Source organism: Ixodes scapularis, unplaced genomic scaffold, assembly GCF_016920785.2.
Source record: "Ixodes scapularis isolate PalLabHiFi unplaced genomic scaffold, ASM1692078v2 PGA_scaffold12__126_contigs__length_90152505, whole genome shotgun sequence".
Taxonomy (NCBI): Eukaryota; Metazoa; Arthropoda; class Arachnida; order Ixodida; family Ixodidae; genus Ixodes; species Ixodes scapularis.
This window is the reverse complement of record NW_024609838.1, coordinates 35,377,090-35,448,704: the sequence shown is the minus strand read 5'-3', so window position 1 is coordinate 35,448,704 and position 71,615 is coordinate 35,377,090. Positions and strand designations below refer to the sequence as shown.

The 71,615-nt window shown below is 46.0% G+C and overlaps 2 protein-coding genes and 1 non-coding gene across 3 annotated transcripts; 1 reads left to right on the top strand and 2 right to left on the bottom strand.

The window, feature by feature from the left end:
• Nucleotides 1–25,791: 25,791 nt before the first annotated feature.
• Nucleotides 25,792–46,124, bottom strand: LOC8050588 (mitochondrial potassium channel ATP-binding subunit). Its single transcript, XM_029971374.4, has 18 exons — nucleotides 45,765–46,124; nucleotides 40,602–40,905; nucleotides 40,068–40,238; nucleotides 38,959–39,104; nucleotides 37,417–37,492; nucleotides 35,840–35,980; nucleotides 35,423–35,508; nucleotides 34,890–34,987; nucleotides 34,625–34,730; nucleotides 33,427–33,499; nucleotides 33,241–33,360; nucleotides 33,085–33,157; nucleotides 31,735–31,868; nucleotides 31,166–31,237; nucleotides 28,314–28,492; nucleotides 26,813–26,871; nucleotides 26,664–26,752; nucleotides 25,792–25,980 (listed from the first exon to the last, which is right to left on the bottom strand). Exons 1-18 carry the CDS (start codon nucleotides 45,842–45,844, stop codon nucleotides 25,888–25,890), a joined length of 2,100 nt encoding a protein of 699 aa, XP_029827234.2. The 5' UTR covers nucleotides 45,845–46,124; the 3' UTR covers nucleotides 25,792–25,887.
• A 171-nt stretch (nucleotides 46,125–46,295) lies between these two features.
• LOC8050590 (protein FAM32A) lies at nucleotides 46,296–52,443 on the top strand. The gene is made up of 4 exons (XM_002435549.5): nucleotides 46,296–46,486; nucleotides 49,618–49,771; nucleotides 51,275–51,328; nucleotides 52,088–52,443. The coding sequence occupies exons 1-4, from the start codon at nucleotides 46,419–46,421 to the stop codon at nucleotides 52,154–52,156; spliced, it is 345 nt and encodes a 114-aa protein (XP_002435594.1). The 5' UTR covers nucleotides 46,296–46,418; the 3' UTR covers nucleotides 52,157–52,443.
• A 1,547-nt stretch (nucleotides 52,444–53,990) lies between these two features.
• Trnav-aac lies at nucleotides 53,991–54,063 on the bottom strand. The gene has a single exon. It is a non-coding gene; the product is annotated as a tRNA-Val (tRNA).
• Between the last annotated feature and the right edge of the window lie 17,552 nt (nucleotides 54,064–71,615).

Genomic DNA, 71,615 nt, shown 5'->3' with positions numbered 1-71,615 from the left:
AAATACCTCCGACTTGCGTAACAATATCAACATTTACCAGACGTTTCGTCTCCTATACGGGAGACATCATCAGTGCGGCCTGGGAACACCCGACTAGCTACCAGAAATCCAACGCTTCTTCTTCCTTCTCTTCATCCGTGGCGCTGGTTCTGCCGACTTCTTCGTCCATGGCATAAGGGAGACATTATCATTGTCTGCCCTCGCTTCAACTTCTTTTTACGTCCGTCCTGGATGGTAAGTTAAATGACAAGTTATTTCAGGATGTCGGTGTATACGTCGGGGAGGGGGCCGCGGTTAGAATTGCAGGCAGATGGGTCACTCCGAATACACCATGATTCCAGAAATCTTCTGGGGCCCCACCGTTGTTCGCGTGCCAGGGTCACAGCATTCGCCAGGTCGAAAGTGTGACCAGTCGTCCAACAATGGTCCACCAGTTCTGTTTTTGATCTTGTGGCATGTGTTGCCTTCTCCACGTCTCTTTTGTGTTCTTTGAGGCGGGTACTCCGTTTGCGGCCAGTTTCTCCGATGTAACACTTGTCACAGTCCTGACAGTTCACTTTGTATACAACACCACTTTGAGATTCAGGAGGGGTTGGATCTTTTGGCTTCGAAATGAGGTCACGTAATTTTATATGGGGTTTGAAAGTTGTTCGTATACCTAGTGGCAGGAGGGACCGGCGAATAGATTCCGAGACGCCTTTTACATAAGGGATAGTCACCACGCCTGCTTTGTAATTATTAGTCGCTTTTGTTCTTCCCTGCTGCATCTGTTTACGTGTGTTTTCAATAAAACCTTGTGAATACCCGCGCCTCAAAAGGGATCCGATAACAGTCTGAACTTCCGATGCTCGTAAATTTGAATTTGAAGGCAAATGTTCTGATCGGCTAATTAAGGTTTTTACAACGGCTCGCTTATGTTCTGCAGGGTGGTGAGAATTGAAACTCAAAAAATTACCGGTATCACAAGGTTTACGATACACGGTGGTTTCAATCTGACCGGTGTCACTTCGGCAAACAGTTACGTCCAAAAAAGGTAACGTGCTATTTTGTTCAACTTCTCGCGTGAACTGTATGGAAGGTTCAATGCTGTTTAGGGTTGCATGGAAGTCATCGACGTGATCCTCATTTAAAATAACGAAAGTGTCATCTACGTAACGTCGATAGAATTTGACAGGGCATGCTTTTACTTCTAACGCGGTCTGCTCTATGTGTTCCATTACCAGATTAGCCAAGGTCACAGATACCGGACTACCCATTGGGCAACCCTCAATCTGACGATAGAATTGTCCGCGGAAGGTGAAATGCGACTGATTTAGACAAAAACGCAAAAGAATAATAATATCCTCAACTGTCAGAGATGTCCGTGACGAAAGTGTGGAGTCATTACGTAGGCGTGTTTCGGCAACTTCCACTGCAAGAGTGGTCGGAACATTAGTGAACAAAGATATAACATCAAACGAGACCATTACATCTCCCTTGTCCAGAACATGACCTCGAATTAGGTCAACAAATTCTCGAGAGTTTATAACTGTAAAGTTGTTATTCCCTGTTATGGGAGAAAGCAGCTCTACTAGATATTTAGATAGGTTGTACGTGGGGGAACCAACAAACGACACAATCGGTCGTAGAGGACAATCGGGTTTGTGAATTTTGGGGAGGCCGTAAAGTTTTGGAGTACAACCATCGGAAGAAAAAAGGCGGCGGTAAATTGTGTCATTTAAGCGGTTCTTCTTTTTTAGATCACGTAGGTGGTCAACCAGAGCTCTTTCAGATTTTTTAGTCGGATCCTGTGCTAACTTTACAAAATGCGCAGCGTCCTGGAGGATGGCATCCATTTTTTGAAAATAAGCCTCTTTGTCAATGACAACAGTGCCCTTTCCTTTATCTGCAGAAAGGACAAGGATTGAATGGTCGGATTTAAGGTCCCGTAGTGCCGCTTGTTCGTGCTTATTTAGATTCGACGGGGTGGTTCTTGCGTTATTTAAAGTAGTCATTATACGGCTGCGTGCTAGGTTAATCCCTGAGCTATCATGGAGATGACGTAGCTTCTCTTCTATTTCCACGATAATGTCTCGTTTGGGGACAACGCGCGGGGCCAAAGCGAAATCTAGTCCTTTTGACAGAAGGCTTACATGACCGTCCGAGAGATGTTTAGATGACAGATTATAGACGGAAGTTGAAGTTGGTCTGGTAGAGGGCTTGGGTATAAGTTGTGATAATTTCTTGTCGTGGATGTTCGTGAGCTTGATTTTCTCCAAGTCTTCGGCTTGCTTACGTGCGCCAAAAACGTGGTGCATGTCTTCGGGTTGAAGAATCCGCTGCAGGAATTTCTCAGCTGCAGCGAGACGGTGCCGACAGTCGTTGATCCTCTGCTTGTTGTCCAAGATCCGGGCCTTTAGGCAGTTTCGGCTGAATTCTTGCGCCAGTTTTCTGCCGTAGTGGGTGTCAACACGAGGCCGGCAACGAAGAGCTAGAGGCATCACATTGTGATTCAGGCACTCCTGATTGAAGTGTTGATGACATTCCAAGCGGATAATCTTGGTTGCTTGGTTGAGGTACTCTCTCAGGTGTCCCAGGGTAGCAATGCCGTATACAGTACGAATATATGCAAAAATGTTCCAAAAGCCGGGATTCATGATTAAAAACAAATACCTCCGACGATGACGATACGGATATCGATGACGTCATTAGTGACGTGACTGATGACGTCACCAGTGATGATGACGATGCAGATGTCGGTGACGTCATCAGTGATGATGCGGATGCCGGTGACGACAGTAGTGACGTCACTGATGACGTCATCAGTGATGATTACGATGACGATGCGGATGTCGGTGACGTCATCAGTGATGATGACGATGCGGATGCCGGTGACGTCGTCAGTGACGTCGTCAGTGACGTCACTGATGACGTCATCAGTGATGATGACGATGACAATGCGGATGCCAGTGACGTCATCAGTGACGACGTCATCAGAGATAATGACGATGCGGATTCCGGTGACGTCATCAGTGACGATGACGTCATCGGGGGTCACGTGACTTCGGGGGGTCACGTGACCTTGTGGTGACGTCGGGGTGACCTTGGTTACGCCGACGGCGACGCCACTCAAGCCGGAAACGGGCGCCTAAGAGCTGCGCTCTAAAAAAAAACATTTATATCTGCTATTTTAAACGAAGGGAAGACAAACCAAACGCTGTCTGTTGTTATTTTTGAAAACGGCTTTCATTTGTAAACTACAAACATGACAGCACCCAAACAGCCTCTCCACCCTCGTCATGCGATGGAAATTTAAAGAAAGTTTTGCGCGCTATTCAGGCGCTGCCCAAAGTATAGTTATTAGATGATTTGGCTGTCGAACGAAGAAACGATGCCTTTGGCGTTTGAAAGGTGTACGTTTCGATAAAATAACATAAAGCTAATCTACGTTGTATGCACCTAGATATGTCTTTGTTCATCGCACGAAAGGGAAACTATATAGTAACTTTCCGCGAGCACCCGGACTTTTTTTTTACTACGGTCCTTGCGGTAAATACGGGCATGGGAAGAGCCCTAGTGCTGGATTGTATGCGTTCATTCCTGAGGCCAGCGTGGGACGTATAGGGAACTCAAGTGCTACGTAAGCGTTCAGCTAGAATTCACGTTCAATCGGTCAGAGCGGGATTCCTGCAGCCGCACGCGGACCCAACACTGACCCTTAGTCGGTGACTAATAAAATTCAGCCCTACCGCTTTCTACGGTGTTGCCCCCATCCACCTGTCACCAGGTGATCTGCTTCCCTAAGTCACGTGGCGCGCGCACGGCATCGCATCCATTGCGTTGGCGGCGATTGCTCGTATATCAACATTCCTCGAGGCCCATTTCTGGAGAGTGCCGAAGCTCGCAGGTGAGCGGTCGCTACCGCACCGGCCGAATTTCGCAATGTACTGCATACACTACAGCAGATACGTGCCAACGAACCTACCACCGGGCCTGCAAGAACACGCGGTGTTGTACGGAACGGAGTTCCTTTTAGGAGGAGCGATGGAACACCGCTTTTCTTTTTATGCAGTGTTGGGAAGTACTTTAAGTACATTGTACTTAAGGTACTACTTCGAGTAGGCTTAGAAAACTTGTACTTTACTTGAAGTGCGTGCTCCGAGTATACTATGTACTTGTACTTTAAACTTTTTTTTTTTTTTCTGGTATTTTTTGAGGAAAGTACAATTTCCGACTTCGGAGTGCATTCCCCCAATTTTGGGTTTGTTGAATTTGTGTCACAAAAGGATGCTCTGCCGACTCTGAGAAGATAGTGGGTGGGGTATTCTCTTTCACCAGAAACGTGAGCAGACGACACATCGCTCGGTTTGTTCTGGGGGCAGCTTCCCATTAGCTTTTGGAACTCTCACTACTTCTCGCTCGATCAGTGCAAGCGATGAGGTTCAGACTATTAGGAGAGCAAAATTCATCATAATGTAGCACCCGAGACTGTAGTGCGGAAAAGGTAAACTTTTAACTCAAGTCAAAGGTAAAGACAACAGAGGAGAAGGTCACAATGTTTTGAGACATTATCTTTTGTCTTTTCCTTCGACTTGAACGTTCCTTAACTTCCCCTTTGGGTGCAACAAGCCAGTGCAAGCGGCGCCTAATTCCGAAGTCGGAGGGACCTCTGAATTTGGCGCCATTTGTGAAAATAACTACTCTTTGGCCACTGGACTTCATCCAATATTCGCCGCCGTTCCCGAAAATAGGTTTTGCACCTCTCATTACCCCTCGGGCAATGCGTAGCAGTTAGAAAATCACAGTATACGGGCAATAAAAGGGCATCATAAAGAATACTTGTATTTTACTTTGAAATTAGATTGTATTTATAGCATTTTACTTCAAGCACATTGCACCCGGTGTACTTACTGCTTTACTTAAAGTACATCACCTCTCATTTACTTTGTACTTGAAGGACTTTTAGATGTACTTTACCCAACACTGTTCTTATAGGCGGTGGAACGCGAACGGGTTACGTTTTTAAAGGAACGGTACAAAACAGCGTTTTTCTTTTTTTTTTTTTTTCTTTTTTTTTGCAATTCTTTTCGAATTTAGTAGGCTTCTAGGCTTTTTATAAGCGACTATTTCGACCTCAGACTTCAAGGGATGGGGGGAGGGGGGGGGAGTGTTGGAGAAATTGTCGACAATTGTCATTGTCAAGACTCGCCACGTATAGTCCGATGTGGACATGTTTCACTCGCTTCCTTTATTTTATGTACAAATTATCCGGCACGATATTTCATCAAAATATGAAAAAGTAAAGGCCCGTTCACACATTTGCGTTCGGAGCGACCACTATGCTTACGAACGAATGCAACCGCTGCGACTTCAACGACAACTGTGCGCGACGTGTACACACACATGCAACCGCATGCAACCATACGAAGCAACAGCCAATGAGAAACGAGCTTCAGCTCTTGCTCCTAGCCAATAGGAAGCGACCCAGCCACCCAGCTACGCTTACAAACATGGCGGACGGTTTCGTGCCCGACGCGGGGTAGCGGGGTCCTCACCGGAGCAGCCCGAGAGTTCGGCTACGGCCAACCGGCGGACTCTTCGTATACCTCCCATTGGGACTCCAATTGCAGACGGCAGCGCCAAATCTCCCCTAACGGGCGTTGGGTTTCTCCAAAAGTAATAACAAATAGACAAAACAATACGCGCACCGTCGTCATGGCAACCGCTTGGTTATGGGAGAGGGTGAGAGAAGTGTGTTTCCTCAACGTTCCCTCCTCTCCCCCTCTCTCACCCTCGGCGACAAAAAGATGCGAGTTCGTTCGGAGTTCGGAGCAGCCTCCGAACTCCGAACGAATTTGCATCTTATTGTCGCTGATGTTGAGAGAAGAGGGAACTGCTCCCATTGCCGCCGTCTCGTTCTTCTACAATACAATGTAATCTTTTTTAGAACAAAAAAAGTGTGTTTACCTTTTTTTGCGAATGTCCGACGCTTCCGAAACAATTGCACTTGACTTTGCCTCGCTCGATTGAGATCGGCTTAGCAACAGTGCACGTTCAGTGACAGCCAGTTCCCATAAAATTGTCAATGAATGAATGCAAAGCACGCCCAGCCGCTGCTGTTTAGCGGCTTAAGATGGGCGCACATCGCCAGTCTGAGCACAAGTCCAAACTTCTTTTGCAAACTTCTTAGTGAGCGCGTTGGTAATGATGTAGGTTTAGAAAGAGTTATATACGTAAAAACAGGGGACGGGACAACACATCTTTCATCTTTTCATTTTTCATTTCATTTCATCTTTCAAGTTCTCTTTTTATTAGACACGCTCGTTATACAAAGAAAAAAAAAAAAAACGTTCACTGCACAGCACAACAAAGTAACAAAATCTACACGAAACTACTATTCAAGTATTCACAGACCTGCAATCACACATTTAACTTTGCGGTAGTTAGCGACAGTGATTCGATCGCCGGGGTTTCTCGCAGGTTCCTTCTGCAGCGAGCTGCTCCACGCACGAGCTACCGAGTTGCGGTGCTCTAACACCGATACCGCCCACACCGCTCATTTTAAGATACATGCGCTGTCCCTTGTGACCCTTTACAATAACTCTTCCATAAAGAAACATGCACCAGCAAGTTTTCGGCAATCCGAAACTGTATAACCAAAAGTATAGCAGCCCGTCTTTACCTTTCGTCACTCGATCGGGAACCCAACGAACTTGGCAGCGTCGAGCAATGAACAAGGTTTCGTTTGCTCTGTGTACTGGTAGCAGAAATAGACCGATAACCAATAGGTCAACGCCACTGCCCGCTGCCGCAAACGAAAACCACCACCGTACCGCTGGCACAGGCGCCGCCGAGCAGCCGACGCATCCGCGAGCGCGGCAGCCGACGCGCAACTGTCACAACTGTTCTCAACGGTCAAAATACAAAAAACAACCGGCCAATGAGAGCAAAGTATGAGGGCGAAACTTTAGCTAACCAAGATATTTGTTTCGTCTTACCAGGATAATTTTTGAAATTTGTAAGTAGCAACAATAATATGTATCTCATCCTATTAAATAAACTTCCCGGCGCAAACCGGAAAGACTTAATAGAATACCAACGGATAAGAGATGGCGCTAAAATAGCTAACCGGAAGGCGCTCGATGTGTCCGCCGGTTGCTACGGCGTACAGTCACGAAGATCTGCTGTGCGCCTACAATAGCTGTGTAAAGGCTGGTTCAGACATCTAAAACGAACCCGTTATCCGCGACTGCGTCCGTTGTGACCAGAGCGACCGCAACGATCGCTCTGCGCCGCGCGTACACTCCGGCTACCACTGCAACAAGCGCAGCGGGTCGGCAGCACGGCGACCGCCTCTCCGTTGCCGTCAGCTGTTTCAGCGGTGCCTCCAAAAAGAAGGGGACGCGCTGCCACTCACTTGCGTAACAGAAAATAGACAGACCGCCTTCTATAACCTCAAGCTTTATTACTCTTTATTTCAGGATACGCTTGCAGGGTAGTGCATTAAAAAACAAAGATGCAGTACGCCGTCTTGGACGATCACGACTTTAATACACGACTTTGCCAACAGTACAAATCTCGCCACACGCCTTTTTTACGATTATAAAAGACGATGTAATCTTAGCAACGATATAGCAACGTAGAAATATAATTTGACAGACGATGCGAGCGTTCAGGATTGCTAACACTAATCACCTTTTTCGGGCGATGAAAACGAGTAAAAAATTCGCATCCTTTGTACGGTACGCACCAGTAATACCTTGAACTTGAGCACACGCAAGGAATGCGCCAAAAAAGAAATCCGGGTGATGTTTGAGGACACAAATGCTAAGAAAGCACCACTGTAGTCGAAGTAAACAAACACGACGGCACGGGCGTTTCTGCTGTCTTGAGAGTGCCGCCACGAGATCGCCGCACAAGTAGGTGGATCTTCCCTTCTAGTACGTGCTGGGTTATCCTAACGGCACACGACTAAAATTCACAGTCAAGGATAGCCCTTTTACGGGGAACGATGAGACTTCACCACACCGTCCTGCCGACGATCACCACCGACGCCATGTTTGCAAATAGAAGGAGCCTGGAACGACCGGCATGCAACGCGCGCGACCGAGCTCCTTGACCTGTGATTGGTCTGTCGCTCCCGTCGTTCCCGAACGTAACGAAAAAGTTCAGCCCGGCTCAACTCCTTGCGTTGCGAACGAACACGAACGAAACGACCGTTTGGCGCTTCGTTGCTATGGTAACTTGTCGCTCCAACCGGTTGCATTCGTTCGTAAAGGCCCGTTCACACAGTTGCGTTCGGAGCGACCACTATGCTTACGAACGAATGCAACCGCTGCGACTTCAACGACAACTGTGCGCGACGTGTACACACACATGCAACCGCATGCAACCACGCGAATCAACAGCCAATAAGAAACGAGCTTCAGCTCTTGGTCCTAGCCAATAGGAAGCAACCCAGGTACGCTTACAAACATGGCGGACGGTTTCGTGCCCGGCGCGGGGTAGCGGGGTCATCACCGGAGCAGCCCGAGGTTTCGGCTACGGCGTACGCTCACGAAGATCTGCTATGCGCCTACAATAGCTTTGTAAAGGCTGGTTCAGACATCTGCAACGAACCCGTTATCCGCGACCGCGTCCGTTTTGACCAGAGCGACCGGAACGATCGCTCTGCGCCGCGCGTACACTCCTGCTACCACTGCAACAAGCGCAGCGGGTCGGCAGCACGGCGACCGCCTCTCCGTTGCCGTCAGCTGTTTCAGCGGTGCCTCCAAAAAGAAGGGGACGCGCTGCCACTCACTTGCGTAACAGAAAATAGACAGACGTCTTCTATGACCTCAAGGTTTATTACTCTTTTTTTTCAGGATACGCTTGCAGGGTAGTGCATTAAAAAAAAAAAAAGAAAAAAAGATCCAGTCTTGCACGATCACGACTTTAATACACAGCTTTGCCAACAGTACAAATCTCCCCACACACCGTTTCTACGAATATAAAAGATGATGTAATCTTAGCAACGATATAGCAACGTAGAAATATAATTTGACAGACGATGCGAGCGTTCAGGATTGCTAACACTAATTAACTTTTTCGGGCGATGAAAACGAGTAAAAAATTCGCATCCTTTATACGGTACGCACCAGTAATACCTTGAACTTGAGTACACGCAAGGAATGCGCCAAAAAAGAAATCCGGGTGATGTTCGAGGACGCAAATGCTAGGAAAGCACCACTGTAGTCGAAGTAAACAAACACGACGGCACGGGCGTTTCTGCTGTCTTGAGAGTGCCGCCACGAGATCGCCGCACAAGTAGGTGGATCTTCCCTTCTACTACGTGCTGGGTTATCATAACGATACACGACGAAAATTCACAGTCGAGGATAGCGCTTTTGCGGGGAACGATGAGCGCGTCCATCACGCCGTCGATGTCGACGATCACCATCGACGCCATGTTTGGAAATAGAAGGAGCCTGCGCGCGACCGAGCTCTCCTCGACCTGTGATTGGTCTGTCGCTCCCGTCGTTCCCGAACGTAACGAAAAAGTTCAGCCCGGCTCAACTCCTTGCGTTGCGAACGAACACGAACGAAACGACCGTTTGGCGCTTCGTTGCTATGGTAACTCGTCGTTCCAACCGGTTGCATTCGTTCGTAAGCGTAGTGGTCGCTCCGAACGCAACTGTGTGAACGGGCCTTAAGCGTAGTGGTCGCTCCGAACGCAACTGTGTGAACGGGCCTTAACGTTCACGTAACGAATCGTTCCAATCTTAAAAATGTATCGGGAATGCGTCCTTTTTTTTCAACCTTTGAAACTTGTAACACATACTCGTTCCAAGGTTGGTTTCAACAGCAACGACCTCAAGCACAGTTGACGGATGTCACGCCGGTTAATGAATATTTATTCAACCCTGGCAGAATGGCAACATTGACTTCATGCAAACCTTTCATCTCGACCGCGACAAAAAAAAAAAAAATAAGAAGAAAAAAAAGATAAAGGAGGTTGTGAAATGAACTTGGCATCGCTAGTGTTGCTCCATCCGACGTCTACAACGTACAGCTCTTTGCCGCCGCCGACATCGAAGCTTTAGCCACTGCAATGAACCCAAGCGAGTTATGTAATCGGATATTGTGGCGTTCCGACAACAAAATCTTGCTCCTGCGAGATTTGAGAACAAACAGACACGTCGCCCGTGTTTGTTGTGTTTTCTAGTCTACAGTACCTCACTTTAAATCTTCAAGAATATTTTATCAACAAACTCTTTTACAGACCTCGTTTACTGACACCAGATTGTGTATAGAAATCGCTGCTAATTAATTAAACAATGAGATTTTTTCCCGCATTCCAAAGCAATCCTTTTTTTTAATATATGGCATTCAAATGGAGGACCCTGTGGTGTTTTTAGGCTTTTGTTGTTCACTGTTAACAAGACGCATCCTCAATGATAATTGGTGGCGTGGGTTATCAAAACTGTAATGTTTTTGTCTCGCTGCACATACTTTTGCTATCGTCCGCAGAAATTGAGCTGCTTTCACATCAAGAACAACGGAGGCCAACACTACCTAAAATGAACAAAAAAAAAACGTATCTCTACGTGGTGAATGATGTTGATTGGGGCGAAGCTCGGGTGGGTCAGTAGGAGACTGTGTGGTTTTCTTCTTTTTTTTTTTTTCAAGAAGACAGATGGGATGGCAACTCAGAACCCCCTCTTTTTTTCTTCTTTTTCTTGATACTGATTTTGGTCATAGGTAGTGCTGATGGTGACTCATTAAAACTTTGGTTTGGGCTAGTTGGTCCATGGTAGGAGTAATGTTTCTCGTCGATCGTGGAGATGCTGCGCTGGCTGGAGGGTGGCTTCTTTCCGATGGCCTCAGTGACGCTCACGACTCGGTGTTGAGTAAATAAATATATATTTACAAATGACGAACAACTCTTTACAAAACAAAACAGGAAAACGTCGCGCTGCTGATGCCGCTCGCGGCAACCCAACGCCAACAATAGCGCCTCGGCGCCAAGTCCCTTGCCGCGCACGGCAAGGCCTCTGTCTCGCGAGACAGAATACGCGGAGCCCTCGGGACTGCGGGAGAATAGGGAGTTTTCGTAGATCGGTTTCGCCGTCCCGCAAGGCCCTCCGCAACCCGCTAGAATAGCGGGAACTCCACAGTCAAGGCTATCGGCGCGCAGGCGCAGTAGCAACTTCTTCGTTGCGGAACGCTTAGCGGAGGGGGCAACGCGGTCTACGAAAACTCCCTAATAACGTCTTGCTCCGCGCACGGGCTCGTTCAGACTCAACTTCTCCAAAAAGGCGCGCCGACATCCCGAAGGGAGGCCGGACCTCCCACTCTCCCTGGAGTCGCCGACATGGCCCTGACAAGGTCGCTTCCCCAATTACCACGGCGGCAAGGGCGACCACCCACTCCCGCCTGGAAGGTTTCGTTTACTTCCCACGCGGGGAAATCTGCTTCCACTTTCGGGAGCTGGCCGCCGCTTGCCGCCAAAGGGAAAACGTGAGACATCGGGCGCCTCCGAAGGACGCTTCGGGTGACCGCGCCGCCAATTCCCCGAGCTCTTTCGGCTAAGCCCCTTCGGCCATCCCTACACGTCCCCCCGAAAACTGCGCTAAGACTTCTGGACTAGCCAGCAGTTACAAAAACAGGATGGCCGAAAACCCAACAAGAACACTAAAACAACACTCTTAAACTGAGGCGAAAAATAAAACAACAAAACGCATGGCTAGAAATTACCAAGCGAGGCCCCCTTAGCACCGAATGCTACATAAAAAATGAGAAAAAAAAAAAGGACAACCGTTTCTCAGCAGGCCTCTCGAGGACCTGGATCCTTCGGAACAACGCAAAAGCTTCCACAAACAAAAGACAAAAACATCAATAAATTCCCAAAAACCAACAGTCAAGGCAAAACTGAAAACGCTTTGTGAACGCTGAACAACGCTGGAACGTTCAATTGCACAAAACCGCGGCAGTGATTGCCTCCCGAAGCTGACAGCATTCCCGTATAGAAAAAATTGGGTTGTGTGTATGTTTATACAGCCTAGAACTTGGTCTGCCTCACAGGGGCGACGAGTCTCCCAGCTGTAGATGATAAATTTAGCCAGTGCGGTACAACCGCTAGCCTGGGGTCTTTAACGTGCACCACGCAGTAGTGATACACGACCGCACGCCGGTACGATGCTCATCCAGATCGAAACGGGCAGGGGTGGGGCTCGAACCCAGGATCCCTGGGTTCTGCAGCGCGAGCTTTCGCTCCACGTGCTCCGAGCTGGTGTGCGCTAGACCACTCGGCCACCGATCCTTTTTTTTTTTTTTTTTTTCTTTATTGCCGACATTGACACAGAGCAACCAAGAAGTACAGTGCTGTAAAAATGCCGTCAATCACTTAACGACCGACGTGGCATGGTTAAAAAAAATTTACATTTAACAGAGTTTCCATTGTTGGTAACCACTCCGGGACATTTGATCGAACCTTCCAAACTTCGACAATATAACGGACAGACTCGGAAAAATATTCCCCCACAGGATCGGCCACCGATCCCCCCCTTCCCGTATAGAAAAAGCGAAAAATAAAACACAGCCACGCTCCTCTAGCACGACCTGCTAAATGAAAATTAAAAACAGGAACAACACTTCTTTCTGCTCGTGGAGACAGAAACCTTGATCATTCACTTCTTAGCTATAGACTCTGCGGACCTGTCTTGGTCGCACCAACGACATCAAGGGCGCCGCAAGAGTTGCCTAAACAAAAACACTACAAAACCAACAAAGCGCGTCAAACGCTACACAACCAGTTCGAGTTCATAGGCATTTCGCAAGGGCCACGGCAGTGATCGCCTCCCCACATGCACACCCGCTGACACCACGTGCATGAGTGCGACAAAGCGCTCCCTTGCCACCCTACGATCAACCCTTACTCGGGCACCCGTGTCGAGTGTCGCGAGAACAGTGTAGCTCGCCAGAGCTTCATTAGGCCCACGAAGGCGTGCTCGGCTCGGCCTCTCCACGGAACCGCGTTCGGCAATCGCTTCGCAGACATCAGAGAAAGGATCAACTTTGCGCCCATGGCGCGCCATCGCCGTCCCCCCTCCAAGATTGTCGCCCCACGGCGATTCGCGCTCCTGCACCTGTACCTCCTCGCGCCGCCCGCTTGGTGGCACCCGCTGTGTCACACCCTCAACACAAGGCCCGTCGTGGTGACCCCGAAGTCCAATCTGAACAGCGGCAGTGGCCCCCCTCGCGACATCGGCATCCACCAGCCTCCCCAGTGCCGGGACCGACCCCTGGCTCTCCGGGAGCTCCTCCCTTCCAGCTGCCCGGACGCAGGAAGACCCTGGTTCGCAAGCGGCCCGATCGGCCTCCGACCACACGGCAGTCTCCAGACCCTGTATGGCGCGATCGGCCTCGGAACCCACGGCAGTGTCCGGTTCCTGGCCAGCGCGATTGGCCTCGGACCCCACGGCGGCCCCTGGTCTCTGTATGGCGCGATCGGCCTCAGACCACACAGCAGTGTCCGGTTCCTGGACAGCGCGATTGGCCTTGGACCCCACGGCTGCCCCCGGTTTCTGTATTGCGCGATCGGCGTCCGACCCCACGCCAGTGTCCCGTTCCTGAACAGCGCGGTCGGCCTCGCACCCCACGGAAGTCTGCGGTACCGGTACCTGAACGACACGATCGGCCCCGGACCCCAAGGTAGTCTGCGGTACCGGTACGGCTGGATCGGCCTCAAAGCCCACTTCCTGGAGAGCGCGATCGGCGTTGGACCCCACCGCAGTGTCCGGTTCCTGAACGACACAATTGGACACAGAATCCACGGCAATGTCTGGTTCCTGGACAGCGCGGCTGGCCTCGGAACACACGACAGTCCCCGGTTCCCGAAAGACACGATCGGCCTCGGACCCAACGGCCGCCTCCGGGTCGCTTCGCGCGTCCGGTCCTGTCTCTCTGACAAAGCGACCCTCGGGCGCCGTGCCTTCCGCTGCCCGAGGCAGCGTCTCCTCACGGCGCTGCCCGAGGAGCCGCGCTCTAGCTCTCCGCTCCTCTGCCCGGAGCTCTGCCTCTCGAACCTGCCGCTCCAGGTCCTTCGTTTTTTCCCTCGCAAGGGCTAACCGAACGCTAAACGGAACCGCTTCCCTACGCGACCCCTCGTCGCCTCCATCACTAGGGCTCCCCCTCCTACGCAAGCTACACTTCGTCATGCAGCTAAGCGCGCGGGTGTCAGCCGGCGGCGAAAGGGAAAGCGACCACGTACCTGGCAATGCTGTAGAGCACACGAAGGCTGCCTCGGATGTCGCCAGACCCGCAGGTCAGTGGCGTCGGTTGCAGCCGGCGACGTTCGCTTGCTTGAATCTGTTGTCGCCGTCGAAGGACCCAGGCGCACGGCAGTTGTCGATGGCGTCGAACCCGCAGGTCACCGGCGCCGATCGCCCCACGCGACGTCCGCTTCTTGGCTTTCGCCGCTGTCGGCCACAGGCGTACTCGTAGCCGTGCCCTGCTGTGCCAGGCTGCTTGTGGACAGTTGCTCCGTCGTCTCGACTGGTCCTGGGCTCCCGCCGATGGACACCGCCACACTCCGCGTCAGCACTGGCCTCGTCGTCTTCCTGGCACACGATGTTGTCGAAGTGGCCGACAACGCCCACGATCCCCGTCGACTGCGCCAGTAATGTTTCTCGTCTATCGTGGGGTGCTGCGCTGGCTGGAGGGTGGCTCGTTCCCGGTGACCACAGTGACGCTCACGACTCGTTGATTGAGTAAATAAATATATATTTACAAACGAAGAACAACTTTTTACAGGACAAAACAGGAAAACGTCACGCTTGGCGTACTGTCGCTCGCGACAGTCCAACGCCAACAATGGCGCCTCAGCGCCAAATCCGTTGCCGCGCACGGCAAGTTCTTTGCCCCGCAGGATAAAGTACGCGGAGCCCTCGGGACCGCGGGAGAATAACGTCTTGCTCCGCGCACGGGCTCGTTCAGACTCAACTTCTCCAAAAAGGCGCGCCGACATCCCGAAGGGAGGCCGGACCTCCCACTCTCCCTGGAGTCGCCGACATGGCCCTGACAAGGTCGCTTCCCCAATTACCACGGCGGCAAGGGCGACCACCCACTCCCGCCTGGAAGGTTTCGTTTACTTCCTACGCGGGGAAATCTGCTTCCACTTTCGGGAGCTGGCCGCCGCTTGCCGCCAAAGGGAAAACGTGAGACATCGGGCGCCTCCGAAGGACGCTTCGGGTGACCGCGCCGCCAATTCCCCGAGCTCTTTCGGCTAAGCCCCTTCGGCCATCCCTACAGTAGGTATAAGGTTTAAAAGCGCAAACAGACAGGGACAATAGAAAATAACAACTGATTTTATTGCAAGACCGTTCATCGCTTTTATAGACAACTCATCCACCGTTTACATTTCAAACAACGCCAACAGCCAATAAAACACCTTAGAAACACCCATCGAGATACGCGTCACTTCTTTATCTAGTAGGCTAACAGATAGCGCACTGATGCACTTGTCATTCCTCTTTTTAATAAAGAAAGCCTCTATAATCTCTCGCTCTGTTTTTTCTTTCGCTTTTTTCAAGAACGTTGTTGACTCCAAAATCGGCTCGCAACCACAACGCTTGCAATGCTCCGACAGATGACCCCCCGCATTGTTGCGTAGATAGTTTGTGCTCTCTTGCCCTGTCATTGAAACAACGTCCTGTTTGTCCTATATGAACTTTCCCGCAACTAAGCGGTATTTCATAGATGACGTTAGTAACACCGTATATTGGCTTGCATGCTTCTTGGAGCACAGAACTTTCTTTTTTCTAGTCATCATCGGAAAAATCTTAGCCAGTTTGCAGGGCGCAGAAAAAACAATGTTAACATTGTATCTGCTGGCAATCTTTTTTATGTTGTGTGAAACTTTGTGCATGTATGGAATGACATGCACTCTTTTTTGTCTTTTTTTGTGATCCTGCCATTCTGTTGGTTCTTTTGTTTGATTTTTTGAAGCAGGCTTTCACACACACTAGAAATCAGCCATGAAGGGAACCCTGCATTCCGTAGGCGTTTAATCTGTATATCAAAGCTAGTCGACATTTGGTGATTACAACTTTTTACAAAAGCTGCCTGGAGGCAGGTTATAGTGATTCTCCTCTTAATGAGCTTAGACTGAGCACTGTCAAATGACACTAGACTTTTCTTTTGACCGCGGTTTACACACCAACTCATGTTTACAAACAAATGGATGGATGGATGAATACGGCTGAGCCCTTTGGATCGGGCGGTAGCTTACGCCACCTAGCCGTTTTGTTTTACCATTTAAGCTTAGAATATTTAAATGTGAAATCTATATTCACTCCGCAGTGCAAAGAAAGTGAGGCTATGAAACCCCCTTGCCATCAGTGGATAAGAAAATACCTAGTTTTCTCTCGATTTCTGCCACCATTCACTTAATCTTTGCTTGGTAATCTCTACAGTCTTGAAATCCACTCTCCCTTCGCTGTCTCTAAAACCCAGTGACTTTACTAAATCTATGTTGTCTTCGGTAGGCATAGGGTGAAGCCCTTTACAGTAGAGTATCAAGTGTTCAGCCGTCTCGTCCTCCTCTCCACAAGCAGTGCACACTGTATCAATTTCCTGGTACTTCACTCTGTATGTTCTGGTTCGCAGAACACCCGTTCTTGCCTCAAACAGCAATGAGCTTCCCCTAGAATTGTCATAAATGCTTTCTTTGGCAATAACTCTTTTGTTTAATCTATAGCTTTCCAGAGCCGTCTTTGTCTGCATTCCCTCTAGCCACCAATCTCTTTCTGTGGCCTTAACTTTCTTCTTAACTGAGACTTGCTCTTCCGTATCTTCGCTATAGCCCAAAAACTTTCCTCTTAATTTCCTAGTGCGCTGTCTCCACTTTGTGTCTACACTCCTCATGTATAAATAGCTGAAAACCTTTCGTGCCCATTGCTCCCCGTCCATTTGCCTCAACCTATCCTCAAATTCTACCTTGCTCACCGCTTCCCTGCTCTCAAATGATGCCCATCCCATGTCTCCTTGTACTCCCTGGTTTGGCGTTTTGCAATGTGCCCCCAAAGCCAGTCTACCTACTCCGCGCTGTTTTATTTCTAGTCTCGCATGCACTTCGGATTTCATGCATAGCACTGCGTTTCCAAAAGTCAAGCCAGGCACCATGACCCCTTTCCAAATCTCTCTCACCACCTCATACCTGTTGTAATTCCAAAGTGCTCTATTTTTCATTACAGCTGCATTTCTGTTGCCCTTACCTATTATATACTTTTCATGGTCTCTGAGATATTCTGCACCATCACATATCCATACTCCTAGATACTTGTATTTACTAGCTCTCTCAACTGTAATATTCTGTATCTTCAGCCTCTCAACTTCATCCTCGTTAAAAATCATGACTGCCGATTTTTCGCTACTGAATTCTAAACCTAATTCCTCTCCTTCCCTACCACAGATGCTCATTAATTCCTGCAACTCTGTCCTGTTGTTAGCCATTAGTACAATATCATCCGCATACATCAATCCCGGTAAGGATTGCTGAATTTTTTGGCCTAGCTTACTGTAAGAAAGGTTAAACCCAAGCCCACTCTTCTCTAGTCTATCCTCCAATCCTCTCAGATACAACATAAACAGCAAAGGCGATAACGGGCACCCCTGCCTAAGGCCTCGTCTTATCTCTATTTTCCCTGTCGCCTTTCCTTCCCATGTTATAATCACCTTGTTATCTTTGTAAATGTTCCTTAATAGTGCTGTTAGTCCTTCATCTAGGTTTAAGTTCTCCATTATGTCCCACAGGTTTCTTTGGTTCACATTGTCATAGGCACCCTTGATATCCAGAAATGCCAGCCAGAGCTGTCTGTTTTCTTTTTGCGCTATTTCTATACACTGTGTTAGAGAAAATAAATTGTCCTCCAACCTTCTTTGTTTTCGAAACCCGTTCTGTAATTCGCCCAGTATGCCCTCGCAATCTACCCATTCCTCCAGTCTGTTCTTTATAATCTGCATTACCAACCTGTAAATAACCGGTGTCACGGTTATAGGACGATAATTCCTAATATCAGACTTATCTCCCTTTCCCTTATATATCATACTCATCCTACTAAGCCTCCATTCATCTGGAATATTTCCTTTTGTTATCATGGTACTCACTATACCTCCCTTAGTTTTGCCTTAGATTTAGGACCCAAATTCTTCACCAGCTTGATAGGGATACCGTCTGTGCCTGTCGACGTGCCACTAGGGACTCTTCGTTCCGCCTTTTCCCATTCTCTTTGTCCAAAATCCGCGATGTCACAAACTGGAGTGCTACTTCCTTCGGTTCTCCTATCTTCCACATGTAACCGTTCCCGAAATTTCTCCTCCATCACTGCTCCTATATATTGTATCGCATCATCTCCCTCTAATTGATCTCCCTGATGCGAGAGTATGAACCTCTGTCTAGCTTGCGTTGTTTCACCGAGTGAGTTCAAGTGCTCCCAAAACTTCTTGGCAGCGTTTCTATCTTTCTTACTTACATTACTCATCCATTCCTCACCCTTTCTCTGAATTTTCGCATTGATCAAACTGGATGCCTCTCGGCGACATGTTATAAAATTGTCCCATTTTCTTTTTACTTCCGTTTCGGACTCCCCACTACGCTTGGAATACCTGTGTTCTCTAGAGGCTTCCTGACGTTTTTGTATCGCTTGCTTCACTTCTTTGTCCCACCAGCTTTTTGGTCTATGTCCTTGCTTCCCCTTTCGTTTACTCTTAACTTTGTCTAGTTCTAGAGCAAAAAGCCTAGTTAGGCTCTCATAGGTCCAATCTGTATGCCGTTGCCCTGAAACTGCTGCCTCTATTCTTTCAACAACTATTTCCAACTCTTTGTCGCTGCAGAAAGTTTGCTTTGAATTATGTTGTCTAGTTTCAGCATTTACTTCTCTGGCAAAATTCAGCTTAATACGTTTGTGATCACTACCAAGACTTTTGGAACCTTCTTCATCTATTTTCATTACTTGTAACTTACCATATATTTTGTGTGACATGAGTACGTAATCTATAGTTGAATGCAGTTGCCAGTTTCCCAAGTTATGTGCCCGTCACACTTCTGACTGGTATTACATAAAACTAAGTCATGTTTTTCCACCAGTTCTAGTAATATGCTTCCAGTTGAGTCCGTATACCCATCCAGACCCTCAATATGGGCATTCATGTCTCCCATAATAATTATTTCGGAGCCTTCCCCTAGTTCACTAATGTCTCTTGATATGCAATCAATCATTTTTCTGTTTTCCTCTTTAGCACCTGTCCCTGTCCATAAGTAAACCACTCCAAGGACTGTTGATTCCCCAGCGACTTTTCCTTTCAGCCACAAATGTTCGGCGCACTCCTTTCTGATCCTTTGAAAGTTCATATTCTTCTTAATAAATGCTCCAATTCCACCTCCCTTCCTCGTTCCCTCCATTCTGTTGCATTCTTCCCACACATAGTCAGGGTTGCAAGGTGGCTGCTCCATGTCTCTGAGATGTGTTTCCACAAACCCATACACCATTAAATCCTCCTTTCTTAGTTGCTCCTCTACCTCTTCCCATTTTAACCTATTTCTACCACCCTGCATGTTAATATATCCAATGTCTGATTGTGCTGTTTTTTTATACCTGTTCTTACGTTTTCTCCTCTTTTTAACCCTGGGTGCCTCTCCTGACTTCGTTGGGTCTTCAATTACTTCAGTGCCCCCGGGGCCCTCGGTCCCCCCAAAAAAGCAGTCAAACCGGAGCGCCCGAAGCGCCCCTAGCGGACGCCACCGGCGCCGCGCATGCGCGATGGGGGTGTGGGCAAGAAGCTCGCCGTCGCCCATAAACAAACCATTGAAATGCGATGTTGTCGGCGTCGGTGTGAGTCCCCGCGCTCTTTTTCGCGTTCGAATTGTTGATTCTACGTCCTCCTAAAGATGTCTGACTACTTGAGCGGCATCAGCGAAATTAACGAGGCTCGTTACACCGCAAAACGTCGCGTGAACAATTTGACATGCGGCGATTCATTCCCCGTGGACGCCGCAGGATGTACGCTAAAGCCTGATTCACATGATGAGATTTCGCTCGGAATTTTCAGTAGCGACATCGCCCAGACTGAAAAAGCGTGAACCGTAGCTGAGATGGTCGACGTCGATACTGAAAATCGCAAGAAAAATCGGACCAAGTGAATCGGGCATAACAAGTCGGTGATGGCAACTGGTAACAATCATCAACATCGCCTTGTATCTACTACTTACGTCCAGCCTGCTTACCAACCTTCAAACGTAAGTCTTTTAAGGCCTGCACGTACTTTTTTTATCGCAAGTACAGGGCCCACGTTTGGTCTACGGGCCGGTGTTTTCTAAAAGAGCAGACGACAAGCAGAAACGTTTGAAAGAGCAGACGACAGTTCGAACGATCAGGCGACCGTTTGAACTTGAAGACGCACTGGACGTAGTCCGCAGGTGGTCCGTACAACTTGACGGTTTTCCGGCGTTCATTTTGTAACAAAATAAATAAATCTGATGGCCGGAAGTATCCGTGAATTCAACCCAAAATGCTTCCCGCCCAAGCAATCGTGGTCTGACGGCGTCTGGTTTTCCCTTTTCACGGCACATCCACGTTCTCGGACGAACCGAGCGCATGCAAACCTTTCTCGACCTTTTTGGTACAGCCCCAGTCGCAGCATTTTGACAAGAAGGCAGGTCTTTGTCTGGTTCCTTTCAAAACAACGCAGGAATACACGTCTCACATGGGCACTTCCGCCAGCAGCCCCGGACCGGAAGCGCGTCCGACGCGCCACCACCGCGATGTGACGTAACAGAGATGAGTTCATGTATACATCCAACGAAAATGGTCTCTAAAAAAATTTATCATAAGATCTAAGAATTGGATGCGCTTGTCATCTGGCATCTCCCAAGTGAACTTCAGACCTCCTGATGCCTCTGTGAAGGCTCTAACAACTTTCACAACAACTTCATCCAAATTAGTATCAGTATTTAAAATTACAAGGAAATCTTCAACATACCTAAACGGCTTTACTATATGTAATTGCGCAAGACCTTCAGAGATCCACTCGTCCAACGATGCTAAAAAAATGTCACATAAAACAGGGGCAACGGACGAACCAATACAAACACCAGATTTTTGTATAAAAAACTGCCCACTGACGTTAACAGCAGTAGAACCCAGATAAAATTCTAAAAGCTCTAAAAAATGTTCACTACTGATACCTGCAGAATTCTGAAACACTGCCTCCCCCGATTCAGTGATCCTGTTCCTCACAGCGTTCATTAATCCTTCGTGCGGAACAGAATAGTACAGCGCCTTGTCCCTGTCGTTTGTGTTATTTTCTATTATCCCTGTCTGTTTGCCCTTTTAAACCTTATACCTGATGGTGACGTTTTCATTCATGTCAGTAGAAGAATGTGTGGTTTTCTTCTTTTTCTTTTTGTAAGAAGACAGATGGGATGGCAACTCAGAACCCTCTACTCTTTTTTTTTCTTTTTCTTGATACTGATTTTGGTCATAGGTAGTGCTGACGGTGCCATTTTCATTCATGTCAGTAGAAGAATGTGTGGTTTTCTTCTTTTTCTTTTTGTAAGAAGACAGTTGGGATGGCAATTCAGAACCCCCTACTCTTTTTTTTTCTCCTTTCTGTTGATACTGATTTTGGTCATAGGTAATGCTGATGGTGCCGTTTTCATTCATGGCAGTAGAAGAATGTGCGGTTTTCTTCTTTTTCTTTTTTTAAGAAGACATGGGATGGCATCTCAGAGCCCCCTATTTTTTTTTTCTTCTTTTTTTTTCCATCTTTTTTTTCATGTTTTTTTCTTGCTCTCGCTGCTGAACTAACGAGCAGGGGCACGCCGGACGTATTTTTTTCCTTTTTTTTTTATTGCTCTCGCTGCTGAACTCACGAGCAGGGGCACGCCGGACGGCGGACGGACATACGGACATGGCTAGCCCCTAAGGAGCTTCGCCCCTAAAAACAATTTTAGCTTTTTATTCTGGTGAAGAAGGAAGAGAAGAGGAGCTGCAGCTTCTGTTCTCGGCGGTGGCTTTCCAGACGAGCGATCTGTCTTTCGCAAGAGAATCTGAAGCGCTCGGTGCAGTGGAACTTTAGGCGATAACGGCCTCGCGGCGGTTGCGGAACCATTCGCGCTGCTGCGCACATCGCCGCACGTTCCGTTCCCGCTCTTTTTCCTCCGAAGAAATGACGGCAAGCAGACAACCGGCGAACACAACTCTGGACACCTACCGCCATCTATGAGCGACGGCGGCAACCAGTGTTGTGTCGGCCGCGGGGGTCGACATTTGTTTGGTACCGGACACGGTCCTGGGGAAACTAGCCCTTAACAGCTCCGCTGTAACCGTTCAGAAACAAATCCGGTAAAACTATCCTGTTCACATTTGCGTTCACGTCACACATGAATCGAAGGTACATCGCCGCTTCCGCACCAGAACGCAGTACTGGCGTTGGCATCGCATCTCTCGCACGAAGCGCGGTCGCTCGTTTACACGAGTTCTCGGCCGGTTCTGTCACACGGTTTCGGTTTTTCGCCGCTACCAAGATGGCGGACGTAGCTCTCGGCGCGCTACCAGATGGCGTTTTACATTTCGCATATCGTCTATTCTGGTGCTAAAGTTTTAGGGTTTTCATTGAGGACATCGAAAGGAGCGCATTTAGATCTCGAGACAAGGATCGAGACTCTTCTTGTCTAAAGATAAGATTGAACAAAGAGTGGCTGGTCGACATTTTTAATTAACTTCATTAATCTTATTGCTTCATGTATGGTATAAACGAGTCGCGAATATTAGCACCCCCCCCCCCCCCAAAAAAAAAAAGAAGTACTGTATCTTAGTTTAGCAATAAAAAAAAGTCGTAGTCGTGAATTATGAAGAGGTGGAAACTCAGATTTAGGCACAATACTGGTGCGATCATGTTTAATACTATGAAGTGACAATATTAGAATGTCTAATGGTTTTTAAGCACAATTAGACGCGTGCGAATATCGCATTTTTTTATTTCAAATCGAGTAAGGTTAATATTTGACTGCGAATCAAAATAAAACATTTAAAATAAAACATGAGAAACATTTCACATACTTGTATTAAGCAAAAAAAGAAACGCAATACGAGCTGGGTAAACATAATGCAACTATAATTACAACAACAAAAAAGGCTGACCTAATATTAATGGTACAATTTTCAAGACCATTGAAGTAATCCTGAGGTCAAACGAACCGAAATTCCCCGACATGTCAGCAGTTTGTCCTGGCACCTCGGCGCAAAACAGTGAAGCTTGACGCCAGAGCGTTGGTGCGAAGCTCAACGTGAGAAATCGAAAATTTCTAAAGACATATTTATTCGTATATTCCGAAAAAAAAAAAAAAATTCTTGAATACTTGGAACAGAAAAAGCGGGTTGCAATACGAATCGAATAGCAAACACTATTAGCCAATTTTTAGAATATTCGCACACCTCTAAACACATTGTATGGGTGCATTCTCAGAACTTCCAAACAACGTACCTTGCGCGATGCTCTGGAAACTTTGGAGACCTTTATCTTACGAGATATAAATCACGGACGTGAAATTTCAACTGAATATTCTCCCCCCACAAATATGAAACGATGCAACTATCAAGTATTTGTACGGTACGGTTGCCGAGCCACTCTTAATATATCAACTATTTCTTTAGCTACGACTGGCCTCATTCGAACAAATGCCAAACATGGAGACTCTGGCGGTGCACGTAAATGCGAGTGTCTATCTCTTCGTGACCTACGATTTTTTTTTGTGTTGTGAAATTTGTTTTCTGAACACAGATATTTAGGAATTCGTTTATTTTATACGTTAGTCAACGACATATAAAATATCAATTGAACTAAAAAATTGAAAAAAATGTTTACAAATCTGCAGTGCGAAATTAGAGCGCAGCTCTTGAGGAGAGGAGGTACTCCATACCCTCCCCTCCTTGTCCGTACTCTCCCGTCCTCCTCCTGCATACCCTCCCTTCCTCCGTATCCTCCCCTGCTCCTCTTCCGTGTCCTCCTCCTCCTCCCTTCCTTTTATAAGCTCCCCTCCTCCCAGCTTCCCTGCTAAATTTAGCTGGAAAATTGACGCCACGTGGCCTCAACACCAATTCAGTTTTCCCGCTAAATTTGGCCGGATAATGACGTCACATGAATTCGTGTCACGTCACCAATGAACAAATTCAATCTATCCGCTTGATTTAGCGGGAAAATTGACGTCACGTGACCTCAACACCAATTCAATTCCCCCGCTAAATTTAGCGGGGAAACTGAATTGGTGTTGAGGTCATGTGACGTCAGTTTTACCGCGAAATTTAGCGGGAAAACTGAATGCACAGTGTGGCATTATGCGACGTCACAGACCTACACACCAGTTCAGTTTCTTCGCTAAATTTAGCGAGGAATTGAACTGGTGTATAGGTCTGTGATGCCCTATAATACAACGCGCGCGGCTACGCAGTGTTTCGTGGCGTCGCGCCACGAAACAGGGGAACGAGCGCCTAAGAGCTGCGCTCGCTTGTTCCATCTTACCTGAAAATGCCCCTCAAGATTTGTTTCGAGGCAGAGGTCTCTGTCTCTACAGTCTCAAGACTTTGGACTTCTGTGTTACCGTCTTTTTAGTTGCGTCGGTCTCCGGTTTTAGCTTCAGGGATGACTTCTGGCTATAAACTACACTCTTTTACACCCTCAAGGGTATAAAAATGTGTCCTAGAAACACACCCATGGCCACAGCATTTCTGCATTTTTATTCCGAGTATTACGCCCTTTTTAATCGTAAAATAGGGTGTTGTTCCACGAACCACCTTTCGTTTATCAAAGGCGCAAAAATGGCGTGAGAAAAGACGCTACTGCAGAAGACGGTGTAACCTTACACCAACTTCAAACAGCTTAGAGGGTGTTTTAGCCACTATATTAAAAAAAATTATTGCCTCTATAGAAATGTTTTTGACTTGTAGACGTAATCCTTGAACTTCAAGATACAATACACTTCTAACCTTCGCAATGGGGATGCGCTGACACGCGAATGTCTTTGAACCATCGTCTACTAAATAAGGCAGTGAAGTAGTCAGCACGGGTGTGATTTCGGTCTTTCGCGTGTTTCGCGGCGTCCAGATTTATGGCTTCTGTGCAAGTGTATATCTAATAAAGTTCATTACTCCATTCAACCGTACCCCAGTGCGTGATGCTTGTAAACTGCGCGACACTGTTAGCGCGAACACGATTGACCTTACAGCTTAAGTCAATGCCCTAAGCGAGGACTTTCCACCACAGCCTCCGACAGCTTAAATCCAGGGCATCTCATTGTCACACAACAGCCAATCCCGTTAGGGTATTATGCGGTAAGAATGCCGAACAGTCAATCACGAAGCTCAATCATGATAGGCCACGCCCTGTGCTTCTTATACTGTCAGGGACTATAGTAGTCTTACGGCGGCTGTTCCGATTTTATGAGGAAAAGAAAAAACAACAGCTGGGGATTGCTCGCTCGCGTTAACAATGTCGCGCTGTGTACTACGTTGCACGTAAAAAAATACCTTCAGGGTGCTTTTAAGGTCGCCATCACACTATACCTTTAGGGTGATCGCCAGAACCCCAGGGGAGTTGCTGTAACACTCTTAGGGTGTTATAACAGTGCAGCTACCTCGGGAAAGTGATCCCCACCGTCGAGGGTGTAAAAAGATTCATTGCGCATAGGTAAGTTAACGAGCAGTCAATTAGGTCAATTCTTGCTCGTCGTGGAGAGTTTAGCGAAGTAGCCATCGCGGCGAAATTGAGCGAGCGATGTACTAAGTACTTAACGCTGTATTTGAGTAAGCTGCCGCTATGCAGGCGAGCATTTGAGAGTGTCGTCTCTGGTCGTATGTCCAGTGTTGCGGCCGATCACGCTGCCGCGCTAGCGCTAGCGTGGTCGTGGTGGTGTGTCAGTTTCCAGTAGACACCCTTGAGACGGCTGAGGGACTTGTGATCACCAATCTAGATGCAAAAAACGAAAAGAGAAAAAAAAAAAAAAAAACAATTACCAAACATGAATTTATTTGATATCTGATAAGTGTGACAACAAGATTTTTAATTAGGGGCCAATCGGGGAGCACTTTAAAGGGACCAGGAAACTTTTTTCTTTCACTTTAGCGAACTACTAGAGCACTTGTAACAAAAACACTGAATGCTCATAAACCATGGAATAGGAGTTAGTTTCTGCAGAAACTGTATTTATGAGGATCCTTCCCTCTCTCTCACCCCCCCCCCCCCCTTCCCCACGCCGTCGAACCTTTTTAAAGGAAGGAACAAGAAACGAGCATTTCTTGGCAACAGATAACCTGCTTACTGATTGTTGCTGCAGTCTATACAGAGCAGAGCAGAAAAATAAAACAGTTTGCTTGGTAACAGAATGCATCAATTGGGGAGCGGGGGGAGGGGAGGGGGGGACGTGCTGTTGTACTGACTGCAACACAGATTTGTTGAGCAAAGGCAATAAGATGGTCCCAACCTCATTCTTAATAGTGATCCAGTAAACAAGTGAAGCAATAACTTCAGAAATCTAGATTTAAAGCTGTAAATCACCATAGTTTTCCTCTCTTTACAGTTTAACCTTCATAAATAGACAAGTTACCACAATGCCTTTAAACTAGCCCAATGAACCAGTTTCTCGCCCGTACCTCCACAATGTTTCCGTCGAGCAGAACTGCGATGATGTCGGCGTTCCTGATGGTCGACAGCCTGTGCGCTATCACCAGTACCGTTCGTCCTGAAACACAAGTACTTTGATCTGGGCAATCCACCGTTCATGCCCAGGCTGACCACTTACCTTGGCTTACTTTGTCCAGAGTCGCTTGGACAACCTGCTCAGAGGCTGTGTCCAGGGCACTGTACAAAGATAAAAAAAATTAAACGGTGGATTAGCTCGGCTATGCCAGGATACACGCAGCGTGAGCGTATGCGCATAAGATGAGAGGCACTATCAAGCGGCTCTGGTGCAGCGTCAGACTTGGCATCTGCGCAACGGAGGCCCGCAGCTCGGCACGCGGCGGCGCCAGTGCCTCTGCCGCGGCTATGACGTCACTCCTCTGGAATGCGCAGACCAATGAGGGCCAGCTGTGCGCCGTGTGACGTCACTGCTCCTCGCGCATGCGCAGCACGGCTCTTTGGGAGCCACGCGAAACTGCTCACCCTCGGCTAGTGTAACTCACTTTACAAAAAGAAGTGTCACATTCTTGTCCTAATTTAAATAATAAACAAATTTTGGCCATCTTTACTTGTGGTTCATCCAGTCAATTATCCAACATGCTGTGTACCTCAATAACTTGGCTTTTTGACAGTGAATACAAAAATAAAACAATTTTTTTTTTCTTTTTTGTGAGATACAAAGTTTTCCTAGGAAAAGTTTGGCCAGCGTTCGGTAAAAAACTTTGTGGTACGAGATCAAAGGCTAAAAACTAAAGTAGGTCACAGCATTGTTTCTAAAACACCTCCCGTTCAAAACAAGGAACCCATAAACAACGCATTGGTTTCTGTGCACAGCCTTGTTATTAAAGGCCACCACAGATCTCAGGGAACTCGCAGACAGGGCTCTTACTACTTCAGTGGACCATTCCTGAAGAACCAAAGGCTCCCTCTGCATCCCTCTCCCGAAACCAAAAAGATAAAGAGAAGAGTTTCGACAAACTCAAAGGTGTCATACTAAGTGTATCTCAACTTTCAATTGACCAATCTCACCAAACGTTTGGCGAATGCGTGCCGCTGCCATAACTCTAGTTCACAGGAGGCAAAGGGCAGTGCACGAGAGGGCTCCTACTGTCTCATGCTCCACACGCGCAGAGCTCCAGCGAGGTTGTCGCACGTGCAGAAAGACTGAAGTTCCCTCAATGCATTGTGTCAGCGGTGACATAGTCAAACTGGCTGGTAAGATCGGCCTATTCACGGTAAGAAAAAAAAAAATACACACACACTCACTATCATTTAGGCTGAAGCTCAACTGTCTCTAGCATAAAACCGCTGACCGGCACTTCAAATATACTGCCTGGAATGCTTCTTCAGCTAGGGCGTTTACTGCATTCCCATTAATGGTGCCTCGATTTCCACCCGATGATGTTGCAGAACTAATAGTGCCGTTGCCTACTTCGATCCTGGGAGCGGCACAGCAGCAGAGGGGGCCACGGCAGACAACTGCTCTGCCGTAGGTCGCTCTGCAGCTCGACAGTCCCCGGAAGCTTTAGCAGCCACGAATTTGGGCGCGACGGGACCACTCCCGATGCGTGGGCAGCACAAGATGCTAGACGCACGAGTCGAGAACGTGTTTCAGGCATTACCTCGTTGCCTCGTCGAGTATCAAGACGTGCGGGTTCTTCACGAGAGCGCGAGCGATCGCTATCCGCTGCTTCTGTCCGCCGGAGACGGTGACGCCCCGCTCCCCCAGCACGGTGTCGTACTGCTTAGGGAAGGAGGTGATGAAGTCGTGGGCGTTTGCTTGCCTGGCCGCTTCGTAGACCTGCCGGAGAGCAAATCGATGAGGCCACGAAAACGCCTTGATTTGTATATTGTTGCGGACGAAGAGGGATCGATGAGCATAAAAATTAAAATAAAGGTTCAATTCAAGACCCTGTGTCAGAAACAAAGGAACGAACGAGCGTCGATGTGTCGGCATGACAGCTGGATAGCGCGAAAGTGAGTCGGCAAGGCCACGCTGGGCTTCTTATCTACTAAACTTGGTATCTCTAACATTCTGCCTAGATTGTTTGAGCATGAACATTCGGGAGATTGACTCGACAATATAATGTTGGCTTCCTTATCTTACACATTCGAGGTAAGAGTAAACACGAATATTCTAGAACTACCAAGAAGCAATCCCTTCCGGCCATACACGCAGAAAAATTAATTTAGCTTGCACTGCTTGCTACTTTGTGATGCAGGCTGAAAGTAGGTTCCCACATTTGCGTTTGACTGCGATCGACTGTGTTACAACTGCTTGTACCGCTTACAATGGGAGAAAACGCTGGCGCCATCTATCTGGTCTGGTAGGCCTGGAACACTTCCGATCATCGTATAACTATAGTCTGTTGCCGGTTAAGAATAGCAGAATATGCTCCTCCCACAAAGGCCTCGACTCTTTCCACTTTAGCAGGGCGAATGCTGAAGAGGATGCGAGTGGAGAGGAGGAGAACGTCGATGACGGCGAGCAGAGAGCTTTGTGGTGAGGGGGGCTTGTCCCGTTTTTCTTTACCTCCCACAGAGTATAGACGAAAAGTTTTGCAGTATTTGCGAGGTCAAATCTATGCACCATCTACAGGGTGAAACAAGGAGACGCCAGACTCTTTAAATCGACCGGAAAATTCGGTTTCTTAACCTATCGCGCTACGACTTTGTGCAGCGTTGCCCACAGATGGTGCATTTTTTTTGTAAAATTTGCGAAGAGCGAACTTACCTGAGGAAAAAGTAAAGAAAGAAAAAGGCTTAGCTCCTATGGAAACGCAGCGACGCCACCGGCCTGCAAACAACATGGCGCCGTTTCGCACGGGAGACAAGAGATGGCGCAAGCGGTCGCGATGCCAACTGCCGCCAACGGACGAGCAGACGACGCTGAGAGCCGGCCCTTTTGCAGACAAGGAACTGCAGTTCCTTGCTGTTACCGCGCCTGTCTTTTTTTGTCTGTGCGACTGTCGCCGCCTGCGGAACGCGCACCGCTTTTGAGTCGAAAAGATTGTCTGCTAAAAAGGCCTGCTCTCGGCGCCGTATGCTCGTTCGTTGGCGGCGTTTGTTGCGCCATCTCTTGTCTCCCGTGCGAAACGGCGCCGTGTTGTTTGCAGACCGGTGGCATCGCTGCGTTTCCATAGGAGCTAAGCCTTTTTCTTTCTTTACTTTTTCCTCAGGTAAATTCGCTCTTCGCAAATTTTACAAAAAAAAAAAAAAAAAATGCACCATCTGTGGGCAACGCTGCACAAAGTCGTAGCGCGATAGGTTAAGAAATCGAATTTTCCGGTCGATTTAAAGAGCCTGGAGTCTCCTTGTTTCACTCTGTAGATGAAATAGTTGTTTGTAGCCATGAGCAAATAGTGCATTTCTTTTTAGTTTGAAGTAAATTCAAGGCGAATAGTGGTTTTGGTCGAATATTTGGATTCGAATATCGAATAGTTTCTTCAAGCCTTTCACTTCTGTTGCACCCAGCTAAAGTCATGAAGGTTGCTCCCCAGCTTCCACTTGTCCATTTATAAGCTAATTTTAATCAAACTATATTTATGGACTGTGGCCTCAGTAAGTCCAATGCCTTGGAGTCACAAGTAAGCGACGGATTTGACATAAAATTAATCCCATAGAGATGCCCAGCTTTACCAGATTTAGTGAATTTACAAATCTTGCTATAAACAAAAAAATCTTTCTTCAATCTCGAATCAAAAAAAAAAAAATCACGAATGATGAACACAGGTTGTCAAGGCATCTCTGCCTAATATGTGCTCTTGCATAACAGTGACAGTTTAACTTTGAAAATTTTACTGCAATGTCGCTACCAACATTCATGAAATTTGTTGTCTTTCAAATATATATCAGGCACGCGCACACGTGTGCTTTTGTCCCAAAGACACACTTGCGAAATTCAGACTTTCTGTTGATCGCGGCGGGTTACCCCGTTGAGAGCACCTCACACCTCAAAGACATTGTCAACCTCCAGGACGCCATCGAATTTCGAGACGCAGTTTCCGTCATTGTACATAACACCAACTCCCCTCTCCAACACCTTACGGCCCTGAAGGTATTGTAAATCAATAAATAAATACCACACACCACAGAGCACCAGTGCGCTGCGGAAAAGCAACACCCGTGGAGCTCGCTTCTGCGGGTGTTGCTTCTCCGCAGCGCACCGGTGCTCTGTAAGAAGTGCACTCAACAGGGCTAACCTGCTGCATCAACACTTCGAAAAATACTATTGCAGTTCTTCTCGCAGCAAATATTGAATAATGAATTATTCTGAACTACTATTCAAAATTTCAAATATTCTCACTTCACTAGTTTTTGTATAACATTGCCAGAACTATTCCAAGCACAGTGCAAAAATAATGCATAAAATGTATGCACATGCTATGCAGCACCGTTACCACAATATTTACACTTGAAATTTCTAAAACATTTGCACATGGTAAAATGCAGGTAAACGAGTCTGGTTTCTCACCTCCTCGTCTGTTGCCTCAGGATTCCCGTAGCGGATGTTCTCCATGATGCTAGTTGCAAACAGTACAGGCTCCTAGAAAGGGTTAGTTAATCAATTAATCACCTATTCGAGCTGTTTAACTCGGTCATAGTGTTGATAAGAGATGAAACAAAGGTCATCTAGTTAACAAGCATAACCATAATATACTACTACTAGTACCACAGCTCTAGGCATGAACCTCTTGATGTAGAGAATGACACCATTCAATACCACTAATTTTTAATGTGACATCTCCAAACTTAAGGCATAATGTACATTTCTATTGCATCAGTAAAAAATGACCAGTAACTACAAACTCCATCCATCACCATATGTTCCAAGTAGCATATCACTATTACTGTCAGCTTGCCAGCCAAATAATATTGGAGCAATCAGAGAGTCCGATTGCAATCCTGACTTCGAGTGTGGTTTGCAATGGTTTGCCGACTGCTGAAGCGCCATTCAGCCGAAGTTTATGCAGCATTCCCACATGACCGGGATTATAAGTCAATTCGTATTAGCAGTGCAGAGCTGACTGACTGACTGATTACCTGTCGGATAAAGCCGATGACCTTTCTTCGAAGCCAACTGGGGTCCAGGTCTTTGATGTTGTGACCGTCGAGAGTTATGACTCCCTCTGACACGTCGTAGAACCTTTCCAGGAGGGCGGCTATCGTGGACTTCCCTAGAAGAAGACGGAAGCGTCACAACTTGGATCAGCAAAAGAACCAGAACAAAAAATTTGCTGAGCCACTGGAAAACACTTCAGCCGCACGGTTATGTTCACGTGTCAGTAACACTGAAAACCAAAACCATCGTCAGAAATATCCCTCAAAAACCAGCCATTTTTGTAGTTCTTCCTATAGCTCATTCGAGTCAATTATCACATATAATATTTCTTACAGGCATGACTATGACATGGGGCTTTCATGAGAAAATAAATCTCACGCTAAGGTCGCAGCAGGGGTTACTGTGCTCACGGGGAACACATACTGCAAGCTGCGACATGTACAATCTTAAGCATAGGCCCTCATCTGAAAAATATCCCCGCTTCAAACTTTGAATTGAAATGTGCTAAAAACAGAAAAGTGCAATGTGTACAAGATGCTGAATAGGCACTCGTTTGTAGCAGTGGCGTCAATAGGGTCAGCAGCGCCCAGGGTGGTAGCCCGCCGTGACACCCCCTTCCCGCTCCCCCTCTCGTAGCCCGCCGTGACACCCCCCCCCCCCCCCCCCCCCCCCCCCCCCCTCCCCCGAGAGCTGCACGGACCGCCCTCTTTTGTGATACCACTGGTGTGTAGGTGGGAAGGCTGCAGAAGCAACATCAAGTTCACTTGCTCCCTTGAAGTTCCCAGAAAAGCACAGGTGTTTATAAAAGAAGCAACCTTTACAGGCAGAGTGTAAAAGTGCATAACCTACAAAAACAATTTTTTTTTTTTAAAAACATAAGTAGATAGATTGCAATTTTGGATAACTAGATAGAGATGCACAATCGTATAAGAAGAAAGTCGAGCCAATCCGAGAGCGCAAACAGGCAAAATTTACTGGCTGCTGTTGCTCGAAATTAAGCAGAAAAATTTTTTAACTGCCATTTTTCGCTGTACGTCACGAGAAACTTTCCTCAAAAAACATGTTTAATATAACATTTACGTCCCCAGACTCATTGCTGGTCTTGTGACACGCTTCTATTTCAAGGTTGACATTCAATACAGAAGCATGTATCATAAACTTAAAATGACTCGCATTATATTTTTTTGCAGGGAAAGTTTATTTTGTGACATGCATGCTCTATTCATACATTCAAAGAAATATTCGTTTTAGTTGAGTGCCTCTTAAAGATAATATTCATTTTCGAGAAAGTAATATAAAAAAAAACTTTAGAAGCTGTCCTGCCTCCTTACCACTTCCAGACGGTCCACATATGGCCACGATTTTTCCGGCAGGAAGTTTGAGTGTGACATCGTCGATCACGGTCTGCAGCAAGAAACAAAAAACAATGTAAGTGGAACCCGACTGATTCGCTAATAAACGCCAATGCACTAATGAAGTACCCGTACCTCATTAGGTCTACTGGAGTATGCGAAGGAGACGTGGTGGAACTCGATATCTCCCCGCAAAGATTTCAGGTCGAGCTGTTTCCCGCCGGTGATGGAGACGTCACCTTTCATGCTGATCAGCTATTGATGTAAAAAAAAAAGAAGTGGATTACCTACAAAATAAATAAATAAACAAAAAAAAGTCACCTCGAAGATCCTCGCTCCGGATGACATTCCCCGCACGTACTGGCCGAACAGCACAAATATTTGACTAAGAGACCTGAAAAAAAAAAAAAAAAAGAACAAGACAGTATAATTATAGTGTATCGTGGCAATAATAATTAAGTTGTGTGTATGTTTAGACAGAGGAAAGTTAATCAGCCCCAACGGACATCTGGTGTCTCTATTGTAAAGGCAAAATTTAAGCCTCTGCAGTATACCACAGCTAGCCTTAGGTTTTTAACTGGCACCACACAGTAGTCATACACGACCGCATGCCGCTACGAAGCTCATTTAGATCAAATCAGGCAGGGGTGGGGATTGAACCCAGGATGCCTGGATTCTGCAGCGCAAGCTTTTGTTCCGAGTGCTACGAGCTATTCTGCATTATACCCAAGATTAAAGTTTAGCAATCCTCACATTAGAGCAGGTAATGCAGTGATACTGGTTAACCCACCAAAGATCGAAACAAACCTTTTTTTTTGCTTTGGCATTTCTGGTGCCAAGCACCACCTTGCCCGCCGTTCCTTCCTATCTCCGCACATGTTACATACTCACTCCTGCTCTATCTTTTAGAACTCCCAGTTTTATCAGAACTGCACCTTAAGAGAAACAAAGAAAGGGTGCCCCAAAAGGGCTGACACCAAATCATAACTGGTACTGACTCACAAAAATAGCAGTTGGCAAGCATTCAGACAGTTCTACTAGAAGCCAGTCTTTATGAGCAGAGCATGTTTATTTAATGGGCAACTCCAGTCAATATTTTCAAATTTGGGATTACAGCTGTTTTCAGCTCGGTCAGTGTCCCTAAGTTACAAGGTACTATCATTTTTTTTTTCTTTTCTCGATATTGTGCATGGTTTTATAAATATCACAGTTCAAGGTTTGGTTTTGGGCATTTATGGCAAAACTGAAACTATCTGCTAGAGAGGAATCACAACACTGATATCACCTAATGTGACGTCACGGTGGTGCTGAGCTGCGCGTTGCCCAGTGTTGCTCGACTAAAAGCTAACCTGCTTGCCACCTGCTAAAGAGCGGCTGGTTGCATCTTTAAAATCGGTTTTAGTGGAGTATGCGGCTTCACTTTGACATACTATTTCGGCTGTTATCATATTTCGTGCCACTTAAGCGACACCAGTGATTTATTTTGGTTTCGTTTCTGATCGGAAGCATAACGACTTACCTCTGAATCATCTGGGTGGCTACAAGGAAAGACATGAGCTGCCCCGGTTCAAGGCTGTTCTCTTCCATCATGTTTCCACCCATGTACAACACACCCAGCACCAAGCCTGCGAAGTGAGAAAAACATGACCGGTTCATGGTGCAAAGGACCGTCCTTAAGTTAACACCTCCTTTCAAAGCGGTCTACGACGCTTGAGTCCCGCACAACTGCCCGACAAATGGCAGAAATAAAACGCAAATACAAAGGCGCCGTCCCGGGCTCGCACCGTTTATGGCCAGGTTCGTCAGTCCTTGAAAGCAGCCTATGCCGACTCCAAGTGCCGTGTGCAGATGCTCCGCCTTGTCCAGCTCCTTGTGAAAAAGCCTGCAGCAGAACGAACGCAACCCTCTTTGGAATGCGTCGATTATCGAACAGATCCTCATTTGCGTTCCGCTGTGATCGACGTGCATTGCAACCGCTCGATACCGCTTATAATGAGGGCACACCCTGCTGCCATCCGCCGAATGTCTCTGAAACACTTCCGATTTGCGCATATTTTACGCACCATTTTTTCACCGCGCACTTGAAAGAATTCTGGCAATGTCATGAGCCCCCCACTTCTCGTAACTAGTGCGTAGATTCAATCTCACAAATACCGCAAAACCTTCTGTCTAGTTTATACGCAAACCAAAAGTGCTCCGGGGCCATTCGACAGGTGGCACCGGTGTGCCATCTCGTCACAAGCACTACGAGCGGATGCACTGCGGTCCATCACGCTCAAATTGTAAATGCGTAAGCCAGCGCTCGAGCTGTCCTTACTTGGCTTCGGCGTCTTCCATGGCAAAGGCTCGGACCGTCCGAATGTTGCTCACGGCTTCATCCGCCACACCGGCTGCCCTCGCCGTCTGCAAAGATGAGCCCCGTCGTGCCATCCGGATCGACGCTCCTCCAGATTGAGGAGTGGAAGACACGAGTGCCGATCCTGATCACGCGGCAGCAGACGCAAACTTTAGAAAAGTTGACCTCGGCACGCTCCAGAATAAGCGGTGGAACCCGTCGTTGGTCGGATGCGTAGATGAAGTATGAGATCTTTGTTTCGTCATGTTACCGACTCCTTCTCCGGGAAGCCGGATAGCGAGTCACAAAGCTCGCAACTTTGGAATCTCGCAACATCTGCCGCATTTCGCTCACGTGCCAATGGCTTTGACTGATTTTATAAGTGCAAGTGAACGGTACCTGTTCTTGGGCTGCTCGGGAAAGTGCTCGAAGGAAAGACCCGAAGGCGGTGCCGGCTGCAATCATCACGGGCACCACGGCGACCATCCAGGCTGTCATCGAGGGCGAAATGTAATAGAGGGAAACCCCACAGCCTACCGTCTGCAGGAGAAAGAAGGAAAAGGAAAAACTTAAAATGCTGCACAGCTGACCGACCAAACAACAATTATGAGCAGTGAAGCCATTTTATGTTTTGTTTTGTTTAACCAGCAGCGCCCAGAGGGCATTCTTGAAGAAAAGTGACAGAGGTACAAGTATAGAAAAATATAGTATACAAAGAGATGCACTTACACACAAATATAAAAGCATTAATAATCTTGACTACCTAGGAAAAATGTATCGTAACACAAGAAAGAAATCATTTTTCATTTTCGTTTGCAAAAAATCGAGTTGTTCGAGAGCATCGACACAATATTGCTGAGTAGCCGATTTCATCGTTCAAATGCATGTGGAAAAAACGAGTACTTGAAAGCAGCGGTGCAATGGTTGAATTCTCAAACTTTAAAAGCAGGATCCGACCTTAGTGAATAAATTATGATCGATATAATTATCTACTTTTGTCCATTCCCATTTTATTTTAGTCCGTGTCAAGCATCAGTTTTAATCGAAAACATTTTCTACGAAAAGACAGTGGCCGCATAAATTGAAGGCAATTCTCGAGTGGCCTGATGCATTTCGTTATACCCACACCTTCCAAAAACAAGTCTCGCGGCTTTGGGTTCCACCCTCTCGACGTGATCAATAAGCGCACGATAAAAAGAATCCCAAACTGCGCGAGAATGGCAATAAAGAGTTTCTTTGGCATTCAGGGGGCAGTTTCCAAGATTACTTTTTTAAAACTCCTAATTTTTTGTTTAGCTGTAAATGTGACATGCCACGTATGTCACCTCCAGGGAAAGGTTTCGTGTGAGACAATGTGTCTCACGAAACGCAGGCCGAAACTTCCCCACCAAACACTGTGCACCACACAGAAGACATACCGTAAACGCCACATTGGTCAAACCCATGGGGCATATTTAGGAAGCTGTGCAGTACTTGCTACGATTGAGCGGTCAATTATTAAAGCAGAATGTGTTTTACGAGTTGTTTCCTAGGAGAAAGTTGTCATGACCGGGCTTCATGAACAACTGACCTTAACGAGCGTCGTGGACGAGCGTCGTGAATGAGCGTCGTGAACAAGTGACACATCGGGAGCATTGCCCGATGGTAAGGTCATGTGTAAAGTTTATATATAAAGCTCGAGCACCAGTGAGGCTCGAACCTGGATCGGTGCAGTGGTAGTTGGGTTTTATAGCCACTAAGCTGCATTGCACAGCTGGTCCACCTAGTCACCAACAGCCAATGACACAACCCCATCAGCTACGATCCAATGACAAGATGCTCTGAACTCAACGTGCCCTGCATTTGCTAAGCTGTCAGTGAAGAGAGAGCACCAAAAGTATTCTGTTCAAATGGCTTTTGCATGGGAAACCAAAACAACAAACAAGCACTGAAAAAAAAAAAAAAAAAAAAAAAAATGTGAGACTGCTTTGACGAACCTGGGCAAAGCTGCGAAGTCCCTGAGAGATGCAAAGCTTGAAGGCGCTCTTAAACTCCTGGACATCTCCGCTCAGGCTGCGAAAGGGAACGGCCTCCTGAGGCTCATTACCAGCTTCAAACACAATGCGAAAAGACACGTTTTTAAATGACAGGAAACTTTGTGTAGCAGCATTGCTCTCCGTGTTGAGAATGACGTGTGGAGTAAGATGCAGGATATGGCATACAATGTAATGTGTGGCTATTGACGCTATTAGAACATTTTGCTTAGCATAAGACACTGGTTATCGCTGTACCAACGTGGCACTTGAACTGAAACAGGAGATCCATGGGCTGTTATTCAACATTTACTAGCACTGCGTAAAGACTCCCAATATTTTAAGCGATGCTCTTGTAAACTTTGTTGAGAGCAACGCTCAACTAGTAATTAGAACGGCACACCATGGATAACTGATACTTGCGTCTGTCCAATTAACACTAAAGAAGGTGGAAACATATCCGAGTGGATAAATGCTGAATTAATAAAGACCCACAAGCTTGCGTGACGACAGAAAGCACTTGCAGATACTAATTAAAGTTGAAAAATTATCAGCCTGAAGGTTCCCTTAGAGCCCAGCTAATGAAGCAGTAGAAATGTTTAGTGGCCGGTTATTTCATCCAGATTTACCAAGGAAGAAGCCTCCTACTCACGTCTCTTTGCTCGACTATTATCTACACCATTGTTTTAACCTACGGTATTGCATACTAATTATAGAAAAAATACCACAACATTTAATTTAAAATCGACAATGTGCACAAATGTGAAAGGAAGCATTCACGTGGCCTCCACATGTTCATCTGGAGTCTGTGTGAATATTCCTTTAATTTTCGTGCAAACTGCCAATTTTAAATATGGTTTCTGAGTTTTCGAGATGTGGCAAGACTTGTGACAAACAGCAGAGCACTCGTCACTTCCAAGTAAAATTTTCTGCGTTTCTTCATGAGCTAAGGTGGAACACCACGTTGAAGCCATCCTCAGGTAGGAAGTTCGATTCCCGGTCGAGGTGCCCGCAATCTGACGGAGGCTTATTACGGAGAAAGCATGCTGAGCTTTCGGTTGCATGTCAAAAGATCCCCAGCGTAGTCCAAATTAATCCTCAGTCATCCAATGTGCCAGGTGCCCTTTGTTGGTTTGACACTTGAAACCACCAAATTTGACTTTCACGTTAAAGCCATGCGGCTAAGCCACCTTTCTCTGCAGTTGCAGTCACCAAGCGTTTTTTTTATTTTTTTATTTCTGAGACAATAAAGTTTTTTTTATGATGAAATTCAAAACAAACAACAAAATAGCCTGCAGGGGTCAGAGCAATAGTGGTCGCACTGCCACCTGCAGGAGAGTGCACAAAGTAAAAGCTCCGAAACTGAAATGTGAGCCAGGCTTATGGCTCAGCTTTCAGCACGACTGTCGCAGGCAAGCGACAGTCGTGATTAGCAGCCAAGGGATTAAAGAATAAGGACTTACTACCCAGGTCGGCCGCCGCGGGACAGTGGCTTTGAGAAAATACCTGTTCATGATCTCCCCAGTCCTTGTCTTGTCAAAGAAGTCCATGTCCTGTTTGAGGACGGACTCAAAGATGGCCTGGCGCAGCCGAGCCGCAAATCTTTCACCCGTGTACGACAGTGTCGAGATGTAGATGCTTGTGAAGATGCTCTGCATATTGGGTTTGTCAAGGTGTAGCATAAGGCAAAACACCCTAGCAGCATTCAGCAACTCAAAAGGGACAACCATATCATAGCCATATAGCATTTTTCATTCAGCAAGCACTGTGCTGCTGTGAGATTCGTTACGTTCTGCACTGGAACCCTCCGTGTCAAAGAAGGAAATTTCTCCACCTCAAACTCTTGCACAAAGTTTTTGCTTTTAAAACAATGATGCTATTTGTATGCCCATGTATACTTTTGAGCCCACCTATGTACTATCAGAAAGGAGAGAGAATTAAAAAAAAAGATTTGTTCATTCAAATGCAGAACAGATGTTTACAAATGCTCTTTTTTTCTGCAGTTCATAGACGACTGGAATAGAGTGCTGAGCAATATTGTAAAAACGACATTGTCTGAGCTTTTTTTTTTTTTTTTCAGAAGGTTCGAGATTATTTATAGATTTATTTCCAATCACTGTGGTTTTTTTTTTATTTGCACTGAAATATTTTGTGTACTGTAATGTTTTTTCAGGTGATGTAGGTATTCTAATAAATAAATAAATAAATAAATCACACGCAACATACATTGTAAACGACTTAACACTTTTGGGAGGACCTAACTTTTGCAAATATTGAGACTTTGAAAATATAAAAAACTGATCACACGAATACATCATTCCGCAGTAATGATTACCCTACAAAGCATAGCACTCCCTATTGCAAAACTCTCTGTCCACGAGATATTCCAGAACCCATTACCCCACGAAAATAAAGCTGTTTACAGTAGATCAAAATGTGAGCGTTACTGCTGAAGAACTTTTCACACCAATTGCTCTACGTCGCTGCATTGGCACTCACCATTTGTGGGCATAGCACCGTTTCCATAGTACAAAATTTGAGCTCCGCTTACTAATAGCGTACTTTTCGAGTACAACATGCTACCCAAAAGAACTTGGAAAAGCATCTTAACCCACCTGCAGGATAAAAATGGTGAGCAGACGAAAGGCGGGCCCCCGAATCTCTTCGAAGAACTCCGAGCTGTCACTGAGTGGTGCGACATTGCTTGTGATCTTGCTGAGGACATTCACAACGGCACCGAGGCAGATAGGGATGTTGATGTTGAGCGCGGCCACAGCTAAGGCACTCTGTTGAGAGAATAGAGAAGTGAAAGGATATAGTGCAAAACACTTTAAACTTGGTGTTTGGAATCAAACTCTTATTGCAAAGCACAAAAGACGAGTAGGAGTGAACATCTTAATGTGAAAATATAACAGCTCTAGATCTTACAGGCAAATCAGGCTTCAGTCACTGATTGGCTCATGCAATGGAGCATTATGCTAATGTTTCAAAGGAGTTGTGGCATCAATGAGAACAATGTGAGTGTCTCTTGGTAACGTTCAACGAATACAGATGCAAATGAATAACCTATGTGAGCATTTATGTAAGAACGTGAAATCCCGACTGCCCTGTCTTGACGTCAAGGTAGGGAGACAGTTGGGGAAACTCACAATGACGGCGACAAGCAGAGGCAACCAATCCGGCTTGAGAAAGCGAAAGAACGCCGACCAATCGAAAGGGGCGCGGCATTCCTTCTTGGCCTCCAGTAGCCGTGTCCTGGGCGCTTTGCACTCCGCCCTCGGAAGCGTCAGGCACTTGGCGGTTGTCAGTGAAATGCAACAGCCTCCTCCGAGTAGCCAGAGGTGAAGGGAACTCCTCTGAGTGGATGTCCGAGCTCCTTTAAATGCATGTGCCGGCAGCCTTGCGAGTCCGGCGGAGACCTTGCTCCGGCAGATGTTGCGAAGTGTGACATTGCTGAAAATAGGAATTAGGTGTTGTTTGGGTTTGGATTGCACTTCTTCAAGCTTGACGTATTAGGTTACTGGCAGACTTGTGCCCGTTACTTGGAAAATGTAATGAATTCCAATTAGAAATTACCGAGCCTCAAATGTCATGGACTACCATTACAAATTGTTTTCGCTGAAAAGTAACAAATTACTTTACTCGTCATGTTACTAATTGCTTCACAATACTTTTTCCTATACTTATAAAAAAAAACTTTCAGCCGCTCCATTCTGGTGAAGAGGGAAGACCAGCGAAGCTGTACTATGGTGGGAATGAAGTAATGGCCAGCTGCAAGTTGGCAAGCCAGAGTGGAAAAGCTGGAAAGGCTGCCCCCATCACTCATAGATGGCGGTAGCTATCCAGAGTTCTGTGTCGTCATTTGTTTGCTGACGGACACGATCCTGGAGAAACTAGCCATGAACAGCTCTGCCATAAAAACAATAGAAACAACTTTGATGTTTTTAAAAATGTTCTGCAACACTACTTTCCATTTCTCATACGCCCCCCATTACAGTAGTCCTTGTAAAAATAAAATATTGTATTTAAGAGAAAGAATGTTGGTGCACTCCGTCCACCTGTAATCTCACAAGGCAGCAAAGACTGCAACCACACCTGTCATCCCGCTAGCTTACGCAATGGGAAATAATCCCTGGAATTCTGTAGACAAAGTTTCATACAAAAAATTGTGTTTTCTTTTCGGTTACCCTCTTCTTTGCAATATTTTCTATTTTGTTGAATTCGCTATCGTTATACTGCTGAATTGCCTTCCCATGCTGCTCCAGTTTCTGTATTATGTTCATATCTTAAGAAAGTAACAAGTAACTAAAGTAACCCGTGACAAATTTTTTGTAACGGAATTACATTACAAATTATTGCCGCAAAAAAGTAACGTGGCACTCAGTGGCGTCACTATAGGATCCGTGGCACCCACCAGGGTGGTGGCCTGCAGAGACACCCTCTTCCCCGGCTCTTTACCTGTCACAACACACCCGCTCGTTGCTCCTCAGGCCCACCGTAACAGCCCAACTGCAACCCGGTGCTGCACCCAGAGCAATCCACCCTCCTGCCGGCCCCGCCCACCCCCCCCCCCCCCCCCCCCCCCCCTTGCTAGTGATGCCCCTTGCTAGTGATGCCACTGCTGGCAATTACAAAATTATTTGAAAAAGTAACAGATTACAAGTAACTGTTACTTGTAACCAATAGACCATTTGCTAGATCACCCAAGCATCAAGGAGAATGCAGGGATTGGTGTTTCGCGCGCCACATGTGCAAGCCTTCCCATATAAAAGATTCAAAGTAAATAACCAAAATATAGGTTGACGAACGCGCATGCAAGCTGCCTTTTATTTTAGGTGTTTGCTTTAGAACAGTTACTACTGCCGACGCCAGCACACGCGGCGTGTGGAACACAGATCCCTGCATTCTCCTTGATGCTTGGGTAATATAGCAAAAGGTCTATTACTTCTGAAGTCTGGTTTTCGGTAGGATTCCGTGTTTTCTGAGTTTATTTTTCTTTAACTTCAGAGGTGCTTTTGAGTTTTTTTTTACTAAAAATACAGGGTTTAGCGGTGTTTATCTTTTTAGATTCCCAAACTTTTTAAATTTGGAAATTAATTTTACTGTTTCTAATCTTTCGGTATTTGAAACAAAAATAAATAATATCCCGACAAAACACGCATTAAATTTAAGAGCTGGCCTGTATCGAATGATATGTCAGCAGCTGCAATTGGTTGGAGCTCTAGTCATTGGCAACACTTAACTGTCCCACAACAAATCTTGTAAAGAAGTGTTGCTTCAATTAACGTCAATGCCTGGAGGACGTAGTCGCTGGGGAGCAAGGAAGCTCTAGCTATCCTGTCTCCCCACTATGAAATTTACAGCAGGTTTGTAGCTTTCACTGTTATAAAAACACAACCCTTTCTCTTTCTAAGAAGCACAAATAGTATGCTCCAAACTGGACACCAGAAAAACGGCTTTTGTTCTGACCCAAAAGTGCAATGACCAGTTGCTCTAAGAAACATCTTGATGAGATAAACGTGCAATATTTCGAGAAAACTGAAGTTGCCCCTCCTCTGGGTTACCATCCTTATGCTTTCGAGCAATTTATTCCTCAAATACCGTCTTTTTTGCTTTTTGTTGTGCCATTGCGACCTCGAAATTCTGAGTTTTTGGTTAAATATAAATGACCAAATTTTTACCGGCGTGTGTTTTTCCGAATTTTTCGGTTGTCTTTGAAAACACAACATTATAGGGCAACATCGAAGTGCAGCGTGTCCTCCAAAAAAAACCTACAGTGTCCTTTTCACGTCAAAAATAAACTATATGCATCACCGAATGCTCAGTTTCCGCCTAAACGTAGCGCTAGTGGGTCTAACCACGTGCTGAAATTTGATTCAATCGGCTAAGATATTTATTTACGAGAAGCAGAATCTAAGCATGTCCAGCCGTTGGGACATCTAGTTCCGAACACTAGAGTCGCAAGACATGCAAGCCCATATGCTCATGGCTCGATGGCGTCCTTGATGATGATAGAAGGCTGTGTGTTCTACCTCCCCCGTCACAAAGACTGGAACTACTAGGGTGCTATGAGTCTTCGCTGGAGATACCTTGGGGTGGGTTCCAAATCATGCAGTGGACCTCCTGAACTGGCAGGCGTTAGAAGGTCCCTTGGAGACACGGGAGGTTCCTCTAGATGATGTGTGCTGACCGAGAACAGGATGCCATCTGAAACATCAGATGTGGCTCGGTCCTTCAGGTGGCCAGCATGTGCACGTTGAACTTTACAGTCCTAATTCAGGACCTCGAACATTACACTGCCAATCCTTTTTTTAATCACGCCCTTTATCCAGTGCTGCTTTCTCAGCGGGTGCTTGATCCAGACTTTTGGATTTGCTTCAAACGAGCACAAGTTCATTGGACAGGTCCTGGGATATGTGGACGGTTTAGCCGATGGTTTTACTAAATCAAGAACCGTCCTGTAGTGCTGGTGGTTTAGAAGTTTGCATGGTGGCGGTATGGGGAGTAATGTGGTATCACATCAAGAAGTCTTGCAGGCTCTTACGGCTGTCCTTCCCTTTTGAACGGCGGAGAGCAGTCTTCAACGTCTTCATGAAATTCTTGGTCTGACCATTCCATTTGGGATGATACGGTGGCGTGAGAAGATGGTCAATGCCGTTTAAAGCCAGACACGACTTACGGTAAATTAGGAACTTACGAGCTGCAGTCTACTGTCGGTTACCAATTGTTCTGGCAGACCATGGTACTGAAAGATCCCTTGAAAGGCCTACACGGTCGCTGATGCTTTTGTGGGTGTCATCGTGATGACTTCCAGCCATTAGCTTTAAGCATCAATTACGATGAGGTAGTACTTTTGATCCAATTCTGCAAAGTCTGCATGAAGGTGATGCCAAGGTGTGCCTGGATCTTCCCAAAGAGGCAGAGTGACTGCCAAGAAGTCTTTCACGTTCTCCAATTCCTCTTAACGCGCCAGAAATAGCTTAGCTCGCTCAAACTCCTTGATTTTCCTCGGAGCGAAATGATCCTGAAGTCGTGTAATCAGGTCTTGATATGTTAGCTCGGAGAAATTCCAAGGTACAGCAGCTGAAACGTGGTTGACCCAAAAGAAGTTAATAAATTCTTCTTGCCGACATCGGCATTTATCTTTGCGACGTCCAAACAAGCTTGGAATCGTTTCAGGTAGAGCTTCCACTCTTCCTTGTCGGAGTCGAACGTCCCAGGGCCATGAAAGCGGTGGCTGCTAGTGTCCACCAGGCCTCGGTCGTTGGAGCGGCCGATGGTCAGCAGGGGTTTTTGGTCTGCATCGCCAATGTTGTAGTCTGGTTTAGCCGGTCAATATATTTATTCACGAAGAAGCAGAATCTCAGCATGCCCGGCCGTCAGGACACCTCGTTCCGAACACTCGAGTCACCGACGCACGTGTCCGTGCTCATGGCTTGATGGCGTCCTTGATGATAATAGCAGGCTGTCTGCTACACCAGGTGCCAAAGCTTCAGAACTAACCATTATCTTATTCAAAAGCTATAAGTAATTTCCTCAAACTTTCCATGAGAAAATGGGGCCAGCTTCCAGTAGCTATGCTATTCATCTCCATGTATTCTGAAGCTTCGTTGGCCGTCGTTTTCCCACTGAAAATTTCAAAAAATCCCTCAGGAATTTAAGATCAGTTAACGGCACAATCTAAAACTTTGGCACTCGATCCCGACTGCTAGCACTACATTTCAGTAGAGACGCGTTGAGAATTCGGTTATGCGCATAGTTTAAGAAAAGAACACTTCAATTTATTTTGGGGAGGGGGGGGGGGGGGGGGGGGGGGGGAGACAGCACCCTCCTTATATTAATGATAAATTACAGTTATCATGCTGTGACTCTCGGTAGTGGGTGAAATGATTTCTGGGAATAATATAGATTGCATTCTGTTTCTTTCTTGGGAGGAGGCCAAGCTTCAGCGTCTACCATCGCTTCGATGGAAAATAACATGGCCCTTATATACTATCTCTGTCGGCAGACTGCAGCAGAGATGCACAACGATGGTGGGCCAAGATGAGGTCATGAATTATGAGCCTGCTATTGGTGCCTTGCCAATCACATGGCTCTATCAGGCGCATTTGCAAACAGAAGCCGGTACGTGAAGGGGGGCATCGATGGTCCAAGCTAGCGGTTGTACTGTACTGGCTAAATTTCTCATTTACAGGGGAGAGGTAAGCCCACTGAGGCAGACTAACTTCCGGCAGTCTGAACATGCGTATACAGCACAATTACTTGCCGCAGCGCGTAACGACTTTGAAGTTTGCCTGAAGGTTTTCACGTACCTTATAAGTGCTGTATGCGTCAGCTTCTTTATATGGTATTTACACAGCACACTACGCACTCCGAGAGCTGCAGAGATCATGTTGAACGTCGTTACGATCCACGAACGCGCGAGCTACGAAGCACGCACTTCTGGAGTCATGATGATCCTAGCACTGCTTTCATAACGATACGAGATACGTTGAGCTACACAGGCACACAGGTAGTCTTGTCCTGATAAAATTTTGGCACTGTCGTTAGACGCTTGTCATAGTGTTACTGTGTTCACGGTGGAGACTGAGTTCGAATTCAAGATCTGCTACTGCTAATCTAGCAGCCGACCGATTAGAACACCAAGAGCGAACATGTCGATTCAGCCGATTTGTCGACGTTCTTCGATAGTATTATATTTCTAATTTTATTTGAACTCGTATTTTTTAGAGTTTGTTTTTGAATTATACAACAAAATTTAAATTTATTTGTTTATTTTATGATTGTGTTACTTTTAATGTTATAAACACATGACATTCGCAACTTTCATGATGCTCTGGCTTAAACAGTTCTTCATTAGCGCTGCTGCGCTGCTCTAGCGATCGAATTTTCTGGTGTCGTGCGTGTTGAGCTTCTATTTCTGATCGAATCTGACGTTTATTGTTGTTGTTTTTTTCTTCAAGACCATGTCCTCCCCCTACGATAATGTCTCGAAAACCCGTCTTAAATTCAAGAACACCTCCGGAATCAAAAAGTAAGCATGATCTTATGTCATCTTCCCAATCACTGATTGATCTTGACTCTACCTTTCAATGTTTACCGAGTTTGTTTTGAGAGGCTAGCTATTCATCTCTGAGCTAACTGAAAAGTTGAGGTGTTGATCCCTACGGTCCATACGGGGGCCGAATGTGTCCTCCGGTACCATCTGTAAAAGGCTGCGTCGTTGACATGAGTCTTCTCGGCAAATATACGCATTTCTCTGCGCTCCATACGAACTTCTTGAAGCTTAACTGTTCCAGTATGTTCGATTACAGTTGGGAACCAAATACTCCAAACCGATTCACGTTTTGGATCTTGGAGTACCATATTGACGGAATCCATCTTACGCGGTCGAAAGCCTGTGTCGTCTGTTCGTCTTCCACGACCCTCTTTCGTTATCGTAAATTAGAAACCAACAAGCTCAGCCATCTATTATACTTCCGTGAGCTTCATGTAATGTGCTGACTTGCTGTTAAGCAACTGAACCACCTGGAGTTTGACCCATCCTCGTTCTTCCGGGCCATCACCTTCCTGTCAAAGATGAGTCTTATTTGCCTGCACCTGCGGGCCGCGGGAGTCTTCCTTCGAGAGAAGATGGCCCATCCCTCAGTTCACCGTCTTCTCGGCTTAGAACCATCAAGTTAGCCTTCCAGTTACAGAGTTATGCAAATAACAAGGAAGGAGATTTCTCATAAGCCTTGTGATGAGGACTGGGCTATGCCCTCTGATGACCGGATGCTTCAGCACCTGCTTCAACACACACCCGCCTTCGTTTTTCTTCGGGAATCTTCGTACCACTTCCTGGAGGCACCATGGAGACGCATGCTCCAGGGCAACCTCGCGGGTTCTGCCTCCTGTTGTAAGGCAGGCCTGGATCCCTCCCATCAATTTGTCCGACATTGAGCTGTCAGCAGAGGCAACTGCCCTTCTGTTGAAAGGCCCCAAGTTTGCGTCTCCTGAGCCATAATCAAGAGTGAACCAGCTGGCCTCCGTCTATTAAATTGTGGTGAGAATCCCAGAGAGTGAACGACCAGACTTTGTCGGGGCGGCAGCCGGCGTGGTTTGCCACCACGGTAGCGCAACTGCACCGGTGCGCTCGGAGGCAACATCTGTCGTGGAGAAGCTCCGCCGATCCGGTCTGGTGCTTTTGGAGGCGGACAAGGTGGGCCGATTCGTCATAATGAACATAGATAAATTCGAGGAAAAAGTGGATGAGGCACTATAAAAGAACTTCGGTCCCCTAAAAAAATGCTTGCCCATCAGAAGCACTCCGCTCCGAGGTAAAATCCCAACCTCTCTTCTTTAAAACCGTTAGTTTCTACCCCTTCTAAAGTTTATGCCCCTTCTAAACAGTACCTTTCCATCTTCACGGCAAAAACGCAGAAGCCAGACACTCCCCTTCGAAGCATAATCTCTGAAGTGGGATGCTGGTGGAAACCTCTCGCCCTTGCTCGTTCGGGCACTGATTGTCAAATATTCCGGTACGTTGACGATTACCTCATTCTTCATCCTATCTCCATCTCAGATGCTTCCATCCTTCTGGCATTTAAAGGTAATGCCTGCGGTCTCTCCTTCAAAAAGAAGACCCCACTCAGGAGGGCCTCCAATTCCTCGATCCTCGACTAACCCACTTGTCTCACTGTCTATGCTGGTCTTTTCAACGGCGCTTCCAGAAATCTGTCCTCCTCTTCTCTAGCCATCATTCAAAAACCGTTAAGTCCGGAATTGTTCAGTCTCTCCTTTCCTCCTCTTGCAAAAAGTCCTGCCGTTGCATGGTCAGAGGGAGCCTGTCGCTGCAGGCCACCAGGCTCTGGTGGGCTTGTTACCCAGTGGACCTCCTAGATAACGTCAGCAAGGAACTCATTCTGCAGTCTAGGAGCCGTCCAAAGGAGGCCCTCTTCGGGCCCCGGTCTTCTCGCCCTGCTTGCATTCCTTACTCCCATAGCACAGCACATCGACCACGCGCGCTTGCACATCGATTCGGTAGCAGAGTTCTCTTCAGATGTAAACTTAAATTGGGAGGCTTGTGCAAGCGAGTCACCAACCCAGAACCCCCCCCCCTATGCAAAAAAACAAACATGCGCAGTGCTTCAGGCCCTGCACGAGGGAGAAGGTGTAGTATTCCACTTGCGTGCGGAGCACAGTACGTCGGTCAGACAGGGCACTGCGTGAATTACCGTCTTGTGAGCATTCCAGGGAGATCTCATTTCCTTCTCCGGATTCCTTCCATCCACTCATGACTTGCACCAAAAACCGCCCCTCGTGCATCCCCGAGTTCTCAAAAACCAAAATCTTTGGGGGGGGGGGGAGAGCTGAAATCTCGATTTGGCAGGGAAATCCTCGGGTCCCTACGTATTCGATCTTCTGTCTCAAACCTGTCCAGCCCTTCCCTTTCTTTTTTGGATTGTGAGATTCGCTTCCTGCGAGGCGAGAGGGATCCTCAAAAGGCATAAAACAGACGAAATTCCTCTATCTTCTACTCCTTCTCTTCTTGTCGTTCTAACCACCCTTCTCCCCTTCCTTCTCCAAGAAGGCACCGCAAGCACTGGGGGTCTTTGTAACCTGGACCTGTTGGATGACACACAGCAGACCCCCACCTTCCGTGGTCCTTCCCTCTTGTATGCATAGCGGCTGCAGGGCCATGTAACTCCTGCTTCTCTTGCCCACCACCCTCCCCCCTACCTCCCGGACGCTCCCCCTCCGAGCTTCGGGTGGCGAAGTGAAACCAGTAAACATTCTGTTGTGAGGGAAAGCCTGTGTTGTTTGCTCGTTTTCCATGTCCCACTTCCGTTATCGTAAATTAGAAACCGACATAATCAACCATCTACGCTATACTAGGATTTTTTTTTTTATAGATTTTCCATTATGACGAGACGTGACAGATTTATTGAATGACAGAGTGTGTTAAATGATGCAAGCTTCCTTGTGAGCTAGTAAAAAAGTAATTTGTCAAGGTGTGCCACGTACGAGAATCTTTTAACGTGCAGACTAGGCATGCATCGGGTGCGGGCTATCTTAGAAGCAACTTTTGTTTTTCTGGAATAAAACAGAAAAACTTCCCTTGCAGGGTGAAGTCTTGAAAAAATAGTATTGTTTAGTAATTCATTCTCCTCACATATATTTCAGGAAAAAGAAGAGCAAGGACCTGAACAAGGTGGTGGAGCACATAAGCACCGCTGCCACCACGGAAGAACAGAGGGAGCAGAAGCCAGAACCGCTGTACAAAGAAGTCCATCGGACCAAGGCCGAGAAAGCTTTCCTCAAGATGCAGGAGAAGAGGGTAATGAAATCATACATTAGTACTCAGCCGCACCAAGACCCTTTTGTAACAAGGCAGTCTTACGATGGGCAGCGTCACTTGCGCGATTTAAAAGCTTTTAAGGTACATCATTAACATGACGCCGATAACACGCCCAATTAGACCAACGAAGAAAAGAAATGGAAATATTCAGCTACCATAAAACACCAAGAAAGCGTCCATCCCACTTTCTGTGAAAACTGGCTTAATTTAGACATGGGCACTTGTCCGGTCAAATCGGGAGCTTAACGTGTAATTTACAAGATTCCGAAGTTTGGGGAATCGTTAATAGCGGGCGTTTTGAACAAAGTGGGCGCTTCCGCAGTATTTCATAGAAATCAAAAGTATAAAATCTCGCAAGACCAACACTCTAGTCCAAACCCGCTTTGACCACAGTGTTTGCACTACCTACCTGCCGAGGTTCAAGTTCGGGTTTGGCCAGATGAGGCTTTTTCTAACTTCTAATTGACACTAGGCGCAAGCTACCCTTCGACACATAAGGTGTAGCCGCCACCGTCCATCTAGCGGCTGTTGGATAAAGGAGTGCTGTATCCTTTATCAAGGTGGCTTCAAAGTGTGTTGCTTGGATTTGGAAATTCAGCTATTTTTGTTTCCTTCCTGCTGCGTACGCTTCGTTGATTGTACCACGTGGGAGTAATGCTTCCGACTGAACAAGAAGCAGTAAGAGCCATTAGAGTCACTGAAAGCTTGAGAAACGCAGGATGCTGCTTGTTACGTTAACGTTGCTTTCTTCCTGATTGGTAGTTCAAAGTTCTTATCCACTAACGCCGTGATCTCATTGGCTCTGGATCGATGCTCGGGTGCCCGGGACCCTAGACGTCTTGGATTTCTCCAGCTGCTTGCGTATATAGCGGTGCTGAAGGGGAGGTCACGTCCGCGTTGTGTGCCCACATGGTGACCCTTCTGGTTTTAGAAGAAGGCTATTTTAGTGGCACTCGACGAACCGCATACACTGGGCGGCACAGTCGGCACCAACGTGACAACAGCAGATTTTTGCAGTTCACTCAGTTTGGTTATTGGCGAGCACCACCAAACTTTACCACTCACTTTGTTGCCCGGAAGGAACAGGTTACACCACACTACAGTCGGTGACATGTCAAGAATTGAGGCAACTGGCTGCGAGTGTGCCGCGAATCTTATTGAGGGGCATCTGCTGCCAAATGGTACTACTTAGTAGTAGTTTTGATTGCAGCCTTTCAATAACACTGGTGAATGCTTGTTTGTGCTAACTGTACTGTGCTCTGTACATGTGAACATCAATTCGCATAAGAACGAAACAGTGTAAAAAAAGAAGTGTTGCATCAGTCTTCTTTTTTTTTTTAGGAACAAGCATTTGTAAAGTACATTTGTTGCCTTTTCTATGCAATATGGATGCAAAGAGTTTAGTCTGAGCACAAATCAGCCAAGTAAAAATGTTGCTTAATGATTCCTTTAGTTCACTTATCATACTTTGTTTTTTTGCAGCAAATAGAAAGGATCATGGAGAAAGCATCCAAGACTCACAAGCAAAGGGTCGAGGTGAGAGCCCCCTGTGCATGCTAGCTTATGAATTTAATTTACTGCATAAAAAAGCGGTGGTGATTTTCTAATGCAAATGTCGACGTTGGCCACTTGACTTGTTGATGTAGCAAAGATTATTGTTTTGTTTCGTAAAGTGGCAATATTATGCCGATGTTCTTTGTTATCGTGAAAAAATGAGATATGCTTTTCTCCTTGCTGTTTTTCTTCTATTCAGCAGAGACGGGCTGCAATCAACCACCACACACCACATTTGAACAACCAGAACCGTCTTGTTTATTTCATAGCAAGAGAAATTTAGCCTTTCTTCGAAAACAATTTGATTTTATGTTTCAAACATACACAAACACTAATAACATTGGTGTCATGTATATATTAGGCAGTGGGAGCTCAGTCAGCCCCAATGGACACCTGGTGTCTCTGCTGTAGATAAGAAGTTAACCAGTACAGTACCACTGAAACACTATAACTGTTTCTCATGCAAAAGTTATTTTCAGCATGGCACTAGATCGGAGGGGACAACCAGCAAGTGCTACGCTAAATACCCCAGCCACAGTTTTGAGTCGTGCTTGCTAAGCTTTTATTGTTCTTTCGAACTGTTGGTTTTCTTCGTTCTACACGATGGATGAAAGTAAAAGGATCAGCCGCCAAGAGAAATACCCTCTTGCCTTAGCAACAACTCTGGCTCAGAGTCTTCAGGCGAATCTCAGTATACCTTCACGAATTTTGATGCACAGAAATCAATATGCTTATTTGCAGGAGTTCAACAGACACCTGGACTCCCTGACAGAGCATTACGATATCCCCAAGGTCAGCTGGACAAAGTAAACAGCAGCCTCTCCATTCATCATCCTCTGCACTGGCCGGCTTCGCCATAAGGATTCCCACCCACTCCAGCGTTTTCGACACCTACAGAACTGCAGCGGCGTCTGCGTGAATAAACCTCTCTGCATGCTGCTGGGGCAGCTCGCACTGTAGCTGCTCTCTGTAGATTTGTGTTGTCAAGGCTGCATCTCCAATGGTGTTGTAAATGTATGGTTGCACAACTTTCAACCAGCCATAGTTTCTCTGGGTGATCTCTTTGACCCCGATGATTCACGCTGTATTTTTGGCAGAAACTGCCATTTCTGTTCCTGGAACTTTGCGGGTTCCGGTCATCGGAACTTCCGTCTATGCAGCTTCGTTTGGCAGAGTTACCGTATTTACTAGATTCTAACGCACACCCAGCTTTTATACGCAAGAATGGTGAATCTAATATGCCCTCGAATTCAGTTTTGTATCCAATTCTATCCAATATGTGGGCAGTTTTTAGGCACATTGTTCTCGAAAAAAAGTTGTTCCTTGTAATTGGGTGCATTCTTTAAAGCCTTAAAGGAATTACTCTGTCATTCAGCCTTACGCGAGTCAGCAGGATTGAAGCTGGACCTGTAGAACAGTGCTGTTGAGAACATAATTTTGCATGGAGCAGACATGTCAGATTTCAGCCTATCGTTATTCAACTTGATATTTTGGTGAATAGTTTTTATTTTCCGTACAGAACCACAGAACAATATCATAACAATGTAAAAGCTGTCCATGTCGTTTCGTGCGTTTTTTTAGCCTTTTACAGTGCTACACCAACTAGCCCAGCTTGCCACCATGCTACAATATCAAAGTTTTCTTTGTTTTATTTGAAGCTGCAGGTTACGGTGGAAATTCTAACACCAAAATTGAGCGTATTTTTTTTCTTTTAATTAGTTTTATGACAAGTTATCAATTACTAAGTTGATAACTTCTGACATGGTTTTCCTGGTATTGTAATATCCCGAGAGTCATTAGCGACTGTTTCTTTGGCGATTTACAAGTTTGTTGAATAAAAATATTCTTGCTCATCCTTTGGTGTTGTGCAAAATAGCTGATGTAAGGTGTGAGTGGACGAGAAATCAAACCCAGCACTTTTCTCAGCTTTTGTTTTAGAGCGCAGCTCTTAGGCGTCCGTTTCTGGCTTGAGCGGCGTAACCACGCGTTGCAGTATGGGGCATTTCCTATAATGACGTCACGAGTGCATAGTTTTCCCGCTAAATTTAGCGGAGAAATTTCACCCTCGTGACGCCACTCTACCCGGGAAAATTTTTTTGGTTGCACACTACCGGTTTTCCCACCCCATTTTACCTTCATGAGTAGTGACTAGCTTTTGGGATATTACGGTAGGTGTGGCATTTTTGCTTGGAACCGCATGTGGCTATATCTAGGCTACTGCAAGGTTTGCTTTGTAATTCAACAGTTTTGCAAAGCTAGCTGTATATGTAGTAGCCAAACATGTAGTGACATGGTAGTTGTAGCACAAACTTGAAATAACATTGTAGTTTTAGCCCAAGCCTGACTCGCATGCTGCATGACTACATGCCTGTAACTCATCTGACCCTAGGTAAAGTGGCTTGTGGTCAGTTATGCTTAGGGCGGTGTGTAAATTTCCTAACATGGCATCTCAAGGTAAGTCATAAAATGCGACAATTTTAAGCTAAGCTGTTAGATATGTCTAAAGGTGCTTTGTATGAAATAAAATATTTTCACAAAAGAAAGGAAAACTACAAAAGAAATGCAGCAGTCGCGTAAAAAGAAAATCAAAGGACGGCCTCTAGCAAATTGTATCTCAAAGGAAAAAAAAAAAAAAAAAAATGCCTGTGCCTGCCAGGGATCGAACCTGGGACCTTCCGCGTGTTAGGCGGATGTGATAACCACTACACAACAAGCACGCGCTGGGAATAGGTAATATTTTATAATATTTATCTATTAAGCTTGCACTTGGTTGCTGAAACTGGTTGGTTGGTCGGTTTGAATGGACGTTGTAATAACACTTGAGTGAAATTACGTGTTCCGCGACTTCTATTAAACATGTCTTTTTTAATCGCAGCCCAGACGTTCGTCGTAACTCACCACTGATCCGATAGATGGCAGGAGTCCCCGTTTCGATCTTATTCGGCGGTAAAATTTAAATCTCTAAGTTGCCACACCCTTGACCACGCTTGACGGCTTCAAGGCTGTACGAACTACGATAGCTGCGCAGATACCTTGCGCAAGATTAAAGACGTGCTTGGTATGCTAAAGTTACAATAACGTTGTTCGGTCAGTTAAAGGCTTATAAATTAAACAAAAGTGACATCCAAAACGCGTTCCATGTTTTTAGTCCGTAGAAGACGAGACGTCGTTACTTTAGGTCTAAGCGCTTGATAATTACAAATCCACGAGCGTATTCTAACACACCTGTCAGGTCGCTTCTTGGCTTCCTGGTTTCCTCATAGCCATAGGGAAACCGGTAAACCTTAAATTTGCCAATAATTGTTTATATAAAAAAAAGTTATTTTTATTTTTTTTTTATATTTATTTATTTATTTTTTACAGCACCCAAAGAACATATCAGTAAAAAAAGGGGGGGGGGGCAAACTTATAAATAACATTCAATTATATAATAACGTTCAAACATATAATAACAAACACATATATAATTAGTGAACAAAAGGTAAGGGCACAAACGAGCTGGTGGTGGTTAAACATTTCGAAAAAACACCGAGAATGGGACTATAAGGGACAGACAAACACAAAGTCTCAACGCAAAGTTGAGACTTTGTGTTTGTCCGTCCCTTATTGTCCCAGTCTCGGGGTTTTTTCGAAACATATATAATAACGTTCATGAATAACAAAACAAACCCAACTGAAAAATAGCATAAAGCTTTTTTTTTTTTTTTTTTTTTTTTTTTTTTTACCTAGAAGCAGTAAATAAGCTGTAGCACTTTCCAAGGTTACAATTTTACCCGGCAAACTATTTCATTCCTTTACTGTTCGTTGGGAAAAGAGAGTTACGGAAGAAATGAGATTTTGATATGTACTCGCGAACTTTTAGTTCGTGACCTACCCTATGCGATAAAATAAAAATAATTATAGTAATATACAGGGTGCGGCCGTAAAAACTTTCACATTTGGCACGCCTAGCAAAAATCGAATTTCAAACATACATACCTGAAGTTGGGCACACGAGCGTCATTTATTCCAAAGTTTTTTGCCTATTTTTTTCAGACGTCAACTCTGGAGTAGCGAATTATTAGAAAGATAACAAAAATGGCAGACGTGCATTTCCTATGGCCTATACCCGCCCGTACGCCGTCTGCTATCTGGTTCGCGACGCCGCTCCCAGGTGGCGCAGTGAACGCAAAACCGCGGCAAGAGCAAGTCTCAGTTAAGAAGAAAGTTAAGGCCACAGAAAGAGATCGGTGGCTAGAGGGAATGCAGACAAAGACTGCTCTGGAAAGCTATAGATTAAACAAAAGAGTTATTGCCAAAGAAAGCATTTATGACAATTCTAGGGGAAGCTCATTGCTGTTTGAGGCAAGAACGGGTGTTCTGCGAACCAGAACATACAGAGTGAAGTACCAGGAAATTGATACAGTGTGCACTGCTTGTGGAGAGGAGGACGAGACGGCTGAGCACTTGATACTCTACTGTAAAGGGCTTCACCCTATGCCTACCGAAGACAACATAGATTTAATAAAGTCATTGGGTTTTAGAGACAGCGAAGGGAGAGTGGATTTCAAGACTGTAGAGATTACCAAGCAAAGATTAAGTGAATGGTGGCAGAAATCGAGAGAAAACTAGGTATTTTCTTAATCACTGATGGCAAGGGGGTTTCATAGCCTCACTTTCTTTGCACTGCGGAGTGAATATAGATTTCACATTTAAATATTCTAAGCTTAAATGGTAAAACAAAATGGCTAGGTGGCGTAAGCTACCGCCCGATCCAAAGGGCTCAGCCGTATTCATCCATCCATCCATCCATCGTGGGAAACACTGATCTCAATGACAATTGCTGGATCGCGCTGTCGCGCTTGCCGCTCCCGCAAGTGAAGCCACCGGGCCTCACTCGCTTGGGATACGATTTGCCGTTTTTGCTAGCCTTTGCTGCGGTTTTCCAGCGTGCTGACGACACGTTTTCTACTCGTTCGTCGTCATTCGCCGAAGAAGTTTTTTGAAGACTGTGTATTGTTGAGACTTGCCGTTGTGAACACGTGGAAAAGTTTACGAAAGTGCAGTGTCGCAGGGAAAAGGCACAACGCGTCGAAAGGAAGGGCTGGCGGCGTGTTCAAAGCATCCTTGGCACGCCGAGTGATGCATCTTTGTGCCTTCGCACGCTTGGATACCGGTCAAGAATTGACGCCGCGCCAAAGTTCTGAACGTGTGTCGCGCGTAGATGCCTTTAGATCATTTATATATATCGGCCACGGAGTTCTGGATCGTCCAGCTGTTCCGGTGAGTTTCTATCAATAAAAGGGGGAGATCTGTACGTGTTCTTATGTACTATATTAACCATGGCTATGTCCCAAATCTACTCTAATAGATTCCGTGGGAGCACGAACAGGGCAACGTTGTGGAGCCAGGGGGGTTTTCGAAAGCAAAAGTACAAGACGACGAGAATGAAAATCTTTGAAGCGCGGCCGATATGGTCGTGTGCAATCTGTTGACCAATTACAATTAGGCGAGCCGCGCTCAAACGTCAAGTGCAATTAAGTGGGTTGATAATAAGCCAGCACTGATCAGTGATGAGGAGCTGTTGTGCACGGTATTGTGGAAATCGTCTAAGGACGAAAAAAAGACGTACCTTCTCCCCATCTTCCGTCGCTAGTGGACGCTGGATTAAGCTCGTTCCTAAACCGCGAGAGGAAAAGACGCTGATCCAGAGGCACGAACAGCTTCACGCACATTGCACTCGCTGAACACATTCACACGGCGTCGGTTCTTGGTCGGTATCCAAGCGTGCGAAGGCACAGAGACACGGCACTTCGGCGTGCCAAGGATGCTTTGAACACGCCGCCAGCCCTTCCTTTCGACGCGTTGTGCCTTTTTCCTGCGACACTGCACTTTCGTAAAATTTTCCACGTGTTCACAACGGCAAGTCTCAACAATACACAGAGTCTTCAAAAAACTTCTTCGGCGAATGACGACGAACGAGTAGAAAACGTGTCGTCAGCACGCTGGAAAACCGCAGCAAAGGCTAGCAAAAACGGCAAATCGTATCCCAAGCGAGTGAAGCCCGGTGGCTTCACTTGCGCTGCAGCGAACAAGCGGGGAAGCGCGATCCAGCAATTGTCATAGAGATCAGTGGTGGGAAACGCCGCACGAAAGGTTGGTGTCGGGCGAGATAATCGCGATAAAAAGTGATTTGAACAAAATATATGAACGATTGTTGAAATTACCTGTTTCAAGTCAAGTTCTGACAGATCATCATGCGAGCAAGAAGACACCATGATGCGACAAGATCATTTAATTTACAGCTGCTCGTCTTGTTGACAATTGCGGGTCGCTCTCGAAGACAGCAAGCACCGCTTCAATGTCCTCATTTTTCAGCAGGCTCTCACGTTCACTGACTGGATTCTTCTTTTTAAAGTCGTCTCCACTCACAAAACGATCCGCACAACTCAAAACAGTCGGGCGTGAAGGCGGGCGTTTATGAAATGCAGTGCGAAGTTTTCGTGGTACTGTGGCCACAGAGCTCCGCTCCACGTACCACTTGACTGCCTGGGCACACTCACTTGCCAAGTATTGCGGCATCGCTGCAGTTATTATCAAAATATTTTGATAATAACTGCAGAAGGTAGTGCAACAAAAACAATAAATAGGAACAATCAAGATGCCCCAGCAGCGGCACTCTTGATTCCAAAGTTGAGCTTTCACCGGGGACGGACCCGTCAACAGATAAGCAGACGACAAAGGAAGACACACGTTCGTCTGCTTTAGAACATATTTTTATTAAACGAGGGCGTCCGCCAGTTTCTAAATTTCAAGTAAAAGGGCATAATCGTTCACATATTTCGGTAAAATCATTTTTTATCGCGATTATCTCGCCCGACACCAGCCTTTCGTGCAGCGTTTCCCGCGTTTTTGCGTTCAGTACGCCATCTGGGAGCGGCGTCGCGAATTAGATAGCAGACGGCGAACGGGCGGGTATACCCTATTGGAAAAACGTACAAGAAACAAACCTGCTGCTTGTACAGTCCTGGTATGACACCACCATAATTTATTGTTATTATACATGCAGCTAGTTTGGTTTTGCGTTCTCCATAACTGGAGATACCGGCACCACTATGGCTCCGGGTCTGTCTATACTGGCAGCCGGTTTGCTCGCCGATATGACTCGGTATGGCTGGTATGATTTTGCGTCCGATGACGTAGGCGACCGCCATCTTTCCAACGAAACGCCTATACCACAAGACCACCGGTATAACTAAACCATACATGCAGAAAGACGACCGCCATCTTCCAACAAAAACGTCCATCGTTTACCACCGGTATCGTTACATACATCATACATGTCGAAAAATAACATAAGCCGCGTTTACATGAATGCGACTTAGTCGCATTGAATCCAGTTGCCGCATTCAATATGCGGTCATGTAAACGGCATAATGCGCAAAGCGCATCGCATTAAAGTCGCTAGACAGAGGTGGATCGAGATGGCGAGTGCGCATTCATTCAGCCCATGTAAACGAAGATCGCATCGCATTTTGGAACGGGGAGGATTATCGGAAGGCGCTCGCTGCGGGAGCGAGTGAACAGCTGAGAACATGGTGGCGGCCAACCTCGTCGGCGGCGCGGAGAGCGGTCCCGCAATTTTTTTCCCGAGAACAAACGCAAGCTTTTATTGCGATCATAAGTAAGCGGAATTTAGCGGAGCTGCTCGGTGACGGCGGCCCCGTCCAAACCTTTGCGAAGTACGACTTGCGCGTCCGAAGGGGTCACAACGGCTTCGGTGCAAGCACGCATGACACCGAGAGCTCCGATCACTGTAGAGCACTGCATGGTTGCGCAGAACGAGCAGCTCCTACCTCGCTGCCGTTCCTGGCTGCGCAAGAGCCTCTCGGACTCGGGGCCTGGTCGCGATCGGCGAGGTCTGGCGCGGCGAAACGTGGAGGCTTCCTCAAAGCGTGCACACACACGTCGCCTCTCGTTCAGAGTGGACCGGCGGCCCGGACTGGAGTCCTAAACGCCTTGGTTTTGATGCTTCTTCCGTCTCCCAACTTCTTCCACAGCACCGAAGACAGCGGGCGCGATCTTTACGTTCACTGAATGCGTCGAAAGGCCTCCACGTGCGATGCACCGGAAAACGTGGTGCGGCTGGTGCCGGAACGGAACTGACGGAACTGCATAACTTCGAGCTTTGAGTCAACGTGCACGGCAACCACTGTGACGGCAACAAACCGATCGTGACACTAAGCCGCGGATACCGCATCGCCGGTCGACAGGGGCAAATGGCCCGTTGCTCGTATCGTGGGCCGTGACTCGTACTCGGCCAACTCGGCGACTTTTCGTGGCCCCTCGCGTCGTCGCAACCAGCCGCAAACATACCAGCCCGCGACCGTGGCCGATGTCGGAGGAAAGCGAAACCGAAACGTAAAGCTTCCGCCCAGTGGCTTCCGCTGCCGCGCCTTTTCTAACTTCCCGGCCAGTCCCGGTTTACACACTTCCGGTCGTCGCGGAGATGGCGACGCAGCCAGACGTTTTGGCGCTGGCTCCTTCTGCGTTTTACGGGACAGATGTTTTACGGTCCGTTTCTACTGCGTCTCTGGCTCTCAACTCGACGACGCCTCTCATGGTTCAACCAGGCGTGGTCAGCCGGGGTCAGCACAGCGCGGCCGGCTCAACTCGTCCGATCGCCGGACCGCAGGCGACTTCCGATTTCGGCCGTTAGGCCTAGGATCCGAAGGACTCTGTTTCCGTGAAGCGGTAAGCGAATCTCGTCCCGTTTTCGTTCTACTTTTAAATTACGTTAGGTGCGCTACAGTGTAAGCATGCGTGCCAAGTGTTCGTGACAATTTTGAACTAGAATAATTGTGCTTCATTGCGGTTTGTCATTTACGAAAAAGTAAATCGAGCAATGAACGAGGAGCCATGCTTGAAAACGATGTATGTGCGATGTTAACTTCTACCTGGGCGGCTTAAAAAAAAGTCAAGACTGGTTACGGTTGGATGCGAGGCTGGTCCCAATGCAATGGTAACCACTTAGAGCACCTTTCTGAACAGCATGTAAGCAATATAGCGATCAACGAGACGAGCGACGACGAGAAGCTACGAGTGCCGGCGCCGAGCGACGAAGATTTCTCACTCTCTCTGCTTGCGCCGCTCGGTTCCTGGGCTTCTAGAAAACGTCGCTCATCACCTTGATCGCTCGCACCAATCGCTTTCATAATGTGTGTCTCGTCGCGCAGCTGACTACCGTGTTTATTCAAATATATGTCGACCTTTTTTTTTCTTTTCTTTTATTTATTTTTCTTTTTTTTTTCGGAAATCGTGACTAAAGAATTTCGACCTACATTCGCGACGAAATTTTGCGACCGTACCGGAGGCATGAAGCTATCGAGTCACCGAGCCGGCGTTGCCGTAGAGCTGCGCCGCTTCTTGTTTCCAAAGGCTTTTGTTAAACAACCGAAAACAACAGCGATGGCCGATGCCGCTATCGCGCGCACCTCTTGGGGCATTGGATTTCGCCATCGCACCTCTAGCGTTCCCCTTGCTGGGCAATGGGGAAGGAGAGGAACGCGATGCGCCATGCACTTTGTCCTCCATCCTCGCAAACGCGCACAAAAAAAAAAAAAAAAAAAAAAAAAAGATGTTACTTTTGTTAGTTGCTTGAGGCGGCTCGGCTCGCGTGTTGCTCATGGCGACACGGCGGCTTTGTTTGCGTCTTTGTAGTTTGTCTTTCGTTGCTTGGCACCTTCTTTCGTTTCTTGTCGTCATTTTACAACGGTGTCAGTGAAGTATTGTGGCGGATTTGCGAGGATGTCTACCAAGCTGTGAAGTGATGTAAATAAAGGTTTCTTTCTTTTGCCCAAAATTTCCCCTGTTCTTAAAAATAAAAAAAAAAAAGTCGACCTATATTTGAATTTTTTTTTTTTTTATTCTCGGTGGGTCCAACAAATAGAGTTCGACCTATTTTCGAGTAAATACGGTAACTTTAATTTTTATTTTGGGTTACGTCGGACGTAACTCGAATGCTTGACAGTTACGTTGGGCGTAACTTTAATTTTTATTTCGGGTTCCGTCGGACGTAACGTTAGACACTGCGTTACACTTAAGAAAAATAGGGGCTGATGGTTCATCATATAAACCAACCATTTGTGTTTAATTAAAGCGAATCACTGGCCTAAAAAAAATAATGCTGTCCTATAGGAATGTAGTGCTTCAGATAAATTTGTTAATTTTTGCTTTTAGTCTCTGCCCCACCAGATACAACATCTGGCCTAAAGCAGTGTTCCGGATCTCCTTCCAAGACCTCAGGCGGGTCGTCATTCAATCCAGGAGGCGGCGGCGTCTCATGGGCGTGTTGCTGGTGCTTCTTACTGGATGGTGCTACCGAGGGAAAAGTGGTCGTGCTTGGGAAAGGCAAGTATGGCCGCCGTAAGTATAGATATTGTTTTTACCTTTGCTCGAACCCACCTTTAAGAAATGCACAGTTCGCATGTGTGCATCTCTCAATGCTTCTACAGTCGGCTGTTAATATTTGGAGTGCTCCAACTCTGTCAGTGCTAGTTTCTCTAGATTATGCAAATGGGATGCAACACTAAACCACATATGCTCTCGCAACAAACAGTGCTCTGCTGAAGCACGCACTGTGGAATCTACTCTGGCTTTATAATGCAGCACAAAATAGTTGACGCCAAATATAGCTACTTTTGTGACTCCGTTTTACCAAAAGCTCTGCCGAAATAAACTTGCCACCTTATAGGTAGTGCAAAAGAACCTCGCGTGCCTAACCTGGAGAAGGGCATTTTTTTCATAGGTCAATTTTTTCTTAAACCAATACCTTCAGCCTCCTTGAAATGTTAACATCATGTGACACTCAGAAGAACAGTAAACCCCTTAATGTTGGCGAACCTTTAATTTTCGCGGCCTTTAATTTTGCGGAATTCAGTGACTGCGATTATGTCCTCTGTGACCGATTCGAGAAGAAATAGGGGCCACCAAGATAAGGGGGTTTTACTGTCCATCGGAGGAGAGAGGAAGTCACCTTTGTTTGTATGCAAGAGTAAAACCAACAACAACAATCATGGTGCCGACACTTTGTGAGCCTATCTGTGTCTATTGAATGATATCAATTTTGTTTTTGTTCGTTAAAAATTGTTGCCTGTCCACTGTGGGATGTCGTCTTCAACACGAGCAGTGGTTTTCCTCTGAAGCAGGCAGCATGGACGCGTGCCGCAGCACAACATAGTTTATTTGCAGGTGGTACCGCAGTTTGAAGGATGGTTCGCGCAATATGGGGGAATCGCAATTCAATGTTCTACCTCGGGCGTAGACAAGATTTGCTCATTCTAAATCATTTTGTCTACAAATCGGGAACTTGCAACGAATGTACCCGCATGGTTGGAAGGGCCAGACAAGCCTTGCGAGCGCTTCGTTTTCTAGCCTCTCAGTCCTGAACCTACTCACGCACCACATGTGTAGATGTTCCGGTACGTGGGAGCACTTATTTGGAAAATGGTGAATGGCAACTGTTGTTATCTTTAAGGTGGACTGCATATTTGCAGTACTTTTCCTCACTTAAAAATATGTCTTACTAAAAATATGTAGTATAGCCGATGACAAAAAGAGAATGGCTGGGCGTCCTCCAGCACATGCTTGTGCTTTTCACCCCGCTTTAGACAGATGTGCTCGCTCCAGGCTCATCAGGCGCTGAAACGTCATCGAAGGTAGCAGACGGGCTGGAGGTCGAACAACGGAGACTTCTCCCTGCCTTTCAGATGGTGTCAGTGAGCATGTACTTCTATACTCTAACTTAGCTTAACCTGCACAGAGCTGAGTAGAATAGGCTTGGCAAGTGCCCTTATTGCATATGCATTTGTACAGCTGAGGCACTTTCTAAATCAAGAACATTGTGTACCTTACCTTCAAAAACACATCATTTTGGGGGTGCAAAAGGAATTCTAAGGCATATTTTTGTTTGTATTGTCCTATTACGCATCGACTACTTCAACTTAATGCGGAGTCGACCCAGCCTCTTGAAAAATTTAATGCTTGCCAGGTAATTGTTTTGCATTTAGTTGATATATCAGTATTCAGTTAGGTATCCCAAGTCATTAGTCGTTGAGGTGGAGTCTCTCTGTAAGTCAGTCATGTTTAACAGTCATAGAAATGCTTGTCAAATAATGGCACTGTCGAGGACATGTATTCAGCTCGAACAATCGCTGGGCACAAGCTGGTCGTGTGGTTACAGGCAGCAAACATCCCGGTTGGAATGTCCTATTTCGCAATGTAGCTGCAGACTAAATGAGGGCCCCACTCATAAACGTCTATACTTTTAGTCTCTTTAAGCTGGACCACTTTTGAAACTACAAGCCTTTGCAGCAAAAACAGCATGACTCATGATTATAAGCTCGACGTACCATGGCGTCCAACTAGAAGGTCACATGGCTTGCTTTGTGCACTGAATTTGCAAGGATGGCTTGAAGCTTCTGTCGTGGTTAACTTTAAGCTGAGATAGTTTAAAATAATGCTCTCAGTTTTTAGTGTTGCCCGGCATGGTTAACAAGTTGGTGATATAGCGCTGCATTGAAAAGTCTGTGCATTCATGACTGTATCACCTTATGAATGCAAGCTACCTATTAAAATCTTCGTTTTTCAGAGAAATGAAATGCACTTTGCTTCCAATTGCACCCGCTTCTGTAACTTCATGGTATGAAGCACCTTATGGCTGCAAGCTCTGACCGATCTTGTTCTGTGGTCTGCGCAGGCCCATATGAGGGAGTCACTCCGAGAGCCTCACCAGAGTTTCCTGCCCGTGGTCGTTCTAAATGTTTTTGTTGTAGGTATGCATCCTTTCTGTCTTTCCCTTATTTGTACTCAAACGTCTTCTTTTCATTGTAGCCGATTTGCCTCAAAATTGGTTAAGCACACAAATGCACGCTGTACAACTGTATTGTACATATTTTTTCCAAGGTAACTTTTCTTTGCCAAAGTTTGATTTTTTTATGAAGGTTAGTCTTTTTTGTTTTTATTTTCAAATTTATGTGAGTTTCCATGGGCAACACTAAAACGTTATGCCAGAAGCAAGGACAAGTTCACTGCTCTAATTTGTTCTCAACTGATTGCAAGAAATTTCGTTAATGTTGGAAACCTCCTTCCAGCGCTTGCTTTGCAACATAAAAAAAAAATTATACATAGGACATCTCTGTTTCTTAAACTGCTTGCTCATTCTGCAGGTCTGCCTGCCATAGATGTCGTGCTACTGGAGAGCAGGCGAATTCGATTGCTGGTTTTGCCATTGCGTTTTTTTAGACGTTGTCTTAGTAGTTCTTGTAAATTTTGAGATTTTCCTAAAAAGCAAGCCGGGAAGAATATTTAGTTTAGTTAGGAAGCTGAAAATATTGATTTAGTACCCCTTTGTCACTAAAATAGATACTGTGTGCCGCTGTTAGTGTCAAGCCGAGATCCACGCTTTTTTGGCATTTTGATCAGAGTGGTACCCATTCTTATTCGTTAGCCTCTTGGTGTGCCAACTAAACTCTTTGTATACAGACACCTGCCCTCTGCTGGTACACTCTACCCTCATGTTCAGCGAGTGTATGAACCGGAGTTGTATCCACAGTCGACACTCGCTGAGCACGAGGGTAGGAAAATCTTTCCATTGCAGCAGAGCCATATATGGGGAGAGTCTGGCAGTCTATGATTTCGCTGCCGTAACGTCTCCCTTCCGAGTGAGCTGATCAGCCCGCGGCACAGAGCAAGAGGCGTGAGCGCATGCGCGTGAACTCTAGGCTGCTCCCAGCTGAGCGGGGAGGGCCGCCATTTTCATTCATTTGCCCGGCATGGGATCGATATTCAAATTTCGGTTCTTTCCTTTTATTTGGCAGGCTCTGGCAATAAAATGATATACCTAGTGTTATTCCTCGGTGGCTTAAAAACCCAAAGAAAGAAGTTCCTCCATGTTTGAACACACTTTTATTTAGGCAAAAAAAATAAATAAGCCCGTAGCAGACGACACGTAGCCTCAACAGTGCTCCGTGCAGACAGCTTTGCGTCAAAATGGTGGTCGTCTCCTCTTTGTTTCCCTGCTGCCTTCTCTCTCCCTCCTTCGGCGTTCTCCTCCCTTTCCTCCTCTCCGGCGCCTTCGTTGCCACACCCGCTGGCTAAACTCTCCCACTATACGGCTTTGCATTGCAGTAGTAGTTTTATTTGTAGTCTTTACAGTTGAATGTGAATATTTGACAGAAGTCTCAGGTTGGGGCGAAAGGGGGTTAAATGAATGCATTTGATCATTCACCTAAATTCGGTACCCATCATTTTAACGCCTACGTAGCTTTGTCCTGGGGGGTGACTATGACTAAAATAAGGATCTATGTGCTGATCACGAAAGAATATGCTAGCCATTCTAATGTAGCTCTGCCAAGTACTTGATTGTGATTTGTTTTTATTTTCAGCTACTTGGGTGCCTCAAGATCTGGAGATCCTAGTGGCCACAAGCTTGGACTCAATCTTTTTCTGTGGTCTGGGCAGGACCATGGGGGAGGTAATCCCAGCAACAAGAGCATCGCAGTATCTCCCTGGCTGTGACTTTCGGTCTGCGTCACGACAGGGGAGTCCTCGTGCCACCAGGTGTTAGGTATGCCACTTGAAATAAGCATTTGTCTTACCTATTAATAGAACATAAAAAGCACTACTAAGCCTAAAATGAAAAAAAAAACATATTCAAATCTTGGGTTGGATGAAATTGCAATTACAAAAAGGAGTCTGCAGACATGATTAACATGTGAACTTAAAGCCCGCGGATGTAGGTTCGACGGTGTCACAGAAATAACTTCCCGCAGATCGCCTTGCTCGTGCTATACCCAAACAAATTCTTAAAATAATCATTGTGTTTCGTTGGTGTCATCAATCTTATGTCCCTACCACACTCACCAGTCGGGACATGTGAAATATAAAAAAACAGGAACTTGCACATTGTCAGCTCTGCAAAGATTTATATAGTAAACAGAGCATAGCACGTTCAGCTTAAGAAAAAAATTCAGTGCAGGCCTATGTTCATGGTTCACATATGTGTAATTGCTCTTTATAATGAAGTGAAAACTGCTTAAGTTGTGGCCCACTACAGGCTTTCTATTAGTGTTAAAAAGTGCGGTAGAAAATATGATTGCGCTTGGAAGACGGGGACATAGGAAGGACAGACACAACAGAGCGCTAACTTTCAACTGATTTAATTCAAGAACCTCAGCGTAGAAACGGACTGTGTCACCGCACCACATCTCAACCAATCCGTGGCCCTGCCACGGACCGCAAGTACGCCAAATCCTTATCCGCCAAGTCAATTGACGCCACACTGACACAACTTGTGCCGGAACTATTTATAGTGTCAGCCTCCATAATCTCGCTAACAGTCATATCTTTGTGCCTCTCAAGAACAATAGACGAAACAAATAATGGTTTGCACCCGCAGTCATGACAGTGACACGACAGATCATGACTGCGAGTGCAAACCATTATTTGCTCAGTCTACTGTTCTTGCTAGGCACAAAGATATGACTGTTAGAGAGATTATGGAGGCTGATGCTATAAATAGTTCCGGCACGTGTTGTGTCAGTGTGGCGTTAATTGACTTGGCGGATAAGGAGTTGGCGTACTTGCGGTCTGTGGCAGGGCCACGGATTGGTTGAGATGTGGTGCGGTGACGCAGTGTGTTTCTACGCCGAGGTTCTTGAATTAAATCAGTTGAAAGTTAGCACTCTGTGGTGTCTGTCCTTCCTATGTCCCCGTCTTCAAAGCACAGTCATGTTTTCTAACGTACCGTACCAACTTGCCCAACAATCAGCACTTGCTAAAAAGTGCTATTGTGTTTTAAGCAGCTCGCACCAAATATTTTCTTGAAATACATAGGTTCATGGAAATTATTATGTAGATGTTGGCAGACAGTCATGGTGAGGCCAATCTTTAATGCCAAGTGGTCCACTTATTCAGAGTTAATTGAGTTTGTAAATATTGTAGGTCGCAAATTAAATTTTTATGGTACGCAATGGGCAAAATCATCCGTAATGACTAGCTCTACCTAGGGGAACTTCATACGTTTACTACGGCAAGATGGTTTCGAAGAACAAAGTATTTAGTTTATTCAACTCCTGCACTAACCTTGTCTTTAGAAACTTTTTATATTCTTTGCGATGCTGAGATAAGATTCTGGAAATAGTTTTTCTAGAACTACTCTAGATATTTCCAGTTCATCATTTTTCTCGCAAAGCATTCGAGAGAGCCAAACCCTGTAATGTACGGAGGGAACTCACAGAATGATGCGACTGACAGTTTGGAACATTCGGCACTGTAACAGTAATAATGACATGTCACTTATGTAATGTTCATTATCGCAGATCAAACTGCTTTTTCCGTCTACACTCATTTTCAGTAGACTCATTCAGCGAACTCCCACCTGAGACTGCAGCGCTGGGTTCTGCAAAGTAATTTGAATGAATATAGATGCAACAGGTTTCTTTGAGCGTGCGTCTAACACATATTCTTCATATTGAATCTGCTAACTGTATTCATGTCCATGTCCATAATTCCACATTCCAGCTTATTTTTATTTTGACATCTGAGTTTTCTTCAGTACTTTTCTCAACATCTGTGCTTGCTGAGCCGTACTCAAGTCCATACATCTTGTCTTTCGCTATTACATTAATATATAAAACTGTTGATGCCGAGTGAGAATTCAAGGTACCGAATCTGTCGTGCGAGCTAAATAAGAACCAATAAAAAGCTCTACAAAGGAAATTTTGTTAAAGGATGCTGTATGGGAATTAGAATAGCACATGCCATGCTAAAAAAAAAAAATACAAATTCTTGTTAGGTATGCGAGGATGACAGTGCTGTGCTGTTTCTGATGTGTCACAAAAAAAAAAAAATCAGTGCCATACAGTGTTCCTTATGGAAGTACAAACTGTTGAATTCGAAGCCCAGAAGTTTTATTCAAGAATGTTCCTCAATACAAATGTATTTAGAGATCTGAGCCACTGACTCATACATGACTATGTGGCAAACATTAATTTTCATGTGGATTATAGTTTACAAGGTCTAGTCTGCATTGATTTATTGCATTCATGCTGAAACTGGGAGGGGTTCTCTGGGTATGAATAAAGAGATAAATATTTCTTGAAATCAAAACATTTGAGAACGGACAAAAGGAAGGATCTGAGAACGGTATCTTAGATTCTCTTCTTTTTCTTACAGTATCTCTAATGTTCACTTTATTTCACCTGATGCATTTAGTTTTTAGCGCAGCTCTTAGCACCCGTTTCCGCGTTTCGCGGCGTCGCTGTCGGCGTAACCACCCTGCTAAACTTGGCAGGAAATTGAATTAATGTTGTGGTCATGTGACGTTAATATTTCCGCTAAGTCTAGCTGAGAAACTGAATTTTTTTTATGGCTGACGTGACACGGTCATGCGACGTCATTTTCCCTGCTACTTTTAGCGGAAAAACTGCATTTGTGTTGAGGTCATGTGACATCAATTTCTGCGCTAAATTTAGTGGGAAACTTAACCAGCTAAATTTAGTGGGGAAATTTTCCCGCTAAATTCAGGGAAGTTTCCTGCTAAATGGGAGGGAGCAGAAGAGGAGGAGGGGAGGGGGAGGAGGGGCATACCTTCCCATCCTCCTCTTCAAGATCTGTGCTCTAAATTCACGTTACAGAGAATTGTAAACGTCTCATATTTCATCTCATGTTTATTCAACTTTTATATTGCAGGTGCGCTCGCAGCACAAATCTGGGTTGTGCTGATCCTCTACGCACAAGTTAGGAACTCCTGAGTGGCAAGAGTGGGAGTTTGGTCTGACAGCTCAAGGGACACCATTGTTCAGTATTGAATTTTTAATAATCTTCTTTTAAGCAAAGTTAAGCTTTGCTGCATGCAGTTCTTGTAAAAATAAATACCTGCAACCAAATTTACCAGGTCACGACATTTCGCCTCTGCTCTTAGTGGTCCTGGTGAGCCTCGGATAAGAGCTTACTGGTGTGCAAACACCATGCTTGTTTGAAACCACTCACTGATGTAGAGACTCGCTGACATCCAGCATTCCAATGAAACGCTGGATGTCCACAAGTCTTTCTTGAACAATGCAAGCGGGGAAGGAACCATACAATCGTATTGTATTGGGGGACATTCTACAGAGTTTTTTTTTCTATGTTTTACAGATTTTTTTTAAAAAAGCCGTAAAAGCTACATTTACGCGGTCTGTGCATGTGAGTTATATGGCCAGGGCGGCATAGTATAAGAGGCTAATTTGTAATGATCCGTCGGCTTATTACAGAGATGTGCCAGACTTCTTTCAGAAAACTAGATGGAGGTTCATTCTAGCGTAGTTTTATCCCGCGAATCTGAATATCCCGTTCGTTTTCCTCAAAGATATAACTAAACGTGAGAAAACACAAAAAACATCCCACCAACAGTGACATCGTAAGAAGACCTTTCGGCCGCCAAGCGTGTGTCGCTTAAGGGCCGCGCGTCCAATCGCAAGTTTTCTAGGTATATTCTCCGGCACTGGCACCAGTCGTGACACATTTTTCTGCCCTTTTAAAAAATAGCATGTGCGTGCATAGCTTTGATAGGCGCTGAAGATGCGTGAACAAAGATTTTGAAAGCTGCTGTTGTGACATCGCTCTCTAGGGAGGTGCTTTCACAGCGCTTTAAAAATGACTATGCAGCCTTGATTAATTAAATTAGCAAATAATTTTGATATTTGAGATTCTGGAGGTCGAATGAAGAAGATTTAAAAGTGTTTTCTCAAATACAAAACTGCTTCAGCCTCTCTCTAAGTATAGTATGTTCGTGAAATTTTTGATCAGTGAAAATAGACCCATGGTTCCAATTAGAAACCTGCTAAGCATCATCAAAACACACTAAATCAATTTTCTTTGTAAAGATATAAGACGAGTAGCATTTTATGGCGTTATAAAAAAATGGTCAATTTGGACGCATTTCCAGACTTCGGTTTCTTACCAGAGCGCATCTTTGCATCTGCGGTCCAGCTGCCCGGTGACCGCAGTGCGAAGCCGCCCCCTCGCCTCCCTCGTAGGATGAAGGGAAGCAAGGCGCATGTGTGTTGCGTGTCTATGCCCCTGGGGAACAGGACCGTGGGCGCAGAGATGAGCTCTGATAAGAAACTGAAACCTAGAAACTCGTCCAAATAAAGCTTTTTACAGAACGCATAAAACGCTACCCCTGAATTATATCCTTCTAAAAAAAACTTGATTTTGTGGTTTTCAATGACTCAGCAAGTTTCTAATTGAAACCATATTTTCATTTTCACTAATTAAAAAGTTGATTAACAAATTGTATTTAATTATCTGACTGATCGTTACGACTAGGTCCCTATACTACGTACGCCTGGCCGTATAACTCGCCTGCACAAACCGCATTAATATAGCTTTCACGACCTTTCTAAACATATATGTAAAGCTTAAAACTAAATCGCCCTGTACAACAGTGAAAAGGCGAAACCAACACGCTGGAGCCATATGGCTCCACCATGCTGGTATCGCCTTTTTGCTGGTATAGGATGTCCCATATTACGTTATGCATGTATGGTTCCGTCCGCCTACATGGTTCCGCCTATATCCACTACGCTGGTATAGGATGTCCCATAATATGACACGCTTGTATGGTTCCGCCCACCTGTATCGTTCCGCCTTATTCCACTATACTGGAGCCGCCTTTTTCGCTTGTATAGGATGTCCCATATTACGGTTACGCTTGTATGAGCCTTTTCCGTCATCTTTCCATCATCGAGATTTTCCAACAGGGTATGCATACTTATTGGTGTCTACAGCTTGTTGATTCGTACACAAGCAAGATTCCCGAGCTCCCACTCCCAGCACTCCCAGCACTGGCTCGTCCACATACCTCGAAATGCTAACAGAATGGCTAAGTACAAAAATACAACAAGCATGTCTTAAGACAAGCTATACGTCTCGGGCTTGTGCTAAAGCTTCGAGGTCTGACCATCTAGGTTAGTTTAGAGACCACCAATGACGCTCTCGGGGCCAGAAAACATGAGATAACGGCCGTTAATAGTCCATGCTCGGTGTGTAATCTCTTGTCGTCGTGTCGATCGAAACCGAAACCATGGCACTCTCCTCCCTGGCCAACTAGTTCCCAGAGTGCAATGCGCGCCGTGTTGCATGCAGGGCTTTATGGAAGTAGTCTATTAAAATATACACCCTGTCAGCAAGTTCCGCGTCATCTGAAATTCGCGAGCTCGCAACATTAACACGTGAACATCATTCC

Coding starts and splice junctions, on each gene's coding strand:
- LOC8050588 (XM_029971374.4), bottom strand. CDS start 45,844: ATGATCTCTGCAGCTCTCGGAGTGCGTAGTGTGCTGTGTAAATACCAT. Junction 33,361..33,426: donor CCGGAGCGAGGATCTTCGAG/GTGACTTTTTTT, acceptor TTACATCAATAG/CTGATCAGCATGAAAGGTGA. Junction 26,872..28,313: donor ATACTCGACGAGGCAACGAG/GTAATGCCTGAA, acceptor ATCTTTGTACAG/TGCCCTGGACACAGCCTCTG.
- LOC8050590 (XM_002435549.5), top strand. CDS start 46,419: ATGTCCTCCCCCTACGATAATGTCTCGAAAACCCGTCTTAAATTCAAG. Junction 49,772..51,274: donor TCAAGATGCAGGAGAAGAGG/GTAATGAAATCA, acceptor GTTTTTTTGCAG/CAAATAGAAAGGATCATGGA. Junction 51,329..52,087: donor CTCACAAGCAAAGGGTCGAG/GTGAGAGCCCCC, acceptor GCTTATTTGCAG/GAGTTCAACAGACACCTGGA.